This window comes from Opisthocomus hoazin, chromosome Z (assembly GCF_030867145.1).
Source record: "Opisthocomus hoazin isolate bOpiHoa1 chromosome Z, bOpiHoa1.hap1, whole genome shotgun sequence".
Classification (NCBI taxonomy): Eukaryota; Metazoa; Chordata; class Aves; order Opisthocomiformes; family Opisthocomidae; genus Opisthocomus; species Opisthocomus hoazin.
The window spans coordinates 11,911,976-11,984,064 of record NC_134454.1 but is presented as its reverse complement, the minus strand read 5'-3'; positions in this window follow the sequence as shown (position 1 = coordinate 11,984,064).

Here is a 72,089-nt window from a genome sequence, read left to right as displayed (position 1 = left end):
ACCCACTGTCCTGGGTTTGGCAAGGACAGGGTTAATTTTCACCGAAATCCAGGAAGGGTCACAGCCGGGCGGGCTGACCCAACCTGGTCAAACAGAGCAGGATATACCATACCATGTGCCGTCATGCTGGGTTCTGGGGAGAAGGGAGCTGGGGGGCCGGGAACTCGGACATATGGCTCGGGAGCACGGGTACCGGTCCGGTCCAGGAGAGCAGCTCTGTGGATTGTGCGGTTTGTGTTGGGTTTTCCCCTTACCTGTATCATTGTTGTTCCTGTTCCCTTTGTTTGCTGTTGTGTTAAACTGCCCTTATCCGGACCCACCAGTTTCTGCCTGTTTCTTTCCATTCTTCTCCGCACCCCGGCAGGGGAAGGGGCGACTGCGTGGCGCTTTTTCTTGCAAGCAGCAGCCAAACCAGAACATTAAATTTGGCACCCAAGTTGGGGTGGCGATAACGACAGAGCTGAGCAGCGTATGTTAAAACAATTTTCCTAGATTTTGTTATATTTGGTTATACGCATTTACTGTGTTAGTTAAATAGTCACCTGTAAAAAAAATGTTTCTGTCTTTCATCAGATGGCTGTGGTTTTTGAATCTGTACTTGCAGTATGTATTCACTGCTGTGCTGTTCATTACCTCGGGGAAAAGGATCAGGATGATGATTTTGCTGTACTGTATGATATCGACTTATGACAAGATAACATCACTGTGCATGAAATTAGGCTTGTATTTGCATGTGGCACTGCGGTCATTTCCGTACTTTGGATCCTATGTCTTAGAATTTGTTAACAATCAAACCCAACCTGTGCGGAAAACCGGAGGGGATAACTTTCCCGACTGTTTCGCCTCCCCTCCTTCCTTCAGTCTGGTCCTAAGGGCTTCTGAGAATTTCGACTACCCATGGGATGCTCAGGCCAGCACTCTCCTTTTTTTCTGACTCCTGAATGGGTTTCAGGTTTTGTTTAGGGTTGAACAAGTAGTTAAGAACATAGTGTAGAGAACTGACTCGGGGCTGGATAGCTCTAACTGGCTGGGTGTGTGGGACAGCATGGGCAGGTGTCTAGAGTAGCGGGCATCCCCGGTGTTTTTTAAACTCACCCCTGAACAAGTGCATAATCTGGACAAAATAGCAAAGTATCTGAAAAGAGCGTGCTGACACCCTGGGAACTCCAGAGAGACACAAATCAACACAATGTGCTGGGGTCTAGCCAACGCTTACTGAGCTTCCTGTTCAACACTGTTCAATGCCCTAAACGGGAAGGAGAGGGAAGCAAAGTGACAGGCACTGCGACTGGCATTGTACCTTCAGTCAGCCCTGCAGCCCCTCCAGCCCAGCAGGCAGTCACAACCCCCCATACCAGCAACACCGCTGTCGCTGCCACAGCCGCAGGGGAGATCTCGGTTTGCCCGGCGGGCACGGAAACTACTCCAGTCCCAGTTCCAGCAGCAGGCATCGCGGAATGACCCAATGACCAACCTGTGCCAGTAGCAGTTGCCCCCGTCAAACTAAAGAAAAATGCAAAGAGAGCAGATCGCTTCAGGAGGGATGACAATGAGCCAGGGTCATCGCGGGAGATTGAGACAGAGATCGTCACACCGTCCCTCTACCTGAGCGAGCTGCGAGACATGCGGAAAGATTTCAACCGCCACCCAGGCTAACACATTGTCACCTGGCTGCTGCGGTGCTGGGATAACTGGGGCAGCACCTTGGAATTAGAGGGGAAGTAACCCAAGCAGCTGGGGTCCCTGGCCAGGGATGGGGGCATTGACAAGGCCATTGGGAAGACGGAACAAGTCCTCAGCCTCTGGAGGAGACTTCTGTCAGGGGTGTGGAAGAGGTACCCCTTCAGTGACGATTTTGTATGTTATCCTGGCAAGTGGACTAATATGGAAAGGGGTATTCAGTACTTGAGGGAATTAGCTGTGCGGGAGCTGGTTTACTATGAACCAGACGATGAGCAGGTACCCACAGACCCAGATGAACTCCAGTGCACAGCATCTATGTGGAGGATGTTTGTGCAGAGCGCACCATCCTCATATGCCAACTCACTGACAGTAGAAGACTGGAAAGGTGAGGAGGCATCAACAGTGGATGAGGTGGCTGTCCGACTCCGGCAATATGAGGAAAGTCTCTCTCCCTCCCTTGTCTCAGCTGCGGAGAAACTGCTAAAGCGACTAGGAAAGAATATGTCCTACACTCAAGTTGTACGGGCCAGTGTCTCAGTTATTAGGGGCAAGTGTTTCTCTGCTCAGGAGAGAGAATACAGAGGCTACACAACATGGCGCATGGTTTTCCCTGCATGACAGCGGAGAGGACATGAGGAAGTGGTATGGAAAACCCACCTCATGTCTGGACGCACGAGTGCGTGAGTTGCAAGGTAAAACAATCACCAAAGGGGATTCTGTTAGGAAAAATGTCGCTCCAGTTTCCGGCAGCCAGCTCTCCAGACCAGGTAGACAGTTAGATCTTGATTCCGATCCTGTGGAAGGGACCTCCAAGTCATTCTTACAGCAAGTGAGCAGCAAATTCTCTGACCAGAATTATAGGGGCCCTGCCTCCATCCAGGTGAAGGAAAGGGACAATCGCATTTATTGGACGGTGTGGATTCGGTGGTCTGGCACGTCAGATCCACAAGAGTATAAAGCTCTAGTGGACACTGGTGCACAGTGTCCTTTAATGCCATCAGATTTACAAGGGCAGAGTCCATTTGTATTTCGGGAGTGACAGGGGGATCCCAAGAGCTGAGTGTATTGGAGGCTGAAGTGAGCCTCACTGGGCAGGACTGGCAGAAGCACCCTATTGTAACTGGCCATGAAGCTCCATGCATCCTTGATATAGACTGCCTTAGGAGAGGATATTTCAAGGATCCAAGGGGGTATCGGTGGGCTTTTGGCATAGGTGCTGTGGAGAAGGAAGAAATTAAACAGCTGTCCATTTTGCCTCGTCTCTCGGAGGATCCTTCCATTGTGGGGTTGCTGAGGGTTGAAGAACAACAGGTACCTATCGCAACCACAGCGGTGCACCGGCGACAATATCGTACCAACCGAGACTCCCTTCTCCCCATTCATCAGCTGATCCCCCAGCTGGAGAGTCAAGGAGTGATCACCAAAACTCGCTCACCCTTTAGTAGTCCCATATGGCCAGTGAGAAAATCTACTGGAGAGTGGAGACTGACAATAGACTACCGTGGCCTGAATGAAGTCACACCACCGCTGAGTGCTGCCGTGCCAGACATGCTAGAACTTCAACATCAGCTGGAGTCAAAGGCAGCCAAGTGGTATGCTACAATTGACATTGCTGATGCATTCTTCTCCATCCATTTGGCAGTAGAGTGCAGGCCACAGTTTGCTTTCACCTGGAGGGGCATCCAGTACACCTGGAATCGACTGCCCCAGGGGTGGAAACACAGTCCCACCATTTGCCATGGACCAATCCAGACTGCATGGGAAAAGGGTGAAGCTCCAGAACACCTGCAGTACATCGATGACATCATTGTATGGGGTGACAACATGGAGGAAGATTTTGAGAAAGGGGAGAAAATAGTTCAGATCCTTCTGAAAGCCGTTTTCACCATCAAGTGAAGAAAAGTAAAGGGACCTGCACAAGAGATCCAGTTTTTGGGGATAAAATGGCAGGATGGGCACCGTCAAATCCCAATGGATGTCATCAACAAAATAGCAGCTATGTCTCCACCAACCAGCAAAAAGGAAGCACAAGCCTTCCTGGCCGTTGTGGGCTTTGGAGGATGCACATCCCAAATTACAGCCAGATTGTAAGTCGTCTGTACCACGTGACCCAGAAGAAGAATGATTTTATATGAGGCCCTGAGCAACGACAGGAATTTGAACAAATTAAACGGGAGATAGTTCATGCTGTAACCCTTAGTCGAGTCCGGTCAGGGCAAGATGTTAAAATCTTGTTGTACACCGCAGCCGGGGAGAATGGCCCAACCTGGAGTCTCTGGCAGAAAGCACCAGGGCACACTCGAGGTCGACCCCTGAGGTTTTGGAGCCAGGGATACAAAGGATCCAAGGCCTGCTATACTCCCACTGAAAAAGAGATTTTGGCAGCATATGAAGGCATTCGAGCTGCTTCAGAAGTGGTCGGCACTGAAGCACAGCTCCTCCTAGCACCACATTGCCGGTGCTGGGGTGGATGTTCTAAGAGAGGGTCCCCTCTACGCATCATGCCACCGATGCTACGTGAAGTAAGTGGGTCGCACTGATCACACAGCGCACCCAAATGGGAAACCCAAGTGGCCCAGGAATTCTGGAGGTAATCATGGACTGGCCAGAAGGCAAAGATTTTGAAGCATCAACAGAGGAGGAGGTGACACGTTTTGAAGAGGTCCCACTGTATAACCAGCTGCCAGAAGATGAGAAACAGTATGCCCTGTTCAAGGATGGGTCCTGTGGCATTGTGGGGAAGCAGCGGAGGTGGAAGGCTGCTGTATGGAGCCCTACTTGACAAGTCACGGAAACTGCTGAGGGAGAAGTTGAGTCAAGCCAGTTTGCAGAAATGAAAGCTATCCAGATGGCTTTAGACATTGCCATTCAAGAGAAGTGGCCAGTGCTCTATCTTTACACCGACTCCTGGATGGTGGCCAATGCCTTGTGGGGGTGGCTGCAGCAATGGAAGAAGAACAACTGGCAGCGCAGAGGCAAACCTATCTGGTCTGCCCTATTGTGGCAAGATATTGCTGCCCGTCTGGGGCATTTGGTTGCAAAAGTGTGTCATGTGGACTCCCACGTCCCTAAGAGTCGGGCCACTGAGGAACATTGAAACAACCACCAGGTAGTTCAGGCTGCTAAGATTGAAGTGGCTTAGATGGATCTGGACTGGCAACAGAAGGGTGAACTGTTTATAGCTCAGTGGGCCCATGACAACTCAGGCCACCAAGGAAGAGACGCAACATACAGATGGGCTAGTGACCGAGGGCTGGACTTGACCATGGACACAATTGCACATGTTACCCATGAATGTGAAACATGCGCTGCAATCAAGCAAGCCAAGCGGGTAAAGCCTCAGTGGTATGGAGGACAATGGCTAAAATACAGATATGGGGAGGCTTGGCAGCTTGACTACATCACACTGCCACAAACCCGCCAAAGCAAGAGCTACGTTCTCACAGTGGTGGAGGCCACAACTGGATGGCTGGAAACCTACCCTGTGCCCCATGCCACTGCCCGGAATACCATCCTGGTCTTGAAAATACAAGTCCTGTGGCGACATGGCACTCCCGAAAGAATTGAGTCGGACAACGGGACTCACTTCCGCAACAGCTTGATAGACACCTGGGCCAAAGAAGACTGTTCGAGTGGGTGTATCACATCCCCTACCATGCACCAGCCTCTGGAAAGATCAAATGGTACAATGGGCTGCTAAAAACCACTTTGAGAGCAATGGGGTTGGGACTTTCAAAAATTGGTATACCCATTTAGCAAAGGACAGTATGTTGGTTAACACCAGAGGGTCCACCAACCGGGCTGGTCCTGCCCAGTCAAAACCTCAGCACCCTGTAGAAGGGCATAAAGTCCCCGTGGTACACATACGAAACATGTTAGGGAAGACAGCCTGGGTTAGCCCTGCCTTTGGCAAAGGCAAGCCCATTCGCGGGATTGCTTTTGCTCAAGGACCTGAGTGTACCAGGTGGGTAATGCGGAAGTATGGGGAAGTCCGATGTGTACCTCATGGGGATTTGATTTTGGGTGAGAATAGTCCATAAATATATTGTATCTAGTTAATTTTTAAAATAGCCCTGTCACTGTCCGTTATCACTGTTATAATTGCTCTATGTTATACCAGTAGTAGCATAGTAAGAATCATCCAGATTAAAGAAGGATGGACTTTTTTAATGAAGCCTAGCAGAGCACAGCGATGATGGAACTGGACCTGGTTTTCTGCAACTGGCACCGAGCAACTTCAACATCTCCCTCAGACTGTGGGCACGGGCTACACCAGATACATCAGCTGTGAGCTCCGGATGCAGCAAGTGACCGCCAATCACCACACATCACCTCCTCTGCCATGGAAGACCATTACGACAGATGGAGCCCAAAGTCATGGGTTAAATGAACTCAATGGACACTTTAGAGTGATGATCCATAGACTAAAGGAATGATATCTGGAGACAGGAGAAGTAGTGGTGATCAACTGGACAACGGGGGACCTGGGTATGATGTAGATGGTATGGAATAAGGGGTGGATGATGTCCTGGGTTCGGCCAGGAGGATGTTAATTTTCACTGGAATCCAGGAAGGGAATCCAGGAAGGGGCACAGCCGGGGGGTGGGGGCTGACCGCACCTGACCAAACAGAGCAGTGTATTCCATACCTCGTGCCGTTATGCTGGGTTCCGGTGAGAGGGTAACGGGGGAGCTGGAAACTCACTGAAAGGATAGACGAGAACAGTGTTGTGCTCCTCATCCCCCAACCAGTCCTTCCAAGGCCGTGAAGTCTCTCCTGACTGCCCTTGAATTCTTGTTGCCACTTCTTATCTGCTTATATTAAAAATTAATAACGAATGGTAATCCAAGTGCCATATCAGAGTAGGAAGTTTTCTCATCACATCTTTAGCCCATGCCCCAGGAAAGCAGCAGACTTCCCAAAGTAGTTGGTCAGGTCATTATCTTCTAGTATTTCAGCAGAGCTTGTAGCTTCCAGGCTTCTTAAATGAATGGAATGGGGTTTCTCCACTCCTTGCTATAGTTTCTGCCACTTACATATCTCTTTACTTCTGATATTCATTACTTTAACTTCCCTCTGTGCTTTGGAATATTTTCCCTTTGATTCATTTACTCCATCTACTTTTTTCTTCTATCATATTATCTCCTGATAAAAAATTAACCTGTAGTCTGCCTCAATTGATTTTATAATGTGATTTATACAAACTGAAACAAATGGAATAGTTAAGTAAAAACACAGAGCTCTACTCTAACTACATTATGGATGTTTGAAGAGCTTTCAAACACTCAATTGCAGCATAGTTAACTCAGAATTTTGACCAAAAGGAAACAAAAAGAAAAAAGTAATTTTAAAAATCAGCTTCTACGATATTTTCTTCTTCAATGACAGAGTAATCCAGACAGTGCTGCTGACAAATTGTATACTCCTCTCCATTAATTGACCATTTTAAGAAAGAAATGGCTCCTTATGACAACAACAAGATAAAAGCCAGTAATTGACTGAAATGCATGGATCCAGCCAGCTAAAACCACTTTCAACTGATGGAAGCCTACATAGAAGGTATGAAAGCTTCAGCCAATAGCAAAAAAGGTCACATCATTACTATTTTTTTTTTTAAGGAGGAATGAAGACAAAGTGTCTTGGATACGAATTATGGACACTACAACTTGAAAAAATAAAACATGGAAAAAAGAAATGGCAATGTTTCAAAATAATGTTGCAGCATGCCTGATTGTTTCAAACCTTTCTGGATATATTATGAAAAATAGATATTATTTAAAAAGCTTTCTCTGGTATTCTTATGCTGTCAACACAAGGCTATTTGATGTGCATGCATTCAGGAAAGTTCATTAGTTTTTTCGAGAGCCAGTACTTACCGATGTCACTGTACGCAAACAACATTTTGATAGATTTAATGCAACAGGCAAGCCAAGCTCCTGAGAACAAATATGTCTTCTGAAGAATAAGAGTTTTTGCTGTAAACAATTCCAAACTTACAATTCAAAAAAGAGGTTTGTGTAGTTAAGACAAAAGAATTATCTGCCCCCAATCCCCAGAATTTCTTTCTCCAGTCCTAATAAATAAACCCACAAATCTTGAGGACAATATATGACATTTGTCCTTTTGCAAGTGCCTTTGTGTCATTTGGGATCTGGCATGCTAGAAAAAAAAGCAGAATACAATAGGTAAACTTAAAGACTACATAAGCATGAATGGATCCTCCCAGGAATTTATTAGTGCCTTACATGTGATGTCCCCCTTCTTGTTTGAAGTTCCTTCTGTGCTCTCCAGTAGTAGTCATTTAGGTTCATTTTTGCAGGTACAAGCTACAAATGTTGCAGTAATATCTTATAAAATGTGAGAATGTTCAGCAAACAGCTCTCATGAAGTAATTCTTTCCCTTACTATAATGGAACATACCCCAGAGCTTTACATGTTTTTTATGCAATGTCCACTAGGCATGCAGGAGATGTAGGTCAAAATAAGGCAGTCATGCTGCACCATACGAAGGCAGTGAGGTTCATTTCTGTCAGAGTAATAGGAAATTAATATCATGACCCTCAGTTCAAACTGTTCACACACCTAGGAGGAAAAGATCTGTGTTAGACACAGGGATGGAAAACTGCAGAAGAATTCTTTTCATGCTAAACAGTTACAGCAAAAAACTAAAGTAGTGCTTAAAAAGGTTATAAGTGAAAGCATTTAAAATAACTATATGTATGATGGGGCCAGATCTGCATTTTTCTTTGGGAAATCAAAGTGTTGAAGAGAGATGCAGAAAAGGAAAGGAGCATGAATTTTGTGACGCATTGTTGTCTTCAGGATCGTGACTAATGCTTCTGTGCTTCAGGTATTTGCCTTCAGATGTCTACTGCTTTTGGCAGCTGTCACAGCTTACGAAAAAGGTTAGCAAATGCATTCGGAGACCTATTCATACTAATCTGCTGATGTTCAAGTAAGAATTTATCCTTCTCTACAATGTTTTAAAACATTGGTACACAGAGATGAAAACATAACCACTCAAAGCCTAAGCCACAGCAGATGGCCTGATACTGTTTGGAGCAGCCAATGCATTATACAAAATGTGGTTCTATTGTCCATTGTATGGGCATTCAAAAAATCTGACTTCCATGTCACAAAGTGGATAGAATACTGTGTTAACTTTGCTTCTACCTTCTACATAAAAATTTCAGTTTGGCCTGGCAGTATGCATTTGTTATGATTCTCCTGGTCACATCCGCTCTCATACTTATGGTTCACATCACAGGTAGGGGTGTGACGGCAGGACTCGGTCTGATCATGTAGGCAACTAAACATGAGCACTGCAAGAGCTGGTGCTCCCTCATGGCTAATGAGCATTCAGTCCAGATCATTGTGATTCTGTGATGTTGTAAAAAACCCCACCACAACCAAAAAAAACCTCACACCTCCAACATGCACACAGTATGAGCATTTAATTGCTAATGTTTCACTTTCAGATGTGCTCCTACTAGGCCACATCTTTCATTGCTGTTGACAAAATTTTTATCTCGCATATGTCATTTTTTTATTAAAATAACCTTTAAATACAACAACGTACAATGTGCATGAAATAGATGCAGGGTTTCACTTAGTGTATGTACTCATAGCTCTAAAAAAGAAAAAAAAACCCAATAAATATTCTAAATATGAAATGATTTAAGATTCAGCTTTTATTTTATAAAAGCAAGCCCAAATCTACTTTGCATGCATCCAATTCTTCATTGTGTTTATAAACCACATTATAGCACTTAGTAATTTTACAAAAATAATTGGTCTCATGAGAGACTCTCTGTTAATTTATAAGCAGATAAAACCATTTATGTACTGTCTATTACAAAAGAAACTCAAGAAACACTTTTTCCTTTGTTCTGAAGATACAGGTGGCACTTTTCAACAAACATTTGGATTATGGACATTACATTTGGTTCTTTAACCAACTTCTAAAACATGTAGTGAAGATGTGCCTTTTGATGATGTAACTCATATTGTGCTCAGTGATAAATGCAAATTAAGTATTCTAAAATAGGCTGTTTTAAGACAAATGTATTAGAAATTAATTCACCCTAATACCAATATTCAGTTCCCATACAGATTATGGAATGTTAAATTTTGCAGACAGATTTCTATGTGTATTACGTTTATATTTATTTGGCAGTCTCTTTTTTTCCACACCTCAACTTATGCTATGAATCGAAAATGTAAGTGAGGGGGGGAGGAAAGGTTATTTTTGGTTAGGACTTTACCTGATGCCATGGAAATACACATTTGATTCCCTCTGACTCCCTTCACGTATATCTTCACATACATCTAATAATAGCCAAGGTCAGTATCCATAGACATGGCCTGAGTTCAGAAATCAGTCAAGATTATCCAAGTAAATTTGACAGGTTATGTATTACTGATGTCATTCACAAAAATAGAGGTCTATAAATGAACTCAATTACATAGATATATTTAGGAGAATACCAGGCCAATATACCCTTAAAATACTGTTACAATGTAAAAGTCATGGATCTGTAAATCTGGTATTATGCAATCTCAGCTCAAACTAAGGGTCTCATTGTTTAAGGGAAATGGTATCCTAAGTGCATATGCTGATTGGCTTTCTTCAGAGTTGTCAAGCCATTACACCGAAGAACCATGGGTGGGGAGATCTCTGTTCCCTCTGACTGCTTTGAGGAGTGCAAGAGGGCTGAGTCAGAGAATACATATGTTGGCAATAAACAGATATTTTTATCATTACTGACATTACAAAAATAATATGTGTGTGCTGCCTTTCACCATTAGGAGGACTAACTTATACACAGAAAATTATTACACATGAAACTGACTGTGTCATTTTTCTTCTCCCATATTTTGTCTTGTCTTTCCACATGTATCAGCAACCACTGCAATAGATTTCCAGAAAATCTACTCTTTTTTGTTGCTGTTGTTGTGATGACCTCCGAAACTTTATCAATCTGCAAAGTGTCTGTAACACTAATAACTGCATAGTATGTGACAGTCTTAGAACATTCGCACTAGGAGCAGTACTCAATACTGCAAATAAATTACAACTGTTTCATTTTTTCTATTATCTATCTTCCAAACAAGAGAGATAAAGCAGACTGTGAATGACTCTAACCTAGTTACGGCATATGGGTATACCTCCACACAGATGTAGGAAAAGAATGGCATTGCGTTAACTGCTGGTAGTTCCAGGCAGTTCATGTATTTTCCGGTAGAAATGTGGAGACATCTACAACAACGTTATCAGCTTTTTAGTTTTAATATAATCTTCTGACTCTCTCAGGCCCACAGATTCATCTTTTTATTTGCAGAGGCGACTATTTACTTTGTCTTTTTTTCAGGTTATGATAAATGGAAGTGAAAAAAATAATGCTGTGGAGTGCAAGTTCTACATATAGTCTCATTTCCCACCCAGTTCATGTCATGTAGAAGTGGGACCAAGATGCCTGTGGAATCATTTCACTCTGACATGAATCAGTGGATTTCTGTGTAAAGGGTGTAATTGCAGCTACTACAGTTGGAAGTACACAGCTTGAAGTGTAAGGTATGCTATTTAAATGGTAGAGTTTTTCATATAATATATACATAGCATATGGCATGAGAACAATACTGAGACGATTTGAGATTTTGATCAGTACACTAACTGGTTCATCAAACGCAAATCTGTTCTATATACTTCATATATATAACTGATATACTATCAATTTCTTCTTGTGGAAGAAAAGAAGGTTATCAGGAGTAGTCAGCATGGATTCACCAAGGGCAAATCATGCCTGACCAATCTGATATCTTTCTACGATGACATGACTGGCTGGGTAGACGAAGGGAGAGCCGAGGATGTTGTCAACCTTGACTTCAGCAAGGCTTTCGAAACAGTCTCCCATGATATCCTCCTACGGAAGCTGAGGAAGTGTTGGCTGTATGAGTGGTCGGTGAAGTGGATAGAGAACTGGCTGAATGGCAGAACTCAGAGGGTTGTCATCAGTGGCGCTGAGTCTAGTTGGAGGCTGGTAACAAGTGGTGTCCCCCAGGGGTCAGTACTGGGCCCAGTCTTGTGTAACTTCTTCATCAACGACCTGGATGAAGAGTTAGAATGTACCCTCAGCAAGTTTGCTGATGACACCAAACTGGGAGGTGTGGTAGATACACCAGAAGGCTGTGCTGCCATTCAGCGTGACCTGGATAGGTTGGAAAGTTGGGCAGAGAGGAACCTGATGAGGTTCTACAAAGCCAAATGCAGGGTCCTGCACCTGGGGAGGAACAACCTCATGCACCAGTACAGGCTTGGGCTGAACCTGCTGGAGAGCAGCTCTGCGGAGAGCGACCTGGGCGTCCTGGTGGACGACAGGTTAACCATGAGCCAGCAGTGCGCCCTGGCTGCCAAGAAAGCCAATGGGATCCTGGGGTGCATCAAGAAGAGTGTGGCCAGCAGGTCGAGGGAGGTTCTCCTTCCCCTCTACACTGCCCTAGTGAGGCCTCATCTAGAGTACTGTGTCCAGTTCTGGGCTCCCCAATTCAAGAAAGACGAAGAGCTACTTGGAGAGAGTCCAGCGGAGGGCTACAAGGATGGTGAGGGGACTGGAATATCTTCCCTACGAGGAGAGGTTGAGGGAACTGGGCTTGTTCAGCCTGAAGAAGAGAAGGCTGTGAGGGGACCTTATAAAAGCTTACAAATATCTGAAGGGTGGGTGTCAGGAGGATGGGGCCAGACTCTTTTCGGTGGAGCCCAGTGACAGGACAAGGGGCAATGGGCACAAACTGAGGCACAGGAAGTTCCGTCTGAACATGAGGAAGAACTTCTTCCCTCTGTGCATAAAGGAGCACTGGAACAGGCTGCCCAGGGAGGTTGTGGAGTCGCCTTCTCTGGAGATATTCAAGACCCGCCTGGATGAGGTCCTGTGCATCCTGCTGTAGGTGACCCTGCTTCGGCAGGGGTGTTGGACTAGATGACCCACAGAGGTCCCTTCCAACCCCTACTATTCTGTGATTCTGTGATTCTGTGAAATCTCCAGTACTTTGTATGATGTTGTAATTTCATGCTTCCATAACAATGCCTTGTTAAAAGGAACAGGTTTAAACCTCAGTTATTAATTAATAGCTATAGCATCCATCCCTGGGTTTTGGCATATGCTTTGTAATACTTTTGCCTGAGGACTCTACATTATACTTCAATGTTCTTTATTAATACAAACCATAAATAAAGCTGGAAAATTCTTTAGAACTAGAAGAAATAAAAAGTTGAAAACCAGGAAATTATGTTTGTCATTACTTGCTTTTCCATATATTGGGTGTGCATGAATAAAATCTAAATACTATAGAATTTTTCTCTGTCATACTGTTATAGACAGTTTTTATCCAATTCTTTAATATCTTTTGTTAAAAAGTAGATCAGCTTTGTGAAGTGTAATAAAACCAAGTAAGTTGTTTGGCGTGTTTTCTCTGGTTCTCTGCAGTACTAATAGACCTATATCAGAAACAATAAACATCAAAACAGAGGTTAGAGGTACTTGAAAAATAGGTCTACATTACAATGGAAAACATGACACGTCTCTCTATACAAAAATGAGTGCAAACATTGCACCCTTTTTTAAAAAGGGTAGAAAAGAGGACCCCAGGAACTACCGACCTGTCAGCCTCACCTCTGTGCCTGGGAAGATCATGGAACAGATCCTCCTAGAAGTTATGCTAAAGCACATTGAGGACAAGGATGTGATTCAAGACAGCGAGCATGGCTTCACCTAGGGCAAGTCCTACCTGACCAACCTAGTGGTCTTCTATGATGGGATGCATACATCAGTAGACAAGGGAAAAGCTACAGATACCATCTATCTGGATATCTGTAAAGCCTTTAACAGCCTCCCACAACGCCCTTCACTCTAAACTGGAAACATATGGATTTCATGGAAGAACTGTTCAGTGGATAAGGAAGTGCCTGGATGGTCACATCCAAAGAGTAGTGGTCAATGGCTCAGTGTCCAGAACTAGATCAGTGTCCCTGGGGAGTCCGTACTGGGACAAGTATGATTTAATATCTTCATCGGTGACACAGACAGTGGGATTGAGTGCACCCTCAGCAAGTCTGCAGATGACACCAAGCTGTGTGGTGTAGTTGGCACACTGGAAGGACAGGATATCATCACAAGGGACCTGGGTAAGCTCAAGAAGTGGACCCGTGTGAAACTCAAGAAGTTCAACAAGGCCAAGTGCAAGATCCTGCACCCACATTGGGGCAGCCCCTGGTATCAATACAGGCTGGGAGATGAAGGGATTGAGAGCAACACTGAGGAGAAGGGCTTGGGAATATTGGTGGATGAAAACCTGAATGTGAGACAGCAATGTGTGCTCACTGTGCAGAAAGCCAGCTCTATTCTAGTTTGCATCACAAGAACGCTGGCTAGCAGGTTGAAAGAGGTGATTCTGCCCCTCTACTTTACTCTGGGGAGACCCCAGCTGGAGTTCTGCATCCACCTCTGTACAGGAAAGACATGGACCTCTTGAAGATGGTCCAGAGGAGGGCAACAAAAATGATCAGGGGGACGGAACACCTCTCCTCTGAGAGATTTGGGGTTGTTCAGCCTGAAGAAGAGAAGGCTCTGGAGAGGCCTTGTAGCAGCATTCCATTACCTGCGAAGAGCTCATAAGAAAGATGAGACCAGGCTTTTTTGTAGGACCTGTAGAGACAGGACAAGAGGTAATGGTTTTAAACCAAAAGGGGATAGATACAGACTAGGTGGAAGGAAGAAATTTTTTTACAGTGAGGATATGAAACACTGGAACAGGTTTCCCAGAGAGGTGGTAGATGCCCCATCCCCGGAAACACTCAAGGTTACTCTGAGCAACCTGATCTACTGGAAGATGTCCCTGAACATGGCAGAGGGGTTGGACCACATGACTTTTAATGGTCCCATCAAAGCTCATGCTATGATTCTAGGAAAACAAAAACAGTAAACACTCTGAATTGTTTGGCTAGGTTATGTAGTTGTGTGGAATTTGGCACAGATGAATGAAACAGCCATACTTTTGTACTTTTTTTGCAGAATAAAATGACAAGGAACACTGTTAAACTGTTGTTTTTTTAAAACATAAATACAGTGTTTTTCTGAAAAAAGGAAAAAACTGGAAGAATCACTGCTCAATCACAGAATCACAGAATCACAGAACGGTAGGGGTTGGAAGGGACCTCTGTGGGTCATCTAGTCCAACACCCCTGCCGAAGCAGGGTCACCTACAGCAGGCTGCACAGGACCGCATCCAGGCGGGTCTTGAATATCTCCAGAGAAGGAGACTCCACAGCCTCACTGGGCGGCCTGTTCCAGTGCTCCATCAACCTCAGAGGGAAGAAGTTCTTCCTCATGTTCAGAAGGAACTTCCTGTGCTTCAGTTTGTGCCCATTGCCCCTTGTCCTGTCACTGGGCACCACTGAAAAGAGCTTGGCCCCATCCTCCTGACACCCACCCTTCAGATATTTATAAGCATTTATTAGGTCCCCTCTCAGCCTTCTCTTCTTCAGGCTGAACAATGCCAGCTCCCTCAGCCTCCCCTCGTAGGGGAGATGTTCCAGTCCCCTCACCATCCTTGTAGCCCTCCGCTGGACTCTCTCCAAGTAGCTCTTCATCTTTCTTGAACTGGGGAGCCCAGAACTGGACACAGTACTCTAGATGAGGCCTCACTAGGGCAGTGTAGAGGGGAGGGAGAACCTTCCTCGAGTGCTGGCCACACTCCTCCTAATGCACCCCAGAATGCCATTGGCCTTCTTGGCAGCCAGGGCACACTGCTGGCTCATGGTTAACCTGTTGTCCACCAGGACGCCCAGGTCCCTCTCTGCAGAGCTGCTCTCCAGCAGGTCCACCCCAAGCCTGTACTGATGCAAGGGGTTGTTCTTCCCATGTGCTGGACCCTGCATTTGCCTTTGTAGAACCTCATCAGGTTCCTCTCTGCCCAACTCTCCAGCCTGTCCAGGTCACGCTGAATGGCAGCACAGCCTTCTGGTGTATCTACTACACCTCCCAGTTTGGTGTCATCAGCAAACTTGCTGAGGGATACATATGCATACTAATAGCATATTAGTATGCATACTAATAGCACATAAGTCAGCTCCATGGCAACAAGGAAGAATGCTAAAGGCTAAGAGGCCAGTGCAGCAGGGAAACACTGGAAAGTGAATATAAATTGTTAGATATGCTTGTAGAAAAAATTACAGTTAACACAAATGTCCCCCAATTTTCTCAAGTGCAAATGTGACAGTAGCACCTAAGCAACTATGGAAATAATTAAACCTTGAAACATTACAGTTGTAGATGATGAAAGGTCGTATCTGTTCCTTCAGGTAGTGAATAGAGGCAGTGACAGGTTTTTTGGGGGACAATAGCATTGCCAGTGCCTCCCCAACTTTCTATCACATGACAATTCACATGATGAAATCAACAGAACAGAACATCCATCATTTTGCCCTTACATTGTTGTGTGTGTATTTGTGAACAGTTCATGTAGAATAATTCATTAAAATAGCATATCATAGTATTGGCAACATGATAGATCTGGCTTCTTTTGTCTTGTATCGTAGGAATGGGGAAGAACAAATACACCTACATCCTCAAGAGACGCAATCTGGCCCATGCATCTGAAAATATGTGGTAAAATATAGGTGATTTTTTTACATAGAATATAATCATAGAATTATAGAATGGTTTTTTGGACTGTGGGTTGGAAGGGACCTCATAGATCATCTAGTTCCAAACCCCTTGCCATGGGCAGTGACACCTTCCACTAGGCCAAGTAGTTCAAAGCCCAGCCTTGAAAACTTCCAGGGAGGGGGTATCCACAACTTATCAACAACAGAAAGAGAGGTGGGAGATGTGGTGGTCAAAGGCTGTCTTGGGCTTATCAGCCATGCAATGACAGAGTTCTCACTTAAAAGGTGAAGTTAAGAGGGAGGCCAGCAAAATCACCACCATGCACTTTCAGAGAGCAGACTTTGGCCTGTTCAGGACACTGAGCGAGTCCCAGGGAGAAAGTCCTGAAGGGCAAAGGGGTCCAGCAAGGCTGGACATTCTTCAAGGAGGAAGTCTTAAAGGCACGGGAGCGGGCTGTCCCCATGTGTCGCAAGACAAATCGATGGAGAACATGACGGACCTGGTTGACCAGGGAGCTCTTGCTGGAACTCAGGAAAAAAAGGAGAGTCTATCACTTATGGAAGAAAGGGCAGATGACTCAAGAGGAGTACAAGGGCTCTGACTAGGTAGTGCAGAGAGGAAATTAGAAAGGCAAAAGTCCAGCTAGAAGTCAGGCTGGCCATTGTTGTACGGGATAACAAAATGTTTTTACAAATACATCAATAAAAAAAAGAGGGCCAAGGAGAATCTCTATCCCTTATTTGATGCAGGAGGAACATTGCCACCAAGGATGAGGAAAAGGCTGAGACACTTAACACCTTCTTTGCCTCAGTCTTTAATAGTCAGACTGGTTATTCCCAGGGCAGTCAGCCGTCAGCGCTGAAAGAAAGGGAAGGAGAGAGGAACAAACCTCTCATAATTCAGGAGAAAAAGATTAACAACCTGCTATGCCACCTGGACAGTTACAAGTCTATGGGTCCAGATGGGATCCACCCAAGAGTGCTGAGGGAACTGGCGGAGGAGCTGACTAAGACATTCTCTATCATCTATCAGAAGTCCTGGCTAACAGGGGAGGTCCCAGATGGCTGGAGGATAGGCAGTGTAACACCCATCCACAAGAAGGGCCAGAAGAAGGATCCTGGAACCTACAGGTCTGTCAGCCTGACCTCAGTGCAGGGCAAGATCATGGAGCGACTCATCCCGAGTGCGCTCAGCAGAATGTGAAGGACAACCAGGGGATCAGGCCCAGTCAGCATGGGTTCATGAAAGGCAGGGCCCACTTAAACAACATGATCTCCTTCTATGACCAGGTGAACTGTCTAACGGATGAGGGAAAGGCTGTGGATGTTGCCTACTTGAACTTTAGTAAGGTCTTTGACACTGTTCCCCACAACTTCCTCCCAGACAACCTAGGTGCTCATGGTTTGGATCGGCGTACTCTGCTCTGAATAAAGAACTAGTTTAATGGCTGAGCTCAGAGAGTGCTAGTGAAGGGACCAGCTGGCGACCAGTCATGAATGGTGTTCCCCAGGGCTCAGTTTTGAGGCCAGTTGTGCTTAATATCTTTATCAATGATCTGGATGAGGGGATTGAGTGCTCCCTCAGTAAGTTGCAGATGACACCAAGTTGGGTGGGAGGGTCGATCTGCTCAAGGATAGGATGGCTCTGCAGAGGGATCTGGAGAGACTAGACTGATGGGCTGAGGCTAATTGTAAGAGTTTCAAACAGACCAAGTGCCGGGTCCTGCACTTGAGTCAGAACAACTCCATGCAACGCTTAAGTCTTGTGGAGGAGTGATTGAAAACCTGCCCGGCGAAAAAGTTCTTGGGATGCTGGTTGACAGCCAGCTGAACATGAGCCAGCATTGTTCCCCGGTGGCCAAGAAGGCCAATGACATCCTGGCATATATCAGGAATAGTGTGCCCAGCTGGAGTAGGCAAGTGATTGTGCCCCTGTACTCAATTTTGGGCCACTCTCTACAAGACATTGAGCTGCTGAAGTGTCTCCAGAGAAGGGCAAAGAGGCTGATGAGGGGTCTAGCGAAGAAGTCTTATGAAGAGCAACTGAGAGAGCTGGGCCTGTTAAGTCTGCAGAAGAGGAGGCTGAGGGGGGACCTTATTGCTCTCTACAACTACCTGAAAGGAGGTTGTAGTGAGGCAGATGTTGGTCTCTTCTCCCACGTACCAAGCGATAGAAGGAGAGGCAATGGCCTCAAGTTGCGTGAGAGGAGTTTAGATTAGATATTAGGAAAAATATCTTTACTGAAAGAGTGGTCAGACATTGGAACAGGCTGTCCAAGGAGGTCATTGAGTCACCATCCCTGGAGGTGTTTAAAAAACGTGTAGATATAGCACTTTGGGATACAGTTTAGCAGGCATGGTGTTGTTGGAGCGGATGGATGGACTTGATGATCTTAGAGGTCTTTTCCAACCTATGATTCTACGATTCTATGGTTCTCTGGCCAACCTCTTCCAGTGCCTCACCACCCTCAGAATGAAGAATTTTTTCATACCTAATCTAAATCTACCCTCTTTCTTCTTGAAGCCATTACCCCTTGTCCTATCATTATATGCCCTTGTAAAAAGTCCCTCTCCGGCTTTCTTGTAGGCCCCCTTCAGACACTGGAAGGCTGCTACAAGGTTTCCCGGGAGCCTTTTTTTCTCCAGGCTGAGCAGCCCCAACCCTCTCAGTGATAGGAGAGGTGTTCCATTCCTCTGATCTTTTTTTGTGCCCCTTCTCTAGACCTGCTCCAACAGGTCCCTGTCTTTCCTGTGCTGAGGGCTCCAGAGCTGGACACAAGACTCCAGGTGGGTTCGCCGCAGAGCAGAGCAGAGTGGCGGAATCACCTCCCTTGACCTGCTGGACACCCTTCCTTTGATGCAGCCCAGAATATCATTGACCTTCTGGGCTACTAGCACACATTGCCAGATCATGCTGAGGTTCTTGTCAACTAGCACCCCCATGTCCTTCTTCTCAGACCTACTCTCAATGTGCTCTTTGGTCAGCCTGCATTTGGCCTTGTTCAGCTTCATGAGATTTGCACAGGCCCATCTCTTAAGTCTGCCAAGGTCCCTCTGGATACCATTCCTTCCCTCTAGCAGGCTGACTGCACCACCTAGCTTGGTGTCATTGGCAAACTTGCTGAGGATCACTCAATCCCGCTGTCCTTGTCACCGACAAAGATGTTGAATGGCACCAGTCTTAGTACTGACCCCTGAGGAACACCACTCATTACTGGCGTCCACTTCAACATTGAACTGTTAACTGCTACTCTTTGAGTGTGACCATCCACTTGGATGAGCAAGGAGCTTCTAGTGGAGAAGAAGAAAGAGAAAGGTCCATGGAATGTGGAAAGAGGGACAGGTCATTTGGGAAGAGTAGAGGAATGTTGTCAAAGCATGCAGGGATTCGACAAGGAATGCTAAGGTTCACATGGAATTGAATCTGACAAGGGATGTCAAGGAGAACAAGGATAGCTTCTTCAAGTACATCAGCAGCAAACGGAAGACTAGGCACAATGTGGGGCCGCTGCCGAACGAGGTGGGTGTCGTGGTGATGGAGCACGCAGAGAAGGCAGAGCTACTGAATGCCTTCTTTGCTTCAGTCCTTACTGTTGAGGCTGGCCCTCAGGAATCCCAGGTCCAGAGGTCAGTGAGGAAGCCTGGAGAAAGGACGACCCTCCCTTGGTCAAAAAGGACTGTGTGAGACATCGCATAAGCAATCTGGATGCCCACAAATCCATGGGCCCAGATGGAATGCATCCAAGAGTATTGAGGGAGCACTGGCAGAAGTCATTGCTGAACCACTCTCCATCATCTTTGAGAGGTCCTGGAGGACAGGAGAGGAACCTGAAGACTGAAGAAAAGTAATGTCACTCTAATCTTCAAAAAGGGCAAGAAGGAGGACCCAGGAAACTACAGGCTGGTCAGTCTCATCTCCATCCCAGAAAAGATGATGGAGTAACTCATTCTGGAGGTCATCATCAAGCAAGTCCCATGGACTTCTACAATTTCAGGTTCCTTGGATGGTCTCAGACCTGACCCTCTCCTACAGTGGGCGCTTTTGCATTCTCCCAGTCCCTGCCTTTGCCTTCTGCAACCTGGGCAATGTGGCTGGAGCACTTGCCAGTGAAGACTGAGGCAAAACAGTCATTGAGCCTCAGCCTTCTACGTACCCCAGGTAACTAGGTCTCCTGTTTCCTTCCAGAGAGGGCCCACATTTTCCCATTTTCCCTAGTTTTCCTTTCATCAGTGACATACCAATAGAAATTTTTCTTGTTTCCCTTGATGTCCCTGGCCAGGTTTACTCCTATCAGGGCTTTAGCTTTCCTAAGGTGTTCTCTGACTGCTCAGACAGTTTCTCTGTATTCCCCCCAGGCTACCTGTGCTTGCTTCCACCCTCTGCAGGTTTTCTTTTTGTGTGTGCCTTTGCCCAGGAACTCTTTGTTCACCCATGCAGGCCTCATGGCTTTTTTGCCAGACTTCCTCTTTTTTGGAATGCATCGCTCCTGAGCTTGGAGGAGGTTATCTTTGAAAATTAACCAGTTGTTTTGGGCCCCTCTCCCCCCAGGGCTTTTTCTCAGAGTAGGCTACCAAACAGGTCCCTGAAGAGGCCAAAATCTGCTCACCTGAAATCCAAGGCAGTGAGTTTGTTGTGCTTCCTCCTTGCTGCCCTAAGGATCTTGAATTACACTATCACTGCAGCAAAGGTTACTTCTGAGCTTCACACAACAATTTTCACACTGCTGTGAGAAAACTGCTGTTCTGGGGATAGCATTGTCAGATGTGCACAAATTTTGCGGCATAGAGAAGACTTAATTTTAACAAATGCTTTGGCTGAAAAAAATGAAAGCCATGACTTGCTCTGATGGTTTTCTTTGGTGTTTCTAGATAGTTGATACTTCAGCCCAAATTTATCTAAATTAAGTGCTCATTTTAAAATGTAAACAAACAAAAATACATAAATTATTTCAAACTAAAGTTTTTCTTCCTAAAGAATACAAAAAAATTAAATATAAAAAATGCTTTTCCCTAAGACTTGTATTTCAGGGTTCTTTTTACTATCTATTATTAAAAATCAGACTTTTAATTTGTGAAGTTAGGAATCTGAAACCTTGAATTTTTTTACATTATTGTCTTTTCAGTCATTAAAATGACACAACTACAGCACTTATACTTCTCTATTGCCCAGAATTAGAGCTTTTCTTCTCTGCTATCTGCGATTTTGATGAGTGTCACCTAGATACTCTTTTCTCTTCTTTAACTGAGATTTCTCTCAGCTGAAGTATTTGTTATCATTTAGCCTTCTCTTATTAACATGTAGATTAGAATTCCAGTGGCCAAGTCAAACCTGATGAATGTTTGTGGAAGTTTTCTTGTTCAAATTATCTCACACCTCACCTATTTCATTTTGGTATGAATTTACATTTCTGTCACAAACAGTAGTAGATGGAGAGACATACTTCAGATGAAGCATGAAATATGTTAAAATTGAACTGTTCTGTCCTTAGTTTTGGTTAGATTCATAGATGGATGGGAGTTCAAAATGTAGCTGAATGACTTATCAATATTTTGTCAAATTGTTGCATCTGAGTAAGTTTAGCTATTGTAACAGAAACTCTACAAAGCAAATTGAAATGGCGTCATTAAATCTGAAAATTTACCAAATAAGAGACATATACTATACTTGAATGGTGAAGCAAGCTTAACACCTTGGCAAGTTCAGGCAAATGCCTGATGCTTTCTTACATCCTTTGCCCTTTATCTATCTGTCTGTTGTACACGTCTCATCAAAGACTGGCACCTCATTAAAGTAGAACATCTTTTCCATACACACTATAGATACTAGCTAGAAAAGATTTGCAAGTAGTTGTATCTATGTCAGAAGAAAGTAGAAGACAATAAAAAAATGGTTATTATTATTCTGTTAGTAACCACTGAAACTAAAACACATGAAAGCTAAAGAAAACAATCTGTCCCTTAAGCAGGTTTTCATGTTTTCGTGTTTTTAATCAGTTCATTGGACTTTTTCATTGTTATTATTTAAATAAAATTTGAAGAATGTTGCAATGCTTTGACAGAACCTTTTGTTACCAGTGGTCTAAATTTCTTTGTTAATAAACAATATTTTTATTTAAAGAAGGAGGAATATGAACACTAAATTGGCTATTCTCTTTTTCTGTACTGCGTATTTCAACAATGTTCTTTCAAACTTCAGATACATTTTTCGTGGAGTGTTGTGGAATGCTGTATGTCTACATAGTTAGACAAGCTATACATATAGAATGAATCATAGAATCATAGAATGGTAAGGGTTGAAAGGGACCTTAACGTTCATCTGGTTCCAACCCCCCTGCCATGAGCAGGGACATCTTCCACTAGACCACTTTGCTCAGAGCTCCATCCAACCTGGCCTTGAACACTGCCAGGGAGGGGGCATCCACAGCTTCTCTGGGCAACCTGTTCCAGTGTTTCACCACCTTCATTGTGAAGAATTTCTTCCTAATATCTAATCTAGATCTGCCCTCTTTTAGTTTACAGCCATTGCCCCTTGTCCTATCACTACAGACCCTTGTAAAAAGTCCCTCTCCATCCTTCCTGTAGGTCCCTTCAGTTACTGGAAGGCTGCTATAAGGTCACCCTGGAGCCTTCTCTCCTCCAGGCTGAACAGCCTCAACTCCCTCAGCCTGTCCTCATAGGAGAGGTACTCCAGCCCTCTGATCATCTCCGTGGCCCTCCTGTGGACTCGCTCCAACAGGTCCATGTCTTTCCTGTGCAGAGGACTCCAGAGCTGGATGCAGGGCTCCAGGTGGGGTCTCGTGAGAGCAGAGTAAAGGGCAGAATCACCTCCCTCGACCTGCTGGCCATGCTTCTCTTGAGGCAGCCCAAGGTACGGTTGGCTTCCTGGGCTGCAAGCGTACATTGCCAGCTCATGTTGAGCTTCTCATCCACCAGTACCCCCAAGTCGTTCTCCTCAGGACTGCTTTCGAACCGCTCTCTGCCCAGACTGTACTTGTGTTTGGGATTACTCTAACCCACGTGCAGGACCTTGCACTTGGCCTTGCTGAACTTCATGTGGTTCATGCAGGCCCACCCATCCAGCCTGTCAAGGTGCCTCTGAACGGCATCCCTTCCCTCCAGCGTGTCAACCACACCACACAGCTTGGTGTCGTCAGCAAACTTGCTGAGGGTGCACTCAGTCCCACCGTCCATGTCTCCGACAAAGATATTAACCGGCACCGGCCCCAGTATCGACCCCTTAGGCACACCACTCGTCACTGGTCTCCACCTGGACATCGAGCCGTTGACTGTAGCTCTTTACGTGTGTCCATAGAGCCAGTTACTTATCCAACAAGTGGTCCATCTGTCAAATCCACGTCCTTCTAACTTAGAGACAAGAACGTCTTGCGGGACAGTGTGAAGTGGGTGCACATTTTTATCATTGTGTTGAGGAATTCTGTATCTTGGCAGATTTCTGGTTCTCATTGCATGATCAGCTGCATTCAGTTCTATAAATAATTAATTTAGTTCTTTAAAATTTGAGCATAGTCTAGAAGATACTATGTCCCTTTCTAAGAGCTATGACTGTGGGCATTTTGTGCTGAGCTATTTCGTCCTTTATTGGGGCTGAAGGACATTTTCACAGAAGTAACAGGAACTCATTGTATTATTTCTTTTGATCTACACAAACTATAGCTTTGTTCTTGTCTTCAAGAAACAAAACACAAGTTTTACAAACATTTTGCTGCATTCCTTAATGAGTCAATTTCAAAGTGTTTGTCAAAAAATATCTTTAATAATTCGGAATCTCAGGCCCCGGAGGTAAGAGAAGAAGCCTACAGAGAGGATGACTTTCCCTTGGTCGAGAAGGACTGCGTGAGGGATCACTTAAGCAATCTGGACGTCCACAAATCCATGGGGCCCCGATGGAACGCACCCACGAGTGCTGAGGGAGCTGACAGAAGTCATTGCTGAGCCATTCTCCATCATCTTTGAGAGGTCCTGGAGGACAGGAGAGGTGCCTGAAGACTGAAGAACTGCCAGTGTCACTCCAATACTCAAAAAGGGCAAGAAGGAGGACGCAGGGAACTACAGGCCGGTCAGCCTCACTTCCATCCTGGGAAAGATGGTGGAGCAACTCATAGTAGAGGTCATCATTGAGCAAGTGGAGGAAAAGAAGGTTATCAGGAGTAGTCGAGAGGGATTCACCAAGGGGAAACCACGCCTGACCAATCTCATAGCTTTCTACGATGGCATGACTGGCTGAGTAGATGAAGGGAGAGCAGTGGATGTTGTCTACCTTGACTTCAGCAAGGCTTTCAACACGGTCTCCCCATAATATCCTCCTAGGGAAGCTCAGGAAGTGTGGGCTGGATGAGTGGTCAGTGAGGTGGACTGAGAACTGGCTGAATGGCAGAACTCAGAGGGTTGTCATCAGTGGCGCTGAGTCTACTTGGAGGCCTAGTGGTTGGAGGTAACTAGTGGTGTCCCCTTAGGGGTGAGTACTGGGCCCAGTCTTGTTTAACTTCTTCATCAACGACCTGGATGAAGAGTTAGAGTGTACTCTCAGCAAGTTTGCTGATGACACCAAACTGGGAGGTGTGGTAGATACACCAGAAGGCTGTGCTGTCATTCAGCGAGACCTGGACAGGCTGGAAAGTTGGGCAGAGAGGAATCTGATGAGGTTCAACAAAGGCAAATACAGGGTCCTGCACCTGGGGAGGAACAACCCCATGCATCAGTACAGGCTTGAGGCTGACCTGCTGGAGAGCAGCTTTGCCGAGAGGGACCTGGGAGTTCTGGTGGATGACAAGTTGACCATGAGCCAGAAGTGTGCCCTGGCTGCCAAAAAGGCCAATGGGATCCTGGGATGCGTTAGGAGGAGTGTGGCCAGCAGGTCTAGGTAGGTTCTCCTTCCCCTCTACTCTGCCCAAGTGAGGCCTCATCTAGAGTACTGTGTCCAGTTCTGGGCTCCCCGCTTCAAGAAATGTCAGGAGCTACTGGAGAGAGTCCAGCGGAGGGCTACGAGGATGGTGAGGGGACTGGAGCATCTCTCCTGCGAGGAGAGGCTGAGAGAGGTGAGCTTCTTTAGTCAGAAGAAGAGAAGGCTGTGAGGAGACATAATACATGCTTACAAATATCTGAAAAGTGGGTGTCAGGAGGATGGGGCCAAACCCTTTTCAGTAGTGCCCAGTGACAGGACAAGGGGCAAGGGGCACAAACTGAGGCACAGGAAGTTCCGTCTGAACATGAGGAAGAACTTCTTCCCTCTGTGCATAAAGGAGCACTGGAACAGGCTGCCCAGGGAGGTTGTGGAGTCTCCTTCTCTGGAGACATTCAAGACTCGCCTGGACAAGGTCCTGTGCAGCCTGCTGCAGGTGACCCTGTGTTTTGGTTTCGGCTGCCGCCGGCAACAAAAGCGCCACGCGGCCGCCCCTCCCCCCGCCGGCGTGCGGAGGAGAATGGAAAGAAAAAGGCAGAAACTGGTGGGTCGGGATAAGGGCAGTTTAACAGAACAGCAAACAGAGGGAAAACAGGAACAACAACGATACAAATAAGGAGAAAACACAACCACGAACCGTACAACAGCCGCTCTCCCGAAACCGGACCGGCGCTGCGCCCGCCCAAGCCGCGAGTGCCTTCCCGCCGCACCGCCCCCCCCCACCGGAACCCAGCGTGACGTCACATGGTATGGAATACCGGGCTCTGTTTGGCCAGGTGGGGTCAGCCCCCACCCCCCGGCTGTGCCCCTTCCTGGATTCCGGTGAAAATTAACCCTGTTCTGGCCAAACCCAGGACATTATCCACCCCTTATTCCATACCATCTACGTCATGCCCAGGTCCCCCATTGTCCGGTCGATCACCACCACTTCTCCTGTCTCCAGATATCATTCCCTTAGTCTATGGATCATCACTCTAAAGTGTCCATTGAGTTCATTTAATCCATGACTTCAGGCTCCATCTGTCGTTATGGTCTTCCATGGCGGGAGAGGTGATGTGTGGTGATGGGCGGTCACTTGCTGCATCCGGAGCTCACGGCTGATGTATCTGGTGCAGCCCGTGCCCACAGTCTGCAGGAGATGTTGATCTTGATGAAGTTGCTGGATGCCAGTTGTTGAAAACCAGGTCCAGTTCCATCATCGCTGTGCTCTGCTAGGTTTTCATCGAAAAAGTCCATCCTTCTTTAATCTGGACGATTCTTACTATGCTACTACTGGTACAAAATATAACAATTATAACAGTGATAACAGACAGTGACAGGGTTATTTAACAACTAACTTTATACAATTTATTTATGGACTATTCTCGCCCAAAATTAAATCCCCATGAGGTACACGTCGGACTTCCCCATCCTTCCGCATTACCCACCAGGTACACCCAGGTCCTTGAGCAAAAACAATCCCCCGGACGGGCTTGCCTTTGCCCGAGGCAGGACTAACCCAAACTGTCTTCCCTAACATGTTCCGCATGTGCACTACAGGGACTTTATCCCCTTCTACTGGGCGCTGAGGTTTTGACTGGGCAGGACCAGCCCGGTTGGTGGACCCTCTGGTGTTAACCAACCAGGTGGCCTTTGCTAAATGGGTATCCCAATTTTTGAAAGTCCCACCCCCCATTGCCCTCAAAGTGGTTTTTAGCAGCCCATTGTAACGTTCGATCTTTCCAGAGGCTGGTGCATGGTAGGGGATGTGATACACCCACTCAATACCGTGTTCTTTGGCCCAGGTGTCTATGAGGCTGTTGCGAAAGTGAGTCCCGTTGTCCGACTCGATTCTTTTGGGGGTGCCATGTCGCCACAGGACTTGTTTTTCCAGGCCCAGGATGGTATTCCGGGCGGTGGCATGGGGCACAGGGTAGGTTTCCAGCCATCCGGTGGTGGCCTCCACCATTGTGAGTACATAGCGCTTGCCTTGGCGGGTTTGTGGCAGTGTGATGTAGTCAATCTGCCAAGCCTCCCCATATTTATATTTTAGCCATCGTCCTCCATACCACTGAGGCTTTACCCGCTTAGCTTGCTTGATTGCAGCGCATGTCTCACATTCATGGATAACCTGTGCAATAGTGTCCATGGTCAAGTCCAGCCCTCGGTCACGAGCCCATCTGTATGTCGCGTCTCTTCCTTGGTGGCCCGAGGTGTCATGGGCCCACCGAGCTATAAAGAGTTCACCCTTATGTTGCCAGTCCAGATCCACCTGAGCCACTTCAATCTTAGCAGCCTGATCTACCTGGTGGTTGTTTTGATGTTCTTCAGTGGCCCGACTCTTAGGGACGTGGGCGTCCACGTGACGGACTTTTACAGCCAACTGCTCTAGCCGGGCAGCAATATCTTGCCACAATGGGGCAGCCCAGATAGGTTTGCCTCTGCGCTGCCAGTTGTTCTTCTTCCATTGCTGCAGCCACCCCCACAAGGCATTGGCCACCATCCAAGAGTCAGTGTAAAGATAGAGCACTGGCCACTTCTCTCGACTGGCAATGTCTAAAGCCAGCTGGATGGCTTTCACCTCTGCAAACTGGCTGGACTCACCTTCTCCCTCGGCAGTTTCCGCGACTTGTCAAGTAGGGCTCCATACAGCAGCCTTCCACCTCCGCTGCTTCCCCACAATGCGACAGGACCCATCCGTGAACAGGGCATACTGTTTCTTATCTTCTGGCAGCTGGTTATACAGTGGGGCCTCTTCAGCACGTGTCACCTCCTCCTCTGGCGATGCTCCAAAATCTTTGCCTTCTGGCCAGTCCATGATGACCTCCAGAATTCCTGGGCGACTGGGGTTTCCCATTCGGGCACGCTGGGTGATCAGAGCGACCCACTTACTCCACGTAGCATCGGTGGCATGATGCGTAGAGGGGACCCTCTCTTTGAACATCCAGCCCAGGACCGGCAATCGTGGTGCTAGGAGGAGCTGTGCTTCAGTGCCGACCACTTCTGAAGCAGCTCGTACGCCTTCATATGCTGCCAGAATCTCTTTTTCAGTGGGAGTATAGCGGGCCTCGGATCCTTTGTATCCCCGGCTCCAGAACCCCAGGGGTCGACCTCGAGTCTCCCCTGGTGCTTTCTGCCAGAGACTCCAGGTTGGGCCATTCTCCCCGGCTGCGGTGTAGAGCACGTTTTTAACATCTTGCCCTGACCGGACTGGACCAAGGGCTACGGCATGAACTATCTCCCGTTTAATCTGTTCAAATGCCTGTCGTTGCTCAGGGCCCCATTCAAAATCATTCTTCTTCCGGGTCACGTGGTACAGAGGACTTACAATCTGGCTATAATTTGGGATGTGCATCCTCCAAAAACCCACAACACCCAGGAAGGCTTGTGCTTCCTTTTTGCTGGTTGGTGGAGACATAGCTGCTATTTTGTTGATGACATCCATTGGGATTTGACGGCGCCCATCCTGCCATTTTATTCCCAAAAACTGGATCTCTTGCGCAGGTCCCTTGACTTTACTTCGCTTAATGGCGAAACCGGCTTTCAGAAGGATCTGAAATATTTTCTCCCCTTTCTCGAAAACCTCCTCCGCTGTGTCGCCCCATATAATGATGTCATCGATGTACTGCAGATGTTCTGGGGCTTCACCCTTTTACAGTGCAGTCTGGATTAGTCCATGGCAAATGGTGGGACTGTGTTTCCACCCCTGGGGCAGTCGATTCCAGGTGTACTGGATGCCCCTCCAGGTGAAAGCAAACTGTGGCCTGCACTCTGCTGCCAAAGGGATGGAGAAGAATGCATTAGCGATGTCAATTCTGGCGTACCACTTGGCTGCCTTTGACTCCAGCTGATATTGAAGTTCTAGCATGTCTGGCACGGCAGCACTCAGTGGTGGTGTGACTTCATTCAGGCCACGGTAGTCTATTGTCAGTCTCCACTCTCCAGTAGATTTTCTCACTGGCCATATGGGACTATTAAAGGGTGAGCGAGTTTTGGTGATCACTCCTTGACTCTCCAGCTGGCGGATCAGCTGATGAATGGGGAGAAGGGAGTCTCGGTTGGTACGATACTGTCGCCGGTGCACCGTTGTGGTCGCGATGGGTACCTGTTGTTCTTCAACCCTCAGCAACCCCACAACGGAAGGATCCTCCGAGAGACCAGGCAAAATGGACAGCTCTTTAATTTCTTCCGTCTCCACAGCAGCTATGCCAAAAGCCCACCGATACCCCTTTGGGTCCTTGAAATAGCCTCTCCTAAGATAGTCTATCCCAAGGATGCACGGAGCCTCGGGGCCAGTTACAATGGGGTGCTTCTGCCAGTCCTGCCCAGTGAGGCTCACTTCAGCCTCCAGTAGACTCAGCTCTTGGGACCCCCCTGTCACTCCAGAAATGCAAATGGACTCTGACCCTTTGAACTCTGATGGCATTAAAGTACACTGTGCACCAGTGTCCACTAGAGCTTTATACTCTTGTGGATCTGACGTGCCAGGCCACCGAATCCACACCGTCCAATAGACACGGTTGTCCCTTTCCTCCACCTGGCTGGAGGCAGGGCCCCTCTAATCCTCGTCAGAGAAATTGCTGCTCACCTGCTGTAAAAATGACTTGGAGGTCCCCTCCAGAGGATCGGAATCAAGGTCAAACTGTCTACCTGGTCTGGAGAGCTGGCTTTTGGAAACTGGAGCGGCATTTTTCCTAACAGAGTCCCCTTTTGTGATTGTTTTACCTCGCAACTCACGTACTCGGGCCTCTAGACTTGAGGTGGGTTTTCCATCCCACTTCCTCATGTCCTCTCCGTGGTCACGCAGGTAAAACCACAGGGTGCCCCGTGGTGTGTAGCCTCTGTATTCCCTCTCCTGAGCAGGGAAACGCTTGCCCCTAATAGCTGAGATGATGGCCCGTACAGGTGGGGAGTAGGACCTACTCTCTTTCATTTGTCGGACCTCCCGGGCCAGTTTCTCCACAGCTGAGACAAGGGAGGAAGAGAGACTTTCCTCATATTGGCGGAGTCTGACAGCCACCTCGTCCACTGTTGGTGCGTCTTTACCTTTCCAGTTTACAACTGCCAGTGAGTTGGCATGCGAGGAGGGTGCGCTCCGCACAAACTTCCTCCACATGGATTCTGAGCACTGGAGTTCATCTGGGTCTGTGGGTACCTGCTCATCGTCTGTGTCACAGTAAACCAGCTCCCGCACAGCTAATTCCCTCAAGTACTGAATACCCCTTTCCATATTGGTCCACTTGCCAGGGTAACATACAAAATCGTCACTGAAGGGGTACCTCTCCCTCACGCCTGACAGAAGTCTCCTCCAGAGGCTGAGGACTTGTTCCTTTTTCCCAATGGCCTTGTCAATGCCCCCATCCCTGGCCAGGGATCCCAGCTGCTTGGCTTCCTTGCCCTCTAATTCCAAGCTGCTAGCCCCATTATCCCAGCACCGCAGCAGCCAGGTGGCAATGTGCTCGCCTGGGTGGCGGCTGAAGTCTTTCCGCATGTCTCGCAGCTCGCCCAGGGACAGGGACCGGGTGATGATCTCTGTCTCTATCTCCCGTGATGACCCTGGCTCATCGTCATCCCTCCCGGAGCGATCTGCTCTCTTTGCATCTTTCTTTAGTTTTACGGGGGCGACTGCTACCTGCACAGGTTGGTCATTGGGCTCAGTCACTGTGCCTGTGGCTGGAGCTGGGGCTGGAGCAGCTGCTGTGCCCGCTGGGGAAACCGAGGCAGACCCTGCAGCTGTGGCTGCAGCAGCCGTGGTGCCGGTCGGGGGGGCTGGGACTGCCTGCTGGGCTGGAGGGGCTGCAGGGCCGGCTGGGGGGGCAGCACCAGCTGCAGTGCCTGCCGCTTCGTTTCCCCCCCTTTCCCCTTTAAGGCACTGAACAGTGTTGAACAGGGCTCGGTAGGCGTGGGCCAGACCCCAGCACGTTGCAGTGATTTGTGTCTCTCTGGAGTTCCCCGGGTGGCAGCACACTCTTTGCAGATATTTTACTAGACTGTCTGGATTCTGTATTTGTTCAGGGGTGAGTTTAAAAAACACCGGTGGTGCCCACTGCCCTAGGTACTTGCCCATGCTGTCCCACACACCCAGCCACTCACAGCTATCCGGCCCCGGGGCAGGTCTCTGCACGATGTTCTTAACGACTTGCTTAACCCTAAACAAAACCTGCAACCCATTCAGGAGGCATAACAAAAGGAGAGTGCTGCCCTGAGCATCCCACGGGTACTCAAAATTCTCAAAAGCCGTTAGGACCAGCCTGAGGGAGAGAGGGGGGGGCGAAAGAGTGGGGGAAGGTATCCCCTTCGGTTTTCCCCACAGATTGGGTTTGATTACTAACAAAATCTAAGACATAGGACCCGAGGTACGGAAATGACCGCAGTGCCGCATGCAAACACAAGCCTAATTTCATGCACATTGACGTTATCATGTCATAAGTCGACATCATACAGTATAGCAAAATCATCACCCTGATCCTTTTCCCCGAGGTAATGAACAGCACCACAGGGAAAACATAGTGCAAGTACGGATTCAAAAACCACAGCCATCTGATCACAGACAGAAACATTTTTACCGGCGACTTTAACTAACACAGTAAATGCGTATGATAAATTTTAACAAAATCTATGAAAGCAGTTTTAACACCCGCTGCTCAGCCCTGCCGTTATCCCCGCTCCACGTCTGGGCGCCAATTAAATGTTTTGGTTTCGGCTGCCGCCGGCAACAAAAGCGCCACGCGGCCGCCCCTCCCCCCGCCGGCATGCGGAGGAGAATGGAAAGAAAAAGGCAGAAACTGGTGGGTCGGGATAAGGGCAGTTTAACAGAACAGCAAACAGAGGGAAAACAGGAACAACAACGATACAAATAAGCAGAAAACACAACCACGAACCGTACAACAGCCGCTCTCCCGAAACCGGACCGGCGCTGCGCCCGCCCAAGCCGCGAGTGCCTTCCCGCCGCACCGCCCCCCCCCACCGGAACCCAGCGTGACGTCACATGGTATGGAATACCGGGCTCTGTTTGGCCAGGTGGGGTCAGCCCCCACCCCCCGGCTGTGCCCCTTCCTGGATTCCGGTGAAAATTAACCCTGTTCTGGCCAAACCCAGGACACCCTGCTTCGGCAGGGGTGTTAGACTAGATGACCCCCAGAGGTCCCTTCCAACCCCTACCATTCTGTGATTCTGTGATTCTGTGTGATTCTGAAGATCAAAGGGTTTTGATCTTTCTTTAAAAAAGTCTTACACTAAACTTTTTGATTTTACAGAACGAAAAAATAATAACCCTTAATCCAACCTTAGCATGATATTTATTTTTAATTTTCTAATATTATTTGGTTTTGAAAGTTCTTAATTTTTTCTCCAAAGTTAAACAAAAGAATGATCATTTTAGCTCAGCGTACTATTCCAGAATAATCAGACAAGATATTCATTAAGCATATCTGTATAGTCTCTTAATCTACTGTCTTTATGCGTTTCATCACCATTTACAAACTACAGCAACTGAATTGCAATAATTAGGTTAATATGTCAACTCATGGGAAAATGCAGAGTTCATTTGTATTATTTAGATGCTGTGCTTTGTCATGTTTTAATAGCAATGCTCACACAGATGAAGCCCCAATCTTTGTGAAATAAAGATTATTTGCCACTAGTGTCAATAATCACTGTAGATGATTATTAATATCGCTGGAAGATGTCAAAACTAAAACTCTGCAGAGGAACTTACAAATATCAGCAGTACTGGAATTTGTGGGAGAGGCCTACACCCAGTTTGGTATTGTCTAATACATTTAAAGCATTTTTTAGCAATGCTTAAAGTCCAAGCTTGCATATTTTAGATAAGGAACCCTGGCTTTTTATTTTGTATCACCTCCAGACTACTCCAGGAGCAGGACTTGCTGTCTTCTGTTGGTAGTTCCACTTTATATTAACACTTACATTTTCATGTGAGTGTCATTTGGGGTTTCCACATCCCAAGGTCACATTCCCTTAGCTGAGCTTTTAGTTTTTTGTTTGGTTGTTTTTTTAATATTATTTATTTTCTTGTTTTTCAATTAAGACTTTTCAAAGGACTATAGGTAAGCCTGACTTATAAAAGGAAATAAAACCAAACCGAACAAACTTTTCCAGTTTAATAAATTTTTTTTTGTATTTATTTCTAACAAGGGTTATCAGTCCAATAAACCTTTACGGGAATAATTAATTTTGAACTAGACAGTAAAATACACTTTTTTGGATTCAACCTAAGGATTCTCTAAATCAAAATAATCTTGTCTTTACTAGCAGCCACCAGTGATTTTCTTGCGTACATACTGCCCAGCATACACATACTGCATATATATCATATAGCTATATAGAAGGAAATGTTGTTTTCACTGAATAAGTAAATAAACTACATACACACACATCATTTTACTGCTGTTTATAATTAGGGTATTGAGAGTTAAGACAATTCATTCACATCCTCTACAAAAATGAAGTCCTTTTCCTTTACTCTCCAGCTCCTGCTCCCTCCCCACCCCAGAGCTGCTATTGTTTTGTACTCATAAAAAACTAGTGCATAATTAACCAGATATAAAGAGTCTGACAGTATGATCACTTGCAATCTGTGACTTCTCTCTCACAAGCAAAATGCCTAAGCCACTCTGACTGACTCCCTAACCATAAGCCAAAAGAAGTAGAATCTGATACTCATATCCCACAAAGAAGCTTCTCTTTCTACTAAATATGAAACTCTTTAATCTGGCCTGGATGGTCTACTTTTTCTTTGGAAAAGAGGACAAAGGCAGCAATCTTGGGTTTTTTTCATTATGATAGCTGCCAACAACCTGTAATCTTCCAACAAAAGTTGATTCTTCACATACAGTTAGCTATTCAGTCTAAACTAGGGGTATAGATAGAAAGCTTATTCACACTTCTGTTTATGAAGACAGACAAAGGCTGATTTCAGCTGCAGCATGACTTAGAGATGAATCTGTGGCATTTTTGAAGGATCCTGTGCCTGGAAAACCCCAAAGGCTATTCAAGGATTTAACAAATACTGGAATTTAGAAGATTTAGAACAGAGTCTCAAGAAATACGGAGGCATAGACATACTGGAGAGAGTTCAATGAAGGACCACGAACACAATGAAGGGATGGAGCACCTCTCCTATTAGGAAAAGCTGGGAGAACAGGGACTGTTCAACTTGGAGAAGAGAAGGCTCAGGGACATCTAACAAATACATATAAATAGACTAAGGTAAGGTGCAAAGAAGATGGAGCCAGGGTCTTTTCAGTGGTGCCCAGTGACAAGACCAGAGGAAATGGGCACACACTGAAACACAGGAGGTTGCTCCTGAACATCAGGAGACATTATTTCACTGTGGCCGTGACTGAGCACTGGCACAGGTTGCCCAGAGTGGTGGAGGTCGAGTCTCCCTCCTCGGAGATATTCAAAAACCATCTGGTCAACAAAGCCTATCCTGGGCCACTGGCTGTAGGTAGCCATGCATCAGGAAGAGGGTTGGGCCAGGTACCTCCAGAGGTCCCTTCCAACCTCAAACATGCTCTCATACTGTGAATCCTGCTCAATACATATTTCTATTCTGACAGTGGACTATTGAAAATTTTTTAATGAGAAAGTTATTGCTACCATTTTCAATTGTGGTTTCACTTAGACTATATACTCCCACTTCTTCTGTAAAACAGTGATTTGACAGGATGTACTCTTAAAAAATCTCTTCTGATTCTGACTGTTTTCTTCTTGTCTTTCTGTGACTTACAGGCACAACTTCTAACATTTTTTGGATCCTGATCCTTTCGCTATAAAGCAGAAATAGCTTTGCGAATTTTCTCCAACTATATAGAATTACCACTGGGAATTATGCATCAACAAGAAATCTGTTTATCTCAGAAGGAATCTGCGTATAAATGAAGCTGCTCTTGTTTGCTTCTGATGCATCTATTCAAATATTAATGATCATGATCACTAGTTAAAAGGAACCTCCTCCCTCCCCACTGCGCAATTAGCATTTTTTTGTTCCTGTTATTCAACCTAGCAGTTCATTTTCCCCATCCTCTATTATTCTTATCAATAACTCATGGTAATAAGCAACTAATACTTTCAGGCACCTAGAGTTATACTTAAAGGATATTTACCAGTTCTCTGAGACAGTATCTTGAATGGCAAAACAAAAATTATCCAGATTGATTGTCCTTGTGTGGACGATCCATGTGTATTTGTCTTTCAAATTTTATCATTTCAGAACCTAAATAAAATAAAATAAAAATAAGTCCATAAAAACCATTATTACCTGTAATCAGTGTCTGACAAACTGGCACTGGATAAGCGTACAGTGAAAGTGCATCTATAAACACATGATGTGCAGTTGTGTGATCTTGATCTTTAGTTTGTGAGATGTTGATAGGCTTAACTACTTAACTACTAAGCTGTATTGGAATCAAGTGTACTCAGCTCTTGACAAATGACATTCAGCACCATGGTATCTCAGGTCTTACACATCTCACAAACATTAAAGGAGTAAAGTGTTCCTAACATAACTCCAGTCTGTGTGCCGAAAGGATTCTTGGAATTAGCGTGGCCTGTATCAATGTTTACTTAGGTAAGTTTCTGCTATACTTTGATTGTCTTTTTACATACAAGACTAAAAGAAATTAGAGATCATTCATGCCTGCTGTGCCAGTCCATCCACTGTGAAAGTCACTACAACACGGAAACGAAAGCAGCTCCTTCAACATCCACAGCTAATATCAACAGGAATAAAAATATAAATTGAGGGCTCTTTCAGAGCTTCTTCCTTTTTTACTTAACCTGCTTCCCAGAAATCTTATGTTCATACAGCATCTTGCAGACATGAAAGCTTAGTACATAAGTAGAATTTATATCATAACTAAATGCAGAAAGGGATTTGAAACAGATGGTTATTCCTAAAAGTTCTTTTAAAAGTGCCTGACATTGCAGCTCTTATCAGTTTTCACATTAATAAATTGCCCTAATAATTTTACTTTTTCTAAGATGCTCTACAGAAATAAGCTCACCTATCTTAGGAACAAAGGAGGACTGAAGTTTCACATTATTGTAGCTATTGGACTTTTAGACAGATATTCTGGCAAGAACCAATGCTGTATACCAACAAGGAAGGTAATACATAGTATATAGGCTAGTAGAGTATTGTGAATAAGAAAGTAGACACTACTTTGTGTAAAAACGAATGATATTACATGCTTAGTAACATTAAAGAATAATATAGGTAGATTAAGTAGACAAATAACAAGCAACAGAGCTGTGGAAGAAAGCCAGTGATTACATTTTGTAGAATCAAGTAAGTCAGCTGTTGAACCATCTTTACAGCAGTTTGAGGTGTACCATACAGCACTGCACCATGGTTGTCCCTGAAACAGATAATCTTCAAGTGCTTCTGTATTGAAAGTTTTTATATTTGTTCTGTATTCATTTAAGATCACGACTCAGAGATAGGGAAAAGGAAAATGCAACTCTGATCTGATTGTCTGGCACAGCTTCTTTTTCAAAGAAAGCACTTATAAATGTTTTTGGATGGATCATTGAGTCTGGGTGTACTCTCAAAATGAAAGTCCCTTCCCCCCCCCCCCCCCCCAAGGTTGTCTGATGCACATAGAATGCTGGACTAAAAGATACTATGTACATTCAAAATAATTCTAAAATGTCCCCATTTAAAAACACCCTAATGATATATAGAATATTAAAAGATGTTCTGTATCTTTTCTCATATCAGAAACATCACCTTGTAAGTCATCAGGCTGACAGAAGTGTTCAGTTTTGCTTTGTGATTCTCTCAGCCTTAATGCCCACATACTTGATCTGGCAAGAAAAAAGAAGCATGTCTATATTGATATATAATACTTTCCCTCTGTGATAAATTCTTTGGATGAAGACATTAATGACTTTGGATACAGAAGAATCAATATAGGGCAAAAAAAAATAAGTTTGCTCCAAACACAGTGTGAGAATGGTGACAGTTTATGTTTGACAGAAGGAGTGAAAAGAGTGAAACCCTGCCTCAGAAAAAATGAGCAATACTAGAATAATAAGGTCTTGGTAAGGATACACATGACTGGATGTCTGTTTAAAAAGAAATACAGTTTTTAGGTTAGACTACTTGCTAAATGTTGAAAAAGTCTGACTTTAAAACTTATATAGGCAAAGAATTTTTCTGATGTTATTTCATGGAATGAATTAATCACAGGAAAAAAAGACAAAAATCTCCTTCACATAGAGAAACTTACAGTTTCTTCTCTTCTGCCAAACTTCTAGAGCAGAAAATTGATTTCTGGAAGTTGCTTGTTTTCTGCATACAAAGAAGATACTTTATGCCTCATCTTTTGCATATGTTTTTCAGACCATAAGATGTTATTAGCAGGTAAGAGAAGCTAATTTGCACAAACATTTATCAGAAAATACCACTTTTAATTAGTAAATTTTAATTATTAAAAACCTCTCTGTGTCTATGGTTTTTAATGTCTTTTGCCAAAATTACTATTGAATATGTTCTGGCATTTGATATGGGGTTCTGGAAAGTGAGAGCTACACAAATGAGGATGTGGGCAAAGGTCCATCCAGGGGGTTGCCTGGGGCGAGTCAGTCAGCCCCACACATCATGACTGACCCAGCTAAGGAAAAGGGACGGTAATTGTTGTAGGTGATTCCCTTCTGAGTGGAACAGAGGGCCTGATATGCCAACTAAAATCATCCCACAGGGAAGTCTGCTGCCTTCCCAGAGCCCAGGTTAGAAATGTTGCTAGGAAACTCCCTGGTATGGTGCGGCCCTCTGATTGTTACGCTTTGTTGGTTAAGCAGGTTGGCGCTGATGAGATTGCAGAGAGAAGTCTCAAGGCCATCAAAAGGGACTTCAGGGCACTGGGGAAATTGATTGAAGGATCAGGGGCACAGGCAGTGTTTTCCTCAACCCCTTCAGTGGCAGGGAAGAACACTGAAAGGGACAGGAAAACTCACATAATTAACAGGAGGCTCAGAGGCCAGTGCTGTAAGTGGAATTTTGATTTCTTTGATTATGGAGAGGTTTACACAGCACCAGGCCTGCTGGAGACAGATGGAGTCCAGCTGTCTCAAAGGGGGAAAAGGATTCTTGCTCATGAGTTTGCAGGACTCATCAAAAGGGCTTTAAGCTAGGTTCGAAGGGAGAGGGGGATATAACTAGGCTCACTCGAGATGAGTACAGGTGTGGCATGCCAGTGTTGGGTGTGAAATTTGTAGCCCAGCTCAAATGCATCTACACCACTGCATGTAGCATGGGCAATAAACAGGAGGAGCTGGAAGCCATTGTGCAGCAGGACAGCTACGACTTGGCTGCCATCACAGAAACATGCTGAGATGGCTCTTATGACTGGGCTGCATCAATGGATGCCTATAAGCTCTTCAGAAAGGACAGGTGAGGAACGAGAGGCACTGGGGTAGCTCTGTATGTTAAGGACTGCTTCAATTATATAGAGCTCAACAATTATGATGATGAGGTTGAAAGCCTATGGGTAAAGATAAGGGGGAAAACCAACAAGGCAGACGTCCTGCTGGGATTCTGTTATAGACCACCCGACAAGGATGAAAAGGTAGATGAAGTTTTCTACAAGCAGCTGGCAGAAGTCTCATGATCGCTAGCCCTCGTTCTCATGGGGGATTTTAACTTACTGGAAATCTGCTGGAAATAAACAGACCAGAGAGGAAACAGTCTAAGAGGTTCCTGGAGTGTGTGGAAGATAACTTTCTGTCACAGCTGGTAAGTGAACCTACCAGAGGATGTTCCTCACTTGACCTGCTGTTTACTGACAGAGAAGAACTGGTGGGAGGTGTAGTTGTCAGAGACTGTCTTGTGCATTTTAGCCATGCAATGATAGAGCTCTTGACTCTTGGCAAGGTAAAGTGGGGGGTCAGCAAAACCACCACCATGGACTTTCAGAAGGCAGACTTTGTCCTGTTCAGGACATTTGTTGAGAGAATTGCTTGGGAGAAAGTCCTGAAGGGCAAAGAGGTCCAGGAACACTGGACGTCTTTGAGGAGGAAGTCTTAAAGATACAGGAACAGACTGTCCCCTTGTGCCACAAGACGAATCGTCTGAGAAAGCGACCAGCCTTGCTGAAAAGGGAGCTCTTGAGGGGACTCAGGAAAAAAAGGAGGGTCTGACACCTGTGGAAGCAAGGGCAGACGACTCAAGAGCAGTACAAGGGCTCTCATTAGGTAGTGCAGAGAGGAAATTAGAAAGGTAAAAGTCCAACTAGAACTCAGGCTGGCCACTGTTGTATGGGATAATAACAAAAAATGTTTTTATCAATACCTTAACAACAAAAGAGAGAGCGATCCATCCTTTATCCCTCAATTGTTGTCTCATTAAACTGTCTTTATCTCAGCCCACGAGTTTTACCTTTTGTCCATTTCTCCCCGTCTTACAGGGGAGGGAATTGGAGGCGTGAGCAAACAGCTGTCAGCTCCTAGTTACTGGCTGCCGGATTAAACCACAACATCCATTTTTCAAAATGAATTTAATTACTTACAAACTTCTATTGGTTTTGCATGGCAAGGTGTTGGTAGCAGGGGGATTACAGGCTGACTTCTGTGAGAAGCTGCTAGAAGTTTCCCCTATGTTCAATAGGGCCAATGCCAGCTGGCTCCAAGATGGACCCGCTGCCAGCCAAGGCTGAGCCCATCAGTGACAGTGGTAATGCCTCTTGGATAACACATTTAAGAAGCAGAAAAGAAACTGCAGCAGGGATAGAGGAGTGCCATTGTGTGAGAGAGACAACTCTGAAGACACCAAGGTCAGTGAAGAAGGAGCAGGAGGAGGTGTTTCAGGTGTCAGAGCAGAGATTCCCCTGAAGCATGTAGAGAAGAGCATGATGAGGCAGACTGTCCCCTTGCAGCACGCAGAAGTCTGTAGTGGAACAGATATCCACCTAAAGCTCAGGGAGGACCCTATGCTGGAGCAGATGGATGCCCAAAGGAGTCCGTGACGCCATGGAAAGCTCACACTGGAATCAGCAAGATCTGTGGACCCAAGAAGAGAGGAGCCCATGCTGGAGCAGGTTTGCTGGCAGGACTTGTGACCCCGTGGGTGACCCACACTGGAGCCGTCTGCTCCTGAAGGACTGCAGCCAGTGGAAAAGACCCATGTTGAAGAAGTTCATGGAGAACCGTCTCCCATGGGAGGGACTCTACACTGGAGCAGGGGAAGAGTTTGAGGAGGAAGGAGCAGCAGAGACAACATGTGACGAACTGACCACAACCCCGTTCCCTGTCTCCCTGCACCACAGGGGTGGGGGGGAGGTGTTTTTAAGGTGTGGGTTTATTTCTCATTATCCTACTCTGATTTTATTGGTGATAAATTAAAGTAATTTTCCCAAGATGAGTCTGTTCTGCCTCTGACAGTAACTGATGAGTGATCCCCCTGTCCTGATCTTGACCCAAGAGCCTTCCACCATATTTCTTCTCCCCTGTCCAGCTGAGGAGGGGCACTGACAGAGTAGCTTTTGTGGACATGTCACATCCCACTCAGTGGGTAAGGGGAGGTGAGCTTTTTCAATTCTCTGTGCAGTATCCAGGAGTCACGACAATGACCCAAGGGGCTCAACCAAAAACAAAGCTTTACTTGAAATTCAGCAAATTTACAAAGATGGTAACTTTGCAACTTTATAATAACATTACCTTTAACACAATGGGGTTACAAACGATATCGACTTGGCATAACTTACAATATGAAGTCTGACTTAGAAAAACTATAAAAAGTGGTGCATTGACAAACTTACAACAACATCATCCTTATGTGCCTATGAATCAAGTCAAAGATAGATAAAGAGAGGAAAGCAAGAGAAGAAATAACAGAGAAAGTATCACCACCCTTGGATCCAGCGGCAGTCTCTGCTGGTGGTCAGGGTCCTGCAGTATTTCGTGCACCTAGCCCTTTGCATGAGTGTCTTCTGTAGCTCAGCCTTCGCCCCCAGTCGTGCCTCTTGAGGACTTGTATGGTACTTGTTCTAGAAGGTTTGTGGTCTTTTGCGCAGGCACCAGTGGGGGGAGGGGATGGTCACGAGGGATCTCTTAAGTGGTCTTAAGCCCCTTCCCCAAATGAACTGTATATGACAAGGCACATCAGAACATGGAAATGTGCATTCTGCTGACTATGTCCTCTACGCCCTGTGCTACCAAGCTTCTAGCTCGCAGTGTGCTGCAGCTGGGCAGACCCCAGCTGGGGGGTGGGCACGGCCCTGCCCCACCTTCGACCGAAGATCAAGCTGGAGGGATGCGTGAGGGTGTTCTGCGTGCTCAGGGTGGCCATTTTAAGGGCTGCCTCGTGGCTGAGGTGGCAGTTTTACCACAATGTTAGAGACATTAACACACTTCCAGTCTCTCAGGGCACCTGGCAAGCAGTCAGGCCAAACCATGACAAAACTTAAAATCCATTCATGTTTTCAGAGAAACATTTTTGAAAATTGAATTCCATGCTCTTTTGATTATTTATTTTCTTCTTTCCTCCCAGATTTCCCTACTTCTTTGCATGTTTTTTTGTTTTTGTTCATTTTTTCCCTATCTTTATCTGCTCATACTCCTCTTATCTGCTTGTACACCACTTATCTCTGTTTTGGAGCTGTTTGACGTCAGAAAATTTGCTATTAAAGCAATTACAAAAGCAGCAGTTTACATTTTTCTGAAGGTTTTTCCTTCTCTGGGTCCTGGCTAGCCAGATGGAAGTGCAAATTTACATGATCTGACAGTTTCCTCTTTTTTATTCTACTATGTTCTATAAAGATTTATTCCTTTCTCTCTTTAGAGAGCCCTCTCCTTCTAGCACTCGGATCAAACAACAGTTGTAAAGTCTTTTAGTGTGAAGTCTGTTTTATAAAGTGAGCTGTGATTGCCCCTGAATGGTATAAATTCCTCATCTGAAAGAAAAGAGACTAGCATGACATAATAGAGAAAAACGAATGTCAGTATGTTTAGAACAGATTGTCCCCTTCCCATTGAAGACGTAAAAGGCAAGAATTCATGGACTAGCAAACACTGAGTGGAAAGAATTCTCCATACATTTGAGGTAAAGCAGTTTTATGAAGGATTCTGCTACATTGTTCATTCTGCCACTCTTTATATGAGGTCATGCCTCACCAAAATATCAGTTTTAAGGATTTTCAGTTTTATCAAATTCTTATATATTTACCATTTTCTGATATGACTCATTCATGTTATCTTTGGGGTATTAAGAATTGCTGATCTTCTGAAGTGTAGATCAAACCTGAGGTTTAGGTTTCAGTTTCTATGGGGCTTTTTCTGAAATAATCAATTAATGAATAGAACTTTTTGTGCAGAAGAATAGGAATTTATAAAGAAATGTCTGTCTAAGAATTTTAACATTCATTTGCAGAGCATTTCAGTCTAAGACATCATATACTTATTACAGAAGTCTGCTTGAGATATAGTTTTGACATTTGAACACAAAATAAATCAACCTTTCATATTCTCTACAGTTACACTATTTCCGAATAAGTATACTTCATTCAAAGCAACGGCTTTTCTTATAGATATTTATAATGACATAAAAATCTGTGCCAAAAAAAAAAAAAATTACTGCATGTGTTCCAACTATGAAACTTTATCTGTGTTCGAGCCCTGTCTGTAAGGAATTCATGGACTGTGCTTTTGTAATATGACTCTGATCTTAGAAATGCCTGTGTATATATGCAGCTTTATTCATATAAGAATCCCCATTGATTTCAAATTACCCACAGAATAAATATTAGACAGATCAAAATCAAGGAGGGTTGGACTAGATGACCCACAGAGATCCCTTCCAAACCCTACCATTCTGTGATTCTGTGATTCTGTGAAGATCTCAAGTAGAAAGTTCACTTTCTTATCTATAGAAAGTAATATTAACGTGGTAACATTCGTAATATTTAATTGAAAATTATCTGAAGGCAATTTTGACTTTTTATTCTTGAGTAAGATGCTACAATAACAAGAAACAAATTATATTTATAACTTAGTAACAACATTAACACTAATTAACTTCCCTTTAAATATTCGCTCATATTAGGATACTGCTCCATTTGCTAGATTAGTATGATTAATTATCATTATATGAGACTATAAATGAAATCCATATTGTCTTTTCTACCCTTGTCCTTTTTTTAAATGAAATCTGTTGAAGTGGAAATACATCAGTCACATTTGAAAATGAGGTCATGAATCTAGAAACACATACAGTGGCCTATATTGCTCTATGTTTTGCATATACAACATTCAGCTCCCTGTATCAAAAACAATCAGTACAGAAACAGAGAGCTGTAGATGCTTTTCCTTAGTAAGTACTATAGGGCCGTAGATTCTGAACTGTACAGTAATGACCCAGGAGCAGCACAGCGGGTGGCAGTGGGATGATACCTCTTCTGAGCGGTTTTATGTTAAAGTCTGGTGTATTCCTTCTTTTTAGTGTGAGATTCTTGCATCTATTCTGGACAGGCTGAATTTTGCCGCACAAAAGCAAAGTAAGTGGTTAAAGTGTATAAGTGTCTAAAACAACGTGAAGTCAAGACTGAACATAGTTGTGTGAAGCAGCAGATAGAAAACAATATTCTGTTAACTAAGCAATTTTTTACATTTTTTGGCCTACAAAGGAATTGCTTACAAGGTGAATTTTTTCTCTAAAATTTTTGATGGAGCAGTCTGGACCATCATAGCTGCTTCTCTGACATTTTTAACATAACTTTATTAAAGAAATCTGATTTTTTTTCCCTACAGTTCTTTAGTTTTTACACAGTGTTTGTAAGATCATGACTGTGGCGGCCTATTCAACATTTAAAAAGTAAAAGATGAGCATTAAGCTTGTCAAATACATGAATATCCTAAAATAAATGTAATCTTATTCTGAAAAGGTGTATTTTCTCTTTTGTATAGCATTATTGATAATTATTGATTGTACATAAATGGTCACGATTCTAATATTTTTTGCATAGTTCAAATGAAATATTTACAACATGGCTTACTCTTTGTTCAACGAACTGGGTCATTAATAAAAATGTTAGTGTTACTTAGTGGTGTGGTAGTAGCAGAAAGGTCACTGTTTTAAATACTAGTCTAACAGAAACAAAGATGACTGAAATCTATGCTTTCTTCTGTTCTCGATCATACCCTGTGTGCTAAATGATTTGGTCATAAAGCCAGGATGCAGCGTACTTCATTGGTTAAAACTACATCTTGTGTGGGTATTGTATATCATAACTTTCTAAGATTCACTGACCATTTTAAATTCAGTCTGCAAATTGCTCCAGCACTGATGAAAATGAGCGTAAAGGAAAAAAGTGTAGCTAAATATTGAATTACTTTTCATGGTATTTAAGGTATAAAACAATATTGGCAATGCCACAAATCTTTCAGATAAAAAAACCTTGGTTTTGGGATATGATAGGCTGAAAAAAACCCTGTAGTAGATATGCATTCTTTAACAGTAGATCTCTCACAAGATTACTTTAAGAAGCCAAGAAAGCCAACAAAGAACAAAGGAAATATTGGACTAACAAGCATCATGTTTCAGAAACATTCCCAGATGCTGCATATGAGATTGGGCAGGGGGTTAGATTTTATGATCCTCTAAAAATAGTTCTATTCTTTTTTTGATAGATTTTTGGACGGAATTCTGCTTGTAGAGAGTAAAAAGAATTATATTTGAAATACCATTTTAAGAATGAATTTTCATACTAATCACCTATAAAACAAAAACATTAGTTTGACTATTAGTGACAGAAGAGTCTGTTACTGAGAGTTGTATTTGACAGCAAACTGCAGCCATAAATCTTGTCTTTACAACCACTCTATTTGTTTCCCAAAATGACAAGCCTTTCAGATTAACTTCTATCTCAAATCACTAAGCAGATGATCTTGTTTGTCTTTAGTGTTCCTTCCTCTTTTATGTAGTGTTTTCCAATGATATTCAACAAAATAAATGCAGCACTTACCTTTAGGGCAGGAGAGACATATTCACTGACATTTCCTTTAGTAAATGTACTTCTGTGTTTTTGTTGTTATCTGCAAATAGATTTTAAATTACTCAAAATATTTAAAATCATACAACCAGATCTACTTCCCTGGCAAATAACAACTATCTAGCACTTACTGTATGGTTGTTCGTAATGCTATGTTTTTACAACTCTTCCATTTAATGACTTCTTCTGCTCCTTACAGAAGGTAATTCAAGACAGCTGCAAAAATACTGATTACATTGCAAACATTCTACACTTAACTTTGTCAGCGTTGCCGGAAAACAAACATTGCATCATCTCTAATATCTGAGAGATAATAAAGGTTGACGCAAAGTAAATGAAGCAGATAGGACCTTATTTAAAGTTTATGTACCTTTACAATACCATTCCATATTGTACTGTTTATAAATGTGAGATGAAAGGCTGAAAGGGACAGTAGGCATCTTTCACCATGGAAAAATAATTTAGCAATATGAACTATAGAACAATTCTCAGGCAGTCTTGCAGCTAATAAATTGGTAGATGAAACATGGCTGAAAACTTGTTACACATTGCCAAATCAAATATGGAATAAAATTATCAAATCCTTAAAGATCTACCTATTTACATGTATGAAAAAGCAGTCAATATTGAATTTCTGTACAGAACCATTAAACTCCCTTGGAGTTTATAGAAATTATACATATTTTCTTTCTAACAGAAAATACATAGCACAATTTTACATCAGCTTTGGCGGAAAATGAAAGATAACTTATCAAGTAAAGACTCTCCTTGATAAGGAGAGTATTAAATTAGTCATGTGCAGACAAAAACACTCTTGATTTGAATGTACGTATAATTTTGGCCTAATTTTCCAGAGTTTAGTGCAAAAATACAAATGCTAATAGAATGAAACTTGAGCTGATACCAAAAAATGTCTTCAGAATGATTTATTACAAATGTACAAGATAATAATTCTGAAAAGGATTTAGTATAAATACTTATTTAATATTCTGTTAAGGTAGGGACTATATGTGACAAAAGCACAACCACTGGTAAATATTCAAGACAGAAACAAAGAAAAGAAACAGCGAGTAAGAAAGTGTCTGGATTGTGACAGAACTAATTGCAACAAAACAAGCTTTGATCTTTTAATGCAGACAAAAAAGATAAAAGTTAAATTTCCTATATTTTCCCTATATTAGCAGGGTCAGACACCTTAAACTCAAGAAAAACTGGAAACGGAATCTCTGTTTTGCTAAGGCTGTGGGTGGGTTTTTTATTTTTTTCTGTTTGTTTTTTTTTTAAATAAACATAGACCACTAAAGAAAAATATGAGGTTCCACTGTTTTAAAAATCATTTTAGTATAAAATGAAAAAAGCTGAATATCTTTAATTTATTCAACTGAATACTCACAGTTGTTAAAGTGCAAACCGCTAGTAGCAGATGGCCACTTAGTTTGCCAGAAAAAAATCATAACAAATCATGGGGAAGCTGAGTTAGGTTAGAAATAAGGCATGTATTTTTATTCTGTGTAAAACAGACTAAAGAGAAAACTTCTGATATTGGCCTGAGCAACTTGTTTCACTATTTTAAGAATGAAAGATTTAACTTAATGAATTTTGCTTTTATTTTTTTCCTAAGAAGTCAGTGTTTAGTATGTAGAAACAAAACAGAAGATCTACAATGGAACTAATTTATTTTGCTAGGAGATACTAAAATAAAATAATAACTTATAACAATGTAACAATTTATCCATATATTCCCTCTTGGAGCATTTAAAACTTTCTGGTTTGATCTTACCTAACATAAAGCCAGATATAGAAAACTCATAACATTTTGTGCAATGGAAACTGTTTACTCAACACAACTTTCAGTAATTTACTTAATACTATTGCCAAGAGTAGAAAATCTTCCTTATGAGATATAAATATGCATTATACTGCATAACTGAACAAGCCTGAAACAAGAATGCAAGTGTAGAATGCTTTTGCCAAAAAACAGAGGAATCAGAAAACCATTTACAAAATTAGTGAACGTAGTTGGCCAATGTGGTAGCATGAGCTTTTGTGCATGTTTTTACACTTTAATCCCCACATACAAAATAATCATGCAGCTGAAAATAAATGAAAGAGAAGGGTAACTTTAACTTTGTAAAGCATTGTCTATTTCTTACATAGATGGAGAATGTGGAAAGGAGATGGATAAACACTGGCTGGAGAATATTGTTCAGTAGAATTATTCTGCCCTAGCTTGAGTACAGTAGAAAATACATAAAAATGGAGTTGAAATATTTTGGTGCAAGAAAAAAAACGCTTGGATTGACTATTACATTAAAATAAATCTAGATTTCCATTTATTCAAGATAATGGAACATTAGAATAACACTCTCAAAACAAAAAACTTGTCTTTATAATCAGTAATCAGTGACAACAATTGAGGAATAATATTCTGTACCTGAATGGATTCAATTTCAGACTGAAATTTCTGTGTTTTCTTTTCCTGAATGTTTTGTTATTGCTGAAAGACTATTTTCTATTTCTATTCCAAATGCTAAACCAGTAGTATTGTCTGCTGATCAGCTATTGTGGGACTCAGCTCCACCATGTTTGTGATGTCTCAAAAAATTTGCCGCCATCTCAAGTCTCCCCTAGTACCCCAGCCTAGCTGCAGTGATAAAGCTTTCCTTATCTTCAGCCTAATTGGTCATGGCTGGCCAGCAACAGGACAAGCACTGTTACAAATTAAACTCACACCACACCTTGGAGACTCGCAGGTGCAAATATGATTGATGTAAAAGTGACTGGTGTGAGGGTGGCCAGTGTAAGGTGATTGGTACGAACTGGTCACCCCAGATTGACTCGGATATAAAAGAATGCTTTCTGAGACTGCGGTTGTGCATCCACCACCAACTACCGAGAGACTGCCGCTGAGTCATCAATGAAGGACCCACGGGATGTCACGGCATCCAGGGTGGTGACTATCCCTCTTTCCTTTTCCAGTACTAGTCTATCTCTCTCTTTTCTCTTTGTTTCCTTCCTTTCTTCTTCCTCTCTTTCGTGCCGCTCATGTTATACTGTCACTACCAGGGCCATTGTGAATAAATCATGAATCTGGTTGGTTTACTGTAATCATGCCTCGACTGTGCTTTTTCCGAACTCAAGGATCGCGACTCTATTTTATTATTAGTCGGGGTTCAGGAGGGACTTCTCTATCCTCAGGTGGGTATAGCACCCCGTTGTGTTCTGTGGGCAGGCTCCGAGAGGGGCTGATGGCATTGTCTTGTAGGCGGGCTCCGCAAGGGCCTGCTGACGGCATTTTTTTCACAGCTGGAAAACGCAAGGGGCTTGTGGAATTTTGGTTTCAAAGGCATGCTCCACGAGGGGCTGACAGCATTTCGGTTCACAGACGGGCTCCGTGAGGGGCTGACTGCATTATTTTCCAAGTTAATGTCATGTGACTGTGTGTGAATGAGACATATAAACAAGTATGAAGCAAGTGCGTAATTCTGATCCACGGTTCTGCTCTCCCATGAGTGAAGCAGCCGGAGGTGAACGAAGCATAAGAAAGTACTGAATGTTGATCTTTTAGTTGATTATCACATCATTGTTCCAAACTAAATATCGGAACCCCACAGATATCATACAGAATCACAGAATGTTAGGGATTGGAAGGGACCTCTGTGGGTCATCTAGTCCAACCCTCCTGCTGAAGCAGGGTCACCTACAGCAGGCTGCACAGGAACTTGTCCAGGTGGGTCTTGAATATCTCCAGAGAAGGAGAATCCACAGCCTCTCTCAGCAACTTATTCCAGTGCTCCGTCGACCTTAAAGTGAAGAAGTTCTTCCTTATGTTCAGACAGAACTTCTTATGTTTCAATTTGTGCCCTTTGCCCTTGTCCTGTTGCTGGGCACCACTGAAAAGAGTTTGGCCACATCCTCCTGACGCCTACCCGTAAGATATTTATAGGCCTTTATAAGGTTCCCTCTCAGCCTTCTCTTTTTCAAGTTAAACAACTCCAGCTCCCTCAGCCTTTCCTTACAGCAGAGATGCTCCTGTTCCCCTCACCATCCTCGTAACCCTCCGCTGGACTCTCTCCAGTAGCTCTTCATCTTTCTTGAACTGGGGAGCCCAGAACTGGACACAGTACTCCAGATGAGGCCTCACTAGGGCAGTGTAGAGGGGAAGGAGAACCTCCCTTGACCTGCTGGCCACACTCTGCTTAACGCACCCCAGGATCCCATTGGCCTTCTTGGCAGCCAGGGCACACTGCTGGCTCACAGTCAACTTCTCATCCACCAGCACATCCAGGTCTCTTTCGGCAGAGCGGCTCTCCAGCAGGTTCAGCCCAAGCCTGTACTGATGCATGGGGTTGTTCCTCCCCAGGTGCAGGACCCTGCACTTGCCCTTGTTGAACTTCATCAGGTTCCTCTCTGCCCAACTCTCCAGCCTGTACAGGTCTCGCTGAATGGCAGCACAGCCTTCTGGTGTATCTACCACACCTCCCAGTTTGGTGTCATCAGCAAACTTGCTGAGGGTACATTCTAACTCTTCATCCAGGTTGTTGATGAAGAAGTTAAACAAGACTGGGCCCAGTACTGACCCCTAGGGGACTCCACTAGTTTCAGGCCTGCACCTAGACTCAGCATCGCTGAAGAAAACCCTCTGAACTCTGCCATTGAGACAGTTCTCAATCCATCTCACCGACCACTCATCCAGCCAAAACTTCGTGAGCTTCCCTAGGAAGATGTTATGGGAAACCGTGTCGAAAGCCTTGCTGAAGTCTAGGTAGACAACATACACTGCTCTCCCTTCATCTACCCAGCCGGTCATGCCATCATAGAAAGCTATCAGATTGGTCAAGCACGATTTGAGGGAGGGGTGATATTCCTTAAATAGTGAAAGAAAAAGCTTCCAATTTATCATGACTGTCCCATGGCTTTCGAACAAATGTCCTGGGTTCAGCCAGGACAGGGTAAATTTTCACCAGAAACCAGAAAAAGCATCCAGGAAGGGAATCCAGGAAGGGACACAGCCGGGCGGGCTGACCCAACCTGGCCAAACAGAGCAGGGTATGCCATACCATGTGCCATAATGCTGGGTGCTGGTGGGGGGGGGGGGGGGGTGGGCAGCGGGAACTCTCTTGCACTTCGGGAGTTGGCGGTGGCGGTCGTGGAGGGAAGCTCTCTGGGTTGTGCGGTTTGTGTTGGGTTTTCTCCTTATCTGTATCATTGTTGTTCCTGTTCCCTTTGTTTGCTGTTCTGTTAAACTGCCCTTATCCCGACCCACCAGCTTTCTGACTGTTTCTTTCCATTCTCCTCCACATCACTGTGGTGGGGGGAGGGGCAGTCGCGTGGCACTTTTGTTGCCGGTTGCAGCCAAACAAGAATATTGAAATTTGGCACCCAACATGGGGCGCGGTTAACAGCAAGCCTGAGCAGCGGATGTTAAAACAACTTTCTTAGATTTTGTTAAATTTTGTTATACGCATTTTCTGTTTTAGTTAAATAGTCACCTGTAAAAAAAATGTTTCTGTCTTTCATCAGATGGCTGTGGTTTTTGAATCCGTACTTGCAGTATGTATTCACTGCTGTGCTGTTCATTACCTCAGGGAAAAGGATAAGGATGATAATTTTGCTGTACTGTATGATATCGACTTATGACATGGTAACATCACTGTGCATGAAATTGGGCTTGTATTTGCATGCGGTACTGCGGTCATTTCCATACCTCAGATCCTATGTCTTAGAATTTGTTAATAATCAAACCCAGGCTGTGGGGAAGACTGGAGGGGACAGTTTCCCCCACTGTTTCGCTCCCCCTCCCTCCTTCAGGCTGCTCCTAAGAGCTTTTGAGAATTTCGACTACCCATGGGATGCTCAGGCCAGCACTCTCCTTTTGTTATGCCTCCTGAATGGGTTTCAGGTTTTGTTTTGGGTTAAACAAGTAGTTAAGAATATCATGCAGAGAACTACCCCGGGGCTGGATAGCTTTGAGTGGCTGGGTGTGTGGGAAAACATGGGCAGGTGTCTAGAGCAGTGGGCATCCTGGGTGCGTTCTAAACTCACCCCTTAACAAGTACAGAATCCGGAAAAACTAGTGAAATATCTGCAAAAGTTGTGCTGCCAACCTGGAAACTCCAGAGAGAAACAAATCATCGCAATGTGCTGGGGTCTGGCCCACGCCTACCGAGCCTTGTTCAACCTGATTCAGTGCCTTAAAGGGGAAAGGAAGGAAAATGAAGCGGCAGGCACTGCGGCTGGTGCTGCCCCCCCAGTCAGCCCTGCAGCCCCTCCAGCCCAGCAGGCAGTCACAGCCCCCCCAAACGGCACCACTGCTGCTGCAGCCACTGGCGTTGTCCCGGCTCTCCCAGCGGGCACGGCAGTTGCTCCAGCTCCAGCTCCAGCCACAGGCACAGTGACTGAGCCCAATGACCACCTGTACCGGTAGCAGTTGCCCCCGTCAAACTAAAGAAAAACGCAAAGAGAGCAGATCGCTTCGGGAGGGATGACAATGAGTCAGGGTCATCGCGGGAGATAGAGAGAGATCATCACCCAGTCCCTGTCCCTGAGAGAGCTGCGAGACATGCGGAAAAATTTCAGCCACCACCCAGGCGAGCACATTGTCACCTAGCTGCTACAGTGCCGGGATTATGGGGCCAGCACCTTGGAATTAGAGGGCAAGGAAGCCAAACAACTGGGATCCCTGGCCAGGGATGGGGGCATTGACAAGGCCATTGGGAAAAAGGAACAAGTCCTCAGCCTCTGGAGGAGACTTCTGTCAGGCGTGAGGGAGAGGTACCCCTTCAGTGACAATTTTGTATGCTATCCTGGCAAGTGGACGAATGTTGAAAGGGGTATTCTGTACTTGAGGGAATTAGCTGTGCGGGAGTTGGTTTACTATGAACCAGACAATGAGCAGGTACCCACAGACCCAGATGAACTCCAGTGCACAGCATCTATTTGGAGGAAATATGTGCAGAGCGCACCCTCCTCATATGCCAACTCACTGGCAGTCGTAAAATGGAAAGGTGAGGAGGCACCAACAGTGGATGAGGTGGCTGTCCAACTTCCGCAATACGAGGAAAGTCTCTCTTCCTCCCTTGTCTCAGCGGTGGCGAAACTGGCCCAGGAGGTGCGGCAAATCAAAGAGAATATATCCTACTCCCCACCTGTACGGGTCAACATCTCAGGTATAAGGGGTAGATGTTCCTCTGCTCAGGAGAGGGAATACAGAGGCTATACACCCCGGAGCACCCTGTGGTTTTCCCTGCATGACCACGGAGAGGACATGAGGAAGTGGGATGGAAAACCCACCTCAAGTCTAGAGGCACGAGTGCGTGAGTTGCAAGCTAAAACAATCACCAAAGGGGATTCTGTTAGGAAAAATGCCACTCCAGTTTCCAGCAGTCAGCTCTCCAGACCAGGCAGACAGTTTGATCTTGATTCTGATCGTCTGGAAGGGACTTCCAAGTCATTTTTACAGCAGATGAGCAACAAAGTCTCTGACCAGGATTAGAAAGGCCCTGCTTCCAGCCAGGTGGAGGAAAGGGACAACAGCGTTTATTGGACGGTGTGGATTCGGTGGCACGTCAGGTCCAAAAGAGTCTCAAGCTCTAGTGGACACTGGTGCACAGAGCGCTTTAATGCCATCAGATTTCAAAGGGTCAGAGTCCATTTGTATTTCCGGAGTGACAGGGGGATCCCAAGAGCTGAGTGTATTGGAGGCTGAAGTGAGCCTCACTGGGAAGGAGTGGCAGAAACACCCCATTGTAACTGGCCTCGAGGCTCCGTGTATCCTTGTTATAGACTATCTTAGGAGAGGGTATTTCAAGGACACAAAAGGCTGTCGGTGGGCTTTTGGCATAGCTGCTTTGGAGACGGAAGAAATTAAACAGCTGTCCATTTTGCCTGGTCTCTCGGAGGATCCTTCCGTTGCGGGGTTGCTGAGGGTGGAAGAACAACACGTGCCAATCGCGACCACATTGTTGCACCTGCGACATTACCGTACCAACGGAGACTCCCTTCTCCCCATTCATCAGCTGATCCGCTAGCTGGAGAGTCAAGGAGTGATCAGCAAAACTCGCTCACCCTTTAATAGTCCCATATGGCCAGTGAGAAAATCTACTGGAGAGTGGAGACTGACAATAGACTACCGTGGCCTGAATGAAGTTACACCACCGCTGAGTGCTGCCGTGCCAGACATGCTAGAACTTCAATATCAGCTGGAGTCAAAGGCAGCCAAGTGGTATGCTACAACTGACATCGCTAATGCATTCTTCTCCATCCCTTTGGCAGCGGAGTGCAGGCCACAGTTTGCCGGTCACAGCCAAAGAAGAACACAGGGCCTGTGACTGTGAGGCTGCTTGCAGCTGCTTCTGGAAGGCCTCATCAACTTCCTCCTCCTGGTCAGGTGGCCTGTAATACACACCCACAATAACATCACTTGTATGAGTCTGTCCCTTAATTCTAATCCACAAGCTCTCAACTCGTTCTTCATCTGCCCCTACGCCAAGCTCAATGCATTCCATTTGCTCCTTCACATATAGAGCAAGTCCACCACCTCTCCTTGTTGGCCTGTCTTTCCTAAAGACTCTCTAGCCATCCATAACATCATGCCAGTCGTGCGAGTTGTCCCACCACGTTTCTGTGATGGTGACCAAGTCGTAGCCGTCCTGCTGTATAATGGCTTCCAGCTCCTCCTGTTTATTACCCATGCTACGTGCAGTGGTGTAGATGCACTTGAGCTGGGCTGTCAGTCTCACCCCTGACCCTGGCATGCCATGCGTGGCCTCATCTCTAGTGATCTGGTCGATGTCCCCTTCCCCCTTCGAACCTAGTCTAAAGCCCTCTCAATGAGCCCCGCCAGCTCGTGAGCAAGAATCCTTTTTCCTCTTTGAGATAGCTGAATTCCATTTGTTGCCAGCAGGTCTGGGTCCATGTAAAACTCTCCATGATCAAAAAAAAATAAAATTGCACCGATGGCACCAGTCTCTGAGCCATCTATTAACCAGGTGAGTTTTCCTGTCCCATTCAGTGTTCTTCCCTGCCACTGATGCAATTGCGGAAAACACTACCTGCACCTCTGAACCTTCAACAAGTCATCCCAGTGCCCTGAAGTCCCTTTTGATGGCCTCGGGACTTCTCTCGGTGACCTCGTCCCCTCAAATCTGCATTACCAAGAGGGGCTAATACTCAGAGGGCCGCACCAGACCAACGAGTTTCTTCACAACATCCCTAACCCGCGCCCCAGGGAGACAGTAGACTTCCCTGTGGCATGGGTCCGGTCGGCATATCGGGCCCTCTGTTCACCTCAGAAGGGAATCACCTGTGACAATTACCCTCTTTTTCTTTTTAGCTGAGGCAGTCGTAATACGTGGGGCTGACCGACTCGTTCTTGGCAACCTCCCACAAGGACCTTCACCTGCATCCTCATTATCCAGACCCTCACATTCCAGAGCCCTGTATCTGTTGCTGAAGTGCAATTGGGGAGGTGAGGGAGGCCGGGAGGGCATTCACTTGCAGCCCCGAGCAAGGACCAATTTCCATTCCCCCCCCCGCCATCTCTTAGGTCCCCTCTTTCTGCTCGGTGGAAAGAGTGTAGGGGGGCCTTTACTTCTCGTGGAGCCTCCTCCTGCTGCCTTGGCCTCAGGGACTGCAGGGTGCAGCTCCACCAGTCAATTTCCCTCTCACACTCCCGGATGCTCCTTAACCTCTCCACTTCCTCTTTCAGCTCTGCCACCAGGCTGAGCAGGTCGTCTACTTGGTCGCACAGAACACAGCTGTTGTCTCTGCTGTCCTCCGGTACAAGCACCATGCTCAGGCACTCCCTGCAGCCAGAGACCTGGACAGCTGTGTGTTTGTGCAGGAGCTCCATCTGGATCACAGAATCACAGAATCACAGAATCACAGAATAGTAGGGGTTGGAAGGGACCTCTGTGGGTCATCTAGTCCAACCTCGTTGCCGAAGCAGGGTCACCTACAGCAGGCTGCTGCCCACACTCCTTCTAGGAACGGCTTTCCCATGGGTGGAAACCATGGTTAGAATATCTCCTGGAAGGGCAATGTCCACTAGTTGAGTTGCCAGGAGGGGAACTGCACCCTGCCCGCACACCTTACCTGCATGCCCTGCCTGTGTGAAGTGCTGCGTAAACTGCTGTGCTGTACCCTGACTGATGTGCCGCACCCTGTTTGCCAGCCCTGTTCATCCGCTTTCCCCAGGGGCTGTTCTTGTAGACAAGGGGTTTTGGCCGCTGTCACACTCGACCCCACCCATGCTGATTCAGAGCTGCTGCTCGTTAGCAACTCCCGCTTTCCCGCTCAGGGGTGGGGGGAGGGTGTGTGTGCTGGCGTCTCCTCTCTCTCCTGCCGCTTTTGCCGCCACGCCGCTGCAGTTTTGCCACTTCAGGAAGGGTCCCTCGGTGCGAACTTCTGCTTCAGAGCCCTTCACCTTCAGTGGCGTCGTGTGCAGAGTACATTTATCTTACGAATGCCTGCCCACTGTAGCTACAATTATAGGCTTCCCTGAAAAAGTGCACTGAATATGTTTTCCATTTTATAAAAATCGTATTACTTTATTAACAAAAAATCCTCCATTGAATAATGACCTTCATCTACCATATATGTACTCTAAATAATTTCATCAACCGATTTTAAATAATAACTCCACAGCTCATCTCTTGAAACACTGGATGATCTCAAGATCTCAGTCTAAGTGAGTATGTGACTTAACCAAGACTGGAATAAAATCTGGCCTTTAATTGCTTAAATCATCTTAACCTTCTAGTGTTTCATACATGAAAAAAACCAGAAAGATCTAAACATGCTTTAACATTTAGCTTATTAGGAATGCATGTAAACCCACTGGATATGTTTAAGAGGAATAAAATATGGCTATGGCTATTCAGAAGCTCAGAGCCTTACATGAATTTGCACAGACTATGTTTGGCATGAGTTTAGGATACAGGATACTTCAGGTTTTATGGACTTTTAAGACAACAAGGCCATTCAATGACCATAAAGGTATTACGGCAATGATGGTCATGGTTTTCTCTGAGCTTGCCCTGTAGTATATAAATGCATTCCACTCAGACTCTGGGACCGAAGGTATTAGAAGAGGGAGTATTTTGATTAACAAAGAAGCTTTCTGAAACCTTGACTTTAGAAACTAGATTTAAATCTAAGTTTCAGACAGAAACGGTACCACTTTCAATGTACCTTATTCTCAATATAGCTGACAATGTCAACAATTAATAATAAGGAGGAGGAGGTTGATGAGGCCTTCTACAGGCAGCTGCAAGCAGCCTCACAGTTAAAGGCCCTGGTTCTCCTGGGGGACTTCAACCACCCTGACATCAGCTGGGAAGACCATACAGCTAGGCAGGCGCAATCCAGGAGGTTCCTACAGAGCATCGATGATAACTTTCTGATGCAAGTGGTGGAGGAACCAACAAGGAAAGGTGCGCTGCTGGACCTTGTGTTAACAAAGAAGGAGGGACTGGTGGAGGATGTGAAGGTCGGAGGTAGACTCGGCTGCAGTGACCATGAAATGGTCAAGTTCAGGATCCTGTGTGGAGGAAGCAGGGCGATAAGCAGGATCAAAACCTTGGACTTCAGGAAGGCTGACTTTGCCCTCTTCAAGGAGCTACTGAGAGGAATCCCATGGGCCAGGTCCCTCGAAGATAGGGGGGTCCATGAGTGCTGGTCGCTCTTTAAACATCACTTCCTCCATGCTCAGGAGCAGTGCATCCCCCTGAGCAAGAAATCGAGCAAAGGAGGCAGGAGACCTGCATTGGTAAACAAGGAGCTTCTAGCAGAGATCAGGCAGAAGAGAAAGGTCCATGGAATGTGGAAAGAGGGGCAGGCCACTTGAGAAGAGTACAGAAACGTGGTGAGAGCATGCAGGGACGCGACGAGGAAGGCCAAGGCCCACCTGGAATTGAAGCTGGCAAGGGATGTCAAAAACAACAGGAAGGGCTTCTTCAACTACATCAGCAGCAAAAGGAAGGCTAGGGACAATGTGGGGCCGCTGCTGAATGAGGCGGGTGTCCTGGTGATGGAGGATGCTGAGAAGGCAGTAACTGAATGCCTTCTTTGCTTCAGTCTTCAGTGCCAACGCAGGCCCTCAGGAATCCCAGGCCCCTGAGGTAAGAGAAGAAGCCTACAAAGAGGACGACTTTCCCTTGGTTAAGGAGGACTGTGTGAGGGATCGCTTAGGCAATCTGGATGTCCACAAATCCATGGGCGCCGATGGAATGCACCCACAAGTGCTGAGAGAGCTGGCGGATGCCATTGTTGAGCCACTCTCCGTCATCTTTGAGAGGTCCTGGAGGACAGGAGAGGTGCCCGAGGACTGGAGAAAGGCCAGTGTCACTCCAAACTTCAAAAAGGGCAAGAAGGAGGACCCAGGGAACTACAGGCCGGTCAGCCTCATCTCCATCCCGTGTAAGGTGATGGAGCAGCATATCCTGGAGGCCATCATCAAGCAAGTGGAAGAAAAGAAGGTTATCAGGAGTAGTCAGCATAGATTCACCAAGGGCAAATCATGCCTGACAAATCTAACAGCTTTCTAAGATGACATGACTGGCTGGGTAGACAAAGGGAGAGCCGTCGATGTTGTCTACCTAGACTTCAGCAAGGCTTTCGACACAGTCTCCCATGATATCCTCCTACGGAAGCTGAGGAAGTGTTGGCTGTATGAGTGGTCGGTGAAGTGGATAGAGAACTGTCTGAATGGCAGAACTCAGAGGGTTGTCATCAGCTGCGCTGAGTCTAATTGGAGGCTGATGACTAGTGGTGTCCCCCAGGGGTCAGTACTGGGCCCAGTCTTGTTTATTTTCTTCATCAATGACCTGAATGAAGAGTTAGAGTGTACTCTCAGCAAGTTTCCTGATGACACAGAACTGGGAGGAGTGGTAGATACACCAGAAGGCTGTGATGTCATTCAGCGTGACCTGGATAGGCTGGAAATTTGGGCAGAGAGAAATCTGATGAGGTTCAACAAAGGCAAATGCAGGGTCCTGCACCTGGGGAAGAACAACCCCATGCATCAGTACAGGCTTGGGGCGGACTTGCTGGAGAGCTGCTCTGTGGAAAGGGACTTGGGTGTCCTGGTGGATGACAGGTTAACCATGAGCCAGCAGTGTACCCTGGCTGCCAAGAAAGCCAATGGGATCCTGGGGTGTGTCAAGAAGAGTGTGGCCAGCAGAACGAGGGAGGTTCTCCTTCCCCTCTACTCTGCCCTGGTGAGGCCCCATCTGGAGTCCTGTGTCCAGTTCTTGGCTCCCCAGTTCAAGAAAGATGAAGAGCTACTGGAGAGAGTCCAGCGGAGGGCTACAAGGATGATGAGGGGACTGGAACATCTCTCCTATTAGTAGAGGCTGAGGGAGCTGGGCTTGTTCAGCCTGAAGAAGAGAAGGCTGCGAGGGAACCTAATAAATGCTTATAAATATCTGAAGGGTGGGTGTCAGGAGGATGGGGCCAAGCTCTTTTCAGTGGTGCCCAGTGACAGGACAAGGGGCAATGGGCACAAAATGAAGCAGAGGAAGTTCCATCTGAACATGAGGAAGAACTTCTTCCCTCTGAGGGTGACAGAGCACTGGAACAGGCTGCCCAGGGAGGTTGTGGAGTCTCCTTCTCTGGAGATATTCAAGACCTGCCTGGATAAGGTCCTGTGCAGCCTGCTGTAGGTGACCCTCCTTCGTCAGGAGGGTTGGACTAGATGACCCACAGAGGTCCCTTCCAACCCCTACTATTCTGTGATTCTGTGATTCTGTGATTCTGTAATTCAGAGAAAACCGGAGCCCAGACTTCCAGTTTAAGTACAGTCACTACTTCTCTGGGTTAGATATCATATAACTGATTTACAGGGATAGTGGTAAGCCACATAGTCTCTCTGTGTATTAATTTTTTCTTGTAGAAATATGCACAATGAATTCATTAGTTTTATGTAAACAAATATAATATACAAAAAATGCTTGGGTAATTTCACATGATGTGTGAAATTTTTTCTCTTTGTATCTTTTTGTTTTTTTACTAAAGGAAGAATTTACACCACTATCAAATACAACTGTGAGATCTGCTCCCATAAGACTTCATAAGACTAAAGATCAGGTTTTTTTCTACCTGTCCACATCAATTAATAGTAAATAAACTGTGACTTCCTTTAGTAAGATAACTTGCATTAGTAACTGCCCACGAGCAGGTCTACAAAAGGTTGAAGATGCTAACAGTCACTCTTTAAAAGCCTAATTTTTTTCTGTAGCTTGTCTGTATTTATATTTAGTCTAACAGCAGAATGAATGAACTACAAACACACCTATATCTTAATGGAAATATTACAGACTTGAGTCCTGCCAACCTATTTGAGTTCTGCTTTTACATAAGCAATGTGTTAGTGACGTCTTCTCCTGAAATTAAGGAGTCCACTTGGCAAGATTAAGAATGACTGATGTGACACAGTAGAATTTGCCCACCAGCACAGTAAGGTTATTTCATGCCACTTTACTGAAAAATAAGCAGTATTTGTCAATGTAAGTGAATCTTCAGCTTCAACTGAACGTGCATTATGCAAGGCCAATTGCATGATCTGCCTATAAACAAACATAATTTCTATTGTTTTCTGCCATGCATCCATGCCAAGTAAAGAAATTCATACTGAAATAAAGAGAATATTCCGCTATTTCTCAAATCACATGTGTAGCTGAAGAAAATAGATAGCAGGTGTAATATATTGTACTATAAAGGTAGGATAGTTAGTAAAATATGTGTTCTTTTATTGCTCAGTAAGCAGTGCCTGGTATGTCTGATTCAGTCCCTTTACTCCTTGAAAGCACAAACAAGAATTCAATATTTATAATATGTCACGTCGTGATGTAAACATGTCTTGTAGTTGTTTCAACTCACTGGGCTTGGAAGAGTGCCCTGTTAGAATGGAAATGCAGATTCATGCTTTCTGCTGTAATAAATGCCACTGAGCGTGCTTCACGTCTTACCTTAGATGTGTAGAAAACTGTCCCTATCTTCTGTTTTCCATCTCATTTAAGTTCATCCAGGTCAGGCAATATCCCTTCCATAAGGTACTTATACGAAAAACCAAAACCACACTGAAAAAAGTTTCTATACACTACTTTATGCTTTCCCTCTTTTCTGTTATTTTCCCTGCCGAAAATTATGTTCTCACCTGCTCTTCATTTCTTAAAATTAAATTGTATTGATTAAAAGTAGATATTAAGGCTTTACAATAGTTTTCAAAAGAAAAAATAATGATGGTATTCTGGATGTCCTGCGTTTGGTATAGGACACAAATTATTCAATGGCTATGATGACAGCGCAAAACTTAGCAACTCAGTTTAGTGTGCTCTTACAGCACAGAAATGCAAGGTGATTTCAGTCATACACTCATTATACTTCAATCCCTATCTGTAAAGCCAGGCTAATAACACTCCTTTATCCTTTCAGAGATCCACAGATCTCTGTAAATTAAATACTTTAGCAACTGTTCGGCACTTTGAGAACATAGCAAAACATGCTTTGAAAACAAAACAGAAATACTGATATATTGGGGGTTAGGTGATTCTAGAATACGGTTATTTTATTTTATAAGATGTATATTCAATGAGTGTTAACAACTTTCATTGTCATAATCTGGATGGTGAAGGTTCAATATCTTCACTCTCCTGTAGAACACTACTTCACAGAATGCAAAAAATCTGTAGTTCATACAGAATTTGCCCTTAACTTCACAGAAGATTAGGTGTAAGGATAGGGATAGTTTTAGGATTAGGAGCTAAGAGTACATCATGAGGAAACCCAGGCAATGACTTGGACTAAATTTTTCAGTTTTCATCCATTTGTAGGAAATGTGGTAGCTAAACAATTATCAAAATTTCTTCAAAGATGTTTTCCCTCCTGACGGAATAATTCTTTTCCCATGTCACTCAGAGAATCAGCTAGACAGTGAATGTTCTCTGCAAATCCCCCAGCAAAATATGAACTAAATTCACATCTTGATCCTGCCTCCTTTGCTACAGGGCTTTTTGAAGATTTCATAATTCTATAATCCTCCTTTCTCTACTTTGACTTGCTTATAAAAATATAATAACAGTCTTTCCATCATTATATTCATAAAATAGTGAAAGAAAAAGATGCCAATTTATCATGACTATTCCATGGCTTCTGAACAAATGTCCTGGGTTCAGCCAGGACAGGGTTAATTTTTACCGGAATCCAGGAAGGGAATCAAGGAAGGGACACAGCTGGGCGGGCTGACACAACCTGGCCAAACAGAGCAGGGTATGCCATACCATGTGCCGTCATACTGGGTTCTGATGGGTGGGCGGGGCAGCGGGAACTATCTCGCGGCTCGGGAGTTGGCTGTGGCAGTCGTGGAGGGCGGCTCTCCGGGTTGTGCAGTTTGTGTTGGGTTTTCTCCTTATCTATATCATTGTTGTTCCTGTTCCCTTTGTTTGCTGTTCTGTTAAACTGCCCTTATCCCGACCCACCAGTTTTCTGACTGTTTCGTTCCATTCTCCTCCGCACTGTGGCGGAGGGAGGGGCAGCCGCGTGGCACTTTTCTTACCAGTTGCAGCCAAAACCAGAACATTAAAGTGCACCCAAGCGTGGGGCGGGGATAACGGCAGGGCTGAGCAGTGTGTGTTAAAACAACTTTCTTAGATTTTGTTAAACATTGTTATACGCATTTACTGTGTTAAATAGTCGCTGGTAAAAATGTTTATGACTTTGATCAGATGGTTGTGGTTTCTGAATCCGTACATTCTGTACGTGTTTCCTGTGGTGCTGTTCATCATCTTGGGGAAAAGGATGAGGATGATGATTTTGCTATACTGTACGATATCGACTTATGACATGATAACATCACTGTGCATGAAATTGGGCTTGTATTTGCATACAGCACTGCGATCATTTCCGTACATCAGATCCTATGTCTTAGAATTTGGTAATAATCAAACCCAGGCTGTGGGGAAAACCAGAGGGGATAACTTCCTGTACTCTTTTACCACCCCTCTCTCCCTCAGGCTGGTCCTAAGACTTTTGAGAATTTCAAGTACCCATGGGATGCTCAGGCCAGCACTCTCCTTTTGTTATGCCTCCTGAATGGGTTTCAGGTTTTGTTTAGGGTTAAACAAGTAGTTAAGAACATCCTACAGAGATCTGCCCCGGGGCTGGATAGCTTTGAGTGGCTGGGTGTGTGGGACAACATGGGCAGGTGTCTAGGGCAGTGGGCACCACCGGTGTGTTTTAAAGTCACCCCTGAACACATACAGAATCCAGACAGTCTAGTAAAATATCTGCAAAAAGTGTGCTGCCAACCTGGAAACTCCAGAGAGAAACAAATCATCGCAATGTGCTGGGGTCTGGCCCACGCCTGCCGAGCCTTGTTCAACCTGATTCAGTGCCTTAAAGGGGAAAGCAGGGGAAACGAAGCGGCAGGCACTGCGGCTGGTGCTGCCCCCCCAGTCAGCCCTGCAGCCCCTCCAGCCCAGCAGGCAGTCACAGCCCCCCCAAACGGCACCACTGCTGCTGCAGCCACTGGCGTTGTCCCGGCTCTCCCAGCGGTCACGGCAGTTGCTCCTGTCACCGAAAATCCGGGAATAAAACCTCGTAACACCAATGTAGTGTTAAAAGGCAGGCATTCTTTATTGCAACGCTGGATGCACGGGGGATAATTCCACCAAGCGTGCATACCTCATAGCTTTTCAGTATAATTTATATAGATCAAAATATACATATTTATTAGGTTACATAACTTATCCCTTTCATAGTAAAATTAGTTCATTTTCATACACTCCTTCCACCCGCACTTGCGCAGTGCCTCCTAGTGGTGGTCATCGGGGGTCTCAGGATGAAGGCTCATCCTCTTCATCACAGTGTCTGCTGGTTGACCCCAGCTTCTGCACATACACAGTCCTCTTCTGGCTCTTGTCCCGTAGCTAGGTCGCTGTAACTATGTCGCTGTAGCTAGGTCGCCTTGACTGGCTCTAGGCGACCGCTAACATTTCAGGTGGGAAACATGGGACTTTTTGTTTCAGTTAATTTAGACAATAGATAAAAACCACAAACACACCTGCAACCACAGTAATGCTATTCCTATTAAAAATCCCCCTTTACCATTATTGTTTAACATTGATAATTACCTGGAAACCAAACTCTCTGTTGCTGGACCTAATGTCCAGATGGGCAGGGGCTATACAAGGGACATAACTAGCAACATGGTTTATGTTTATGGTTAACAGATTTCATACCCTTGGTTACACTCCAGCTCCAGCTCCAGCCACAGGCACAGTGGCTGAGCCCAATGACCAACCTGTACCGGTAGCAGTTGCCCCCGTCAAACTAAAGAAAAACGCAAAGAGAGCAGATCGCTTCGGGAGGGATGACAATGAGTCAGGGTCATCGCGGGAGATAGAGACAGAGATCATCACCCAGTCCCTGTCCCTGAGAGAGCTGCGAGACATGCGGAAAAATTTCAGCCACCACCCAGGCGAGCACATTGTCACCTAGCTGCTACGGTGCCGGGATTATGGGGCCAGCACCTTGGAATTAGAGGGCAAGGAAGCCAAACAACTGGGATCCCTGGCCAGGGATGGGGGCATTGACAAGGCCATTGGGAAAAAGGAACAAGTCCTCAGCCTCTGGAGGAGACTTCTGTCAGGCATGAGGGAGAGGTACCCCTTCAGTGACAATTTTGTATGCTATCCTGGCAAGTGGACGAATGTTGAAAGGGGTATTCTGTACTTGAGGGAATTAGCTGTGCGGGAGTTGGTTTACTATGAACCAGACAATGAGCAGGTACCCACAGACCCAGATGAACTCCAGTGCACAGCATCTATGTGGAGGAAGTTTGCGCAGAGCACACCCTCCTCATATGCCAACTCACTGGCAGTCGTAAACTGGAAAGGTGAGGAGGCACCAACAGTGGATGAGGTGGCTGTCCGACTTCGGCAATATGAAGAAATCCACTCTTCCTCCCTCGTTTCTGCCATGGAGAAATTGTCCCATAAGTTCCACCGACTCAAACAGAGTATTTCCTACTCCGCACCTGTATGGGCCAGCATGTCAGCTATTAGGGGCAAGCGTTCCTCTGCTCAGGAAAGGGAATACAGAGTCTGTACAACATGGGGCACCCTGTGGTTTTCCCTGCATGACCACGGAGAGGACATGAGGAAGTGGGATGGAAAACCCACCTCAAGTCTAGAGGCACGAGTGCGTGAGTTGCAAGCTAAAACAATCACCAAAGGGGATTCTGTTAGGAAAAATGCCACTCCAGTTTCCAGCAGTCAGCTCTCCAGACCAGGCAGACAGTTTGATCTTGATTCCGATCCTCTGGAATGGACCTCCAAGTCATTTTTACAGCAGATGAGCAACAAATTCTCTGACCAGGATTAGAAAGGCCCTGCTTCCAGCCAGGTGGAGGAAAGGGACAACAGCATTTATTGAACGGTGTGGATTCGGTGGCCTGGCACGTCAGGTCCAAAAGAGTCTCAAGCTCTAGTGGACACTGGTGCACAGAGCACTTTAATGCCATCAGATTTCAAAGGGTCAGAGTCCATTTGTATTTCGGCACTGACAGGGGGGTCCCAAGAGCTGAGTGTATTGGAGGCTGAAGTGAGCCTCACTGGGAAGGAGTGGCAGAAACACCCCATTGTCACTGGCCTCAAGGCTCCGCGTATCCTTGTTATAGACTATCTTAGGAGAGGGTATTTCAAGGACACAAAAGGCTGTCGGTGGGCTTTTGGCATAGCTGCTTTGGAGACGGAAGAAATTAAACAGCTGTCCATTTTGCCTGGTCTCTCAGAGCATCCTTCCATTGTGGGGTTGCTGAGGGCTGAAGAACAACAGGTGCCAATCGCGACCACATTGTTGCACCTGCGACAATATCGTACCAACGGAGACTCCCTTCTCCCCATTCATCAGCTGATCCGCTAGCTGGAGAGTCAAGGAGTGATCAGCAAAACTCGCTCACCCTTTAATAGTCCCATATGGCCAGTGAGAAAATCTACTGGAGAGTGGAGACTGACAATAGACCACCGTGGCCTGAATGAAGTTTCACCACCGCTGAGTGCTTCCGTGCCAGACATGCTAGAACTTCAACATCAGCTGGAGTCAAAGGCAGCCAAGTGGTATGCTACAATAGACATCGCTAACGCATTCTTCTCCATCCCTTTGGCAGCAGAGTGCAGGCCACAGTTTGCTTTCACCTGGAGGGGCATCCAGTACACCTTGATTCGATGGCCCCAGGGGTGGAAACACAGTCCCACCATTTGCCATGGACTAATACAGGCTGCACTGGAAAAGGGTGAAGCTCCAGAACATCTGCAGTACATTGATGACATCATTGTATGGGGTGACACCAGGGAGGAAGTATTTGAGAAAGGGGAGAAAGTAGTTCACATCCTTCTGAAAGCCGTTTTCGCCATCAAGTGAAGTAAAGTCAAGGGACCTACACAAGAGATCCAGTTTTTGGGAATAAAATGGCAGGATGGGCGCCATCAGGATGTCATCAACAAAATAGCAGCTATGTCTCCACCAACCAGCAAAAAGGAAGCACAAGCCTTCCTGGGTTTCGAAGGATGCACATCCCAAATTACAGCCAGATTGTAAGTCGTCTGTACCACGTGACCCAGAAGAAGAATGATTTTGAATGGGGCCCTGAGCAACGACAGGCATTTGAACAAATTAAACGGGAGATAGTTCATGCCATAGCCCTTGGTCCAGTCCAGTCAGGGCGAGATGTTAAAAACGTGCTCCACATAGCAGCCAAGGAGAATGGCCCAACCTGGAAGTCTCTGGCAGAAAGTACCAGGGCAGACTTGAGGTCGACCCCTGGGGTTTTGGAGCCAAGGATACAAAGGATCCAAGGCCTCCTATACTTCCACTAAAAAAGAGATTTTGGCAGCATATGAAGGCGTTCAAGCTGCTTCAGAAGTGGTCGGCACTGAAGCACAACTCCTCCTAGCACCACGATTGCCGGTGCTGGGGTGGATGTTCAAAGAGAGGGTCCCCTCCACCCATCGTGACACTCATGCTACGTGGAGTAAGTGGGTCTCGCTGATCACCCAACACACCTGAATGGGAAACCCCAGTTGCCCAGGAATTCTAGAGGTAATCATGGACTGGCCAGAAGGCAAAGATTTTGGAGTATCGCCAGAGGAGGAAGTGACACGTGCTGAAGAGGCCCCACTGTATAACAGGTGCCAGAAGTTAAGAAACAGTATGCCCTGTTCATGGATGGGTCCTGTCGCATTTTGGGGATGCAGTGGAGGTGCAAAGTTGCTGTATGGAGCCCTACACAACAAGTCGAGGAAACTGCCGAAGGAGAAGGTGATTCCAGCCAATTTGCAGAGGTGAAAGCTATCCAGCTATCTTCAGACATTGCCAGTTGAGAGAATTGGCCAGTGCTCTGTCTTTACACCGATTCCTGGATGGTGACCAATGCCTTGTGGGGGTGGCTGCAGCAATGGAAGAAGAACAACTGGCAGCACAGAGGCAAACCTATCTGGGCTGCCCCATTGTGGCAGGATATTGCTGCCCGTCTGGAGCATTTGGTTGTAAAAGTCCGTCATGTGGACGCCCACGTCCCTAAGAGGCGGGCCACTGAAGAACATCAACACAACCACCAGATAGATCAGGCTGCTAAGATTGAAGTGGCTCAGGTGGATCTGGACTGGCAACAGAAGGAGGAACTATTCATAGCTCAGTGGGCCCATGACAGCTCGGGCCACCAAGGAAGAGACGTGACATACAGATGGGCTCATGACCGAGGGGTGGACTTGACCATGCACACCATCGCACAGGTTATCCATGAATGTGACACATGCGCTGCAATCAAGCAAGCCAAGCGGGTAAAGCCTCAGTGGTATGGAGGACGATGGCTAAAATATAAATATGGGAAGGCTTGGCAGCTTGACTACATCACACTCCCACAAATCCGCCAAAGCAAGCGCTATGTGCTCACAGTGGTGGAGGCCACCACTGGATGGCTGGAAACCTACACTGTGCCCCATGCCACTGCCTGGAATACCATGCTGGGCCTGGAAAAACAAGTCCTGTGGCGACATGGCACTCCCGAAAGAATCGAGTCGGACAACAGGACTCACTTTCGTAACAGCCTTATAGACACCTGGGCCAAACACCACGGTATCGTGTGGGTGTATCACATCCCCTACCATGCACCAGCATCTGGAAAGATCAAGTGGTACAATGGGCTGCTAAAAACCACTTTGAGGGCAATGGGGGGTGGGACTTTCAACAACTGCAATACTCATTTAGCAAAGGCCACCTGATTGGTTAACACCAGAGGATCCACAAACCGGGCTGGTCCTACCCAGTCAAAACCTCAGCACCCCGTAGAAGGGGATAAAGTCCCTGTAGTGCGCATTTGGAACATGTTAGGGAAGACAGTCTGGGTTAGTCCTGCCTCGGGCAAAGGAAAGCCCATCCGCAGGATTGCTTTTGCTCAAGGACCTGGGTGTAACTGGTGGGTAATGCGGAAGGATGGTTAAGTCTGATGTGTACCTCATGGGGATTTGATTTTGGGTGAGAATAGTCCATAAATAAATAAATTGTGTAAAGTTAATTGTTAAATAACCCTGTCACTGTCTGTTATCTCTGTTATAATTGTTATATTTTGTACCAGTAGTAGCATAGTAAGAATTGTCCAGATTAAAAAAGGATGAACTTTTTGATTAAAAACCCAGCAGAGCACAGCAATCATGGGACTGGACCTGGTTTTCAACAGCTGGCACCCAGCAACTTCATTGAGATCGACGTCTCCAACCTGCAGACTGTGGGCACGGGACACACCAGATATATCAGCCATGAACTCCGGATGCAGGAAGGGACAGCCCATCAGCACACATCACCTGTCCTGCCACGGAAGACCATTACGACAGATGGAGCCCGAAGTCATGGATTAAATGAACTCAATGGACACTTTAGAGTGATGATCCATAGACTAAGGGAATGATATCTGGAGACAGGAGCATTGGTCGTGATCAACTGGACAATGGGGGACCTGGGCAAGATGTAGATGGTATGGAATACGGGGTGGATAATGTCCTGGTTTCAGCCAGGAGGGTGTTAATTTTCACTGGAATCCAGGAAGGGAATCCAGGAAGGGGCACAGCTGGGCAGGCTGACCCAACCTGGCCAAACAGAGCAGGGTATTCCATACCATGTGCCGTCATACTGGGTTCCGGTGGGTGGGCGGTGCGGCGGGGACTATCTCGCGGTTTGGGAGTTGGCTGTGGCGGTCGTGGAAGGTGGCTCTCCGGGTTGTGTGTATTGTGTTGTGTATTCTCCTTATCTGTATCCTTGTTGTTCCTGCTCCCTTTGTTTGCTGTTCTGTTAAAATGCCCTTATCCCGACCCACCAGTTTCTGCCTGTTTCTTTCCATTCTCCTCTGCACCCCGGCAGGGGGAGGGGCGGCCGTGTGGCACTTTTGTTACCGGCTGCGGCCAAAACCAGAACAACAAAGAACCACAAAGAGACACAGAGAGGGGAAAACAAAACCAGCCACTATTTTAAAATGTGGTACCCAAGCTGGAAGATACCTATTACTTTCTGATGTGATGGAATATGGACACTATCTAAAAAAATAGTAAACTCAGATATCCTCCATCTGTCTGCAAAATACATTGTGCTTTCAAACCTAAATTATTATAGAAGAAAGTTCTAGGAATGTGCTAGAAACATTATTGAGAAGAATTTACGTAGCCAGTGGTGAATTTCCCAGGCTAATGATCATTGACTAATTAAATGAAGCTTCCAAGAGTTTCTTCTGATCTTTATACAAAATCATGTCTTAAAATATAATGTAATTATAGTTCTCTGTAACTTGCTGGTGTAATACTCAAATCCAGCATTAACTGGAAAACAGCATTTTAGTGGGGCTTGATTTGCTTATACTATTTCTGAACATAAATTTCAGTTCCTCATCTTTATCTATCACAAAGGATCACGGAAGTCATAGCTTAGTGATAAGCTGGTAGAAATTATGAGTCAGATGTACCAAGGTCTGCTACCAAGAGGGAGGAAGGTAAGATAAAATTTTGAATACCTAGATTCCCAGCAGTAAGTTATAATTGTGTTACTTTCATGATATATTTATTCAACTTCTGGATGAGGTCTAATTCTCCAGGTTTGTGGCTTCACAGAATCACAGAATCACAGAATGGTAGGGGTTGGAAGGGACCTCTGTGGGTCATCTAGTCCAACCCTCCTGCCAAAGCAGGGTCACCTACAGTAGGCTGTAGAGGAACTTGTCCAGGGGGGTCTTGAATATCTCCAGAGAAGGAGACTCCACAACCTCCCTGGGCAGCCTGTTCCAGTGCTCCGTCACCCTCAGAGTGAAGAAATTCTTCCTCATGTTCAGACGGAACTTCCTGTGCCTCAGTTTGTGCCCCTTGCCCCTTGTCCTGTTGCTGGGCACCACTGAAAAGAGTTTGGCCCCATCTTCCTGACACCCACCCTTCAGATATTTATAAGCATATATTAGGTCCCCTTGCAGCCTTCTCTTCTTCAGGCTGAACAAGCCCAGCTCCCTCAGCCTCTCCTTGTAGGAGAGATGTTCCAGTCCCCTCACCATCCTTGTAGCCCTCCGCTGGACTCTCTCCAGTAGCTCCTCATCTTTCTTGAACTGGGAAGCCCAGAACTGGACACAGGACTCCAGATGAGGCCTCACTAGGGCAGTGTAGAAGGGAAGGAGAACCTCCCTTGACCTACTGGCCACACTCCTCCTAATGCACCCCAAGATCCCATTGGCCTTCTTGGCAGCCAGGGCACACTGCTGGCTCATGGTCAACATGTCGTCCACTAGGACACCCAGGTTCCTCTCGGCAGAGCTGCTCTCCAGCAAGTCCACGCCAAGCCTGTACAGATGCATGGGGATGTTCCTCCCCAGGTGCAGGCTTGGGAAAGGTTTCTTCCTAAGCAATAAAATAAGCCTTTTTCTTACTGGTGACAAGAACGTATGCAACTGAAAAACAGTGCTACCTATAGCAGTTAGAAGGCGTGATAGTCCAGACCCAGAGACCATTTTATTCAACTTTGCTTGCTTATTCTCCAGATTTTTGTACGAGCTCAATAACGACAGGATTACACTTGACAATACCTTTCAGTACTTCTGAGTTCTTGTTCCATGGAATGACAGTGAAATGGAAAGAATTGTAATATAATGATAAAGAAAGAGATATTGGCTTATATATTATATAAAATTAAAAACCTAAAAATGAGAGCCAGTCATTCTGTTCACATTTTTCTACGACAAAGAATATAAGAGTTTCCCTTCATGAGGCTATATAGAGGTCAAATTGGTCACATATCACTTTATTCCTTGAGTGGAAGCACTAACGTACATGGTAAATGACAATTTTAAGACTTTAAATTTTAATACAATAATAGACAACAAATCAATGAATGCTGACAGACATGTCAGCAATGATCTAAGACATGTCAATGATCTAAGGTCTTGCTCTCAACTCCGAACTTCTACCGTGAATATCTTGGTGAGAGGCTTTGGTTTCTATTTCTAGTTTTCTAAATATTTGTAATAAATAAAGTAGAAAAGTGGTCAGACTTTTCTGGAAGATGTTACAGTAATACTGTGTGTTCTGTTTCATATGGTAATCCACAACACATGATCATAATTTGATGCGATACAGAGGGTAAAATTTGCAATATGCTAATGACTTTAATTATGTTTGATATCTCTCTAACTAAAGTGAAACGGGCTTAGGACTAAACTAAGGAAAAACTGTTAACCCTTGAAATATGAGTTAGTAGAATAGAGCGGCTGAGTGTAAATTTATTTGTTGCAGCTATATTTGTTTCCCCTTAATCTAGAATGACTCCTGTTCACCCCAGAAGTAACTCCACTGCAACAGAGAATTCTCTGAATGTAAAGTACTCCCGGTGCCAGAACGTGTCCATTTATATATGCTCAAAATCACTTCAATTTAATTAGCATGAACAGTTCAGTGTTGAGCTTTTGAGATGGTTTTTTTTTCAGATTACCTGAGGTACTCACTCCAACTGATGTTTTACAGTACAACTTGTGAACAGTGGCAGAACTAGTGCCACACAAATTGTGTAAGCTTATGGATTGGCATGGCGCCTTTTCAAAAACAAAACAAAACAGCCAACCTTGATGATAAAAACAGGCAGTTAAGAAGTGGGTTCAATCCTCTTCAGCTGTAGAGAAATCAAATATCCAAAAGACCAGATCCGAAATACCAACTATGAAGCTGTTTGGAGAAAATAGAGAGTTTCGAAGAAGGTAACTCCTCTATGTTCAGTTGCATAAATGAATATATTAAAGCAGAATGTAATTGCATTTTGACATTCAAATAACTTGCTTAGGAGCAAGAGAAATGTGTGCTCTGTTTGTTAGTTTCTCTTAGGATTTTGCCTTAAAATATCAGAAGAATAAACTTCTCAGTCCTGGAACGAAAACAGGTAGGTAGCATTTTTCTCCCTCTGACCTATATATTTTATGTATTACAAGTATTTTAGATTTAATAGTACCTGTAGAAAAAAGTACTTTGTCACATAGATATTACTGCCAATTTTAAAATCTTTTGTTCTGTAAGTAGCAGAGCTAATGAAGTCAATGGGTGGCCTTTTTAAGTGTTTAGTACATGTGAGAAAATGCAGCAGTCTTTCCTTCAGCAGACAATATGAATAACCAAGTCTCACAAGCAAACTCAAGCCATAACTCAGGATATGGGAACCACTGCAAAATAAATAATTCTCACAAACCCATTAAAGAATATGCAGGCTGTACAGGGAAGTAGACCCAGCTAGGAATTTCAGTGAGTAGTTTCCATAACTCTGCAAGGCT